Below are 70,679 nucleotides of genomic sequence, written 5' to 3' on the forward strand. Positions count from 1 at the left end.
TTTTTGCCTCTCTCTCACACTCGATTGCTCTGAAGTTATAACCACAACAGCCATCAGGGCTGATTCTGGGTCAGGGGCACCCCTCAACTTCCCACCTCCTCCCTCCATCAGCACCTCCATTTGCCCCCACATTGGCGTTTCCTGACCGTTAAGGGTCCTGTGCTCATTCACACTCCTATTGTCACTGTTATTTCTCCAAATCTCTCTCAACTCTTTTAAGACAGGTAGAGGTGAGATGAGGTGAGACAGATGGTGGCTAAGGGGAAGTCACTCCAGACACGCAGCAATTGGTCTTGCAAGGCACAGAGGGTTGCAGAGGTACATGGCTGGTTGAGCAGAAAACACTGCTAAGGTATCTCCTGTTGCCCACCTCCCTTGTCCGGGTAAGTAGGTTTCCTTCCCATGAAGGCTTGAACAGTCCCTCAAGGCTTGGAACAGATGAAATGCAGTGTTCAAATGCTAGAAACAAACAAAAATGCCATAAAATCAAATGCCAGGCCTCACCAGCTTGGCTAATACAGCTAGTAATRCTGCAGATTGCTAAAGCTACAAATGATAGCATTGGAAGCATACCTGCTACTTGCTGATATAGGTTTAAAAAACTTGGCTCAGACAATAACCAACTCATTTCACTTTCACACTAGCAAAGTAAACGTTTTATCAGTTAACACAAGATCCCTCTTTTGCCCGTATCAAAACATAAAAGCCTGCTTTCACTAGCAACTTTCTCCACTGTCTGGTCTGCAGCCTACAAGCCACAGTAAGACAGCTGGCTTGTGGTGTTGAGCAATACTTATTTGCAAGTATAAAGAGACAGTTCTTACTAGTTGCTTAATAAAGGTCTGATTCAGAGCCCATTGAAGTCAATGGGAGTCTCCAATTTCTTTGGATTTGGGCCTATGAGAACAAGGCTGAGCCAGGGCTACGAACTCTTGCTGCAAAGGAGCCATTAAGCTCCAGGGGCTCTTAGGTCATGGCTACCTGCTACTCCAAGCAGATGCGGTTTCTCAACACTCGCATGCTGATTACCAAATCTGCTGTCAGTCTGGGGCTGGCAGGCAGCAAAATGTTAGATTTTCTCCTTCTGCAACATAGGCACAGGGAGATTAAGAGAAGAAAATCCACATTAGCGACTAGTCCCCCAGACACCTCTTCAGGTGATCACAAACCTAAATCTCCAGCATTGCTCCTGCAGCCTGCAAGGCTTCTTTCCCTATAAAAGTCCCTCTTTCCAGTAGGTGTGTGTGRGTTTCTGCTAAAAGGAATGGAGAATTTCTGGTGAACGTGGGTGGAAAGACAGATGCAGACCTGGGGCCTGAACCAAGTGTGAACCAACATTTCCACAGGGGTTCAAATGGCTTTTGATCAAGCCCAAACAGAGTGAAAGAGCACACACACCAGTGAGAACCCTGCTGAAACACGCAGGTCTTGAGAGCAACTTTTTAAAAATGATTATGGGATGAAAACCCACAGAAGAAGGGAGCCAAAACACAAGGAGTACCAGAGATAAGGCAAGATGCACTGACAGTTAGCAATAACTCTGACACCTGTAAGAGCCAGGCAAAAGGGCAGTACGCAGCCAGGGATTTAAGCAGCCACAACCACTTGGACAATCCCAGTAAACTAATTAATGCAAGCATACAGGTGTACCAAGGACATAATGACCCCATCCTCCAGCGAGGTTTCCAAATAAGACCTCAGCGTGAGTAGCTGACGGAGGACTGCCAGCCGCAACGCTGCTTTAGGCAGAGGAAGGTCAGGCACGGAGCAAGYAGGCCATCGTAGGGCACCACAGCACCGTATGCGCAACCCTCCCCGGTGCCTGGGCTGCCCGCCCAGCAAGACAGGCATCGGCGCGCCGAGCCCGCCCTGCAAACCCCGGACTGCGGAGGCATCACAGCCTGATCCTGACCGAGTTTCTTGACCCTCAGAGCTGCACAGTCCTCACCCACAGGGCAGAAAGTTCAGCGTTGCTTGCGCTGCTGAGAAACCCTGAGCTGGTACTGCCTCGAGGGCCAGGCGGAGGCTTCCTCGCTGCCTGAAAGCGGCAAGCACTGTTAGCATACGGACTCCATCGCGGTATTGCTGCAAAAGGAGTTTCTTCTTCCCACGGTGGATGGGAAAGTCGGGCAGAGACAGTGACCTAATGCAACCTGGAAGCTTCACAGCTCCTGTTAGTCCCATATTTATGTATGACACACGCTGCTGTACAGAGAAACACCTTGAAAATGCAGGGCAAGGGTGATGCTAACAAATACCATGCCTGTGCACAAAGGAGCGACCAATGGGCTATACGCTGCCCACAGCAGCGCTGCAAACTGCAAATCTCCGGGTCATGTCAGGGCAAGCGCACTCTCCTGCACCCATGCAGCAAGCCACTACTTCACCAGGGACAGGCGCTTTTCAGTCCCTGATCTCAGCTCAGGGTTGTCTCTGAAAATAAGCACAGGTTTCTGATGCCTACTTTAAAAAGAGAGCTCATCTCACTAACAATTTTTGGAAGTTCCGCAGAACACTGAGGAAGGTAAAACATGGAAAAATGAGCCACAGGCAACCCTAATCCAAAATTCATATGGGGGCTGGGGATGCAAGTGGTCAAAGGAAAGCAAATGGAGCTGAACTTAGGAACAGACACAGCAAACCCAGACACACTATTCTGCATGCTTTAAAAGTGCAAACTTTTAAGTAACCATAGTAAATGCTCCAGAGTGCACACAGTTGTAAATGCCAAGATCAAGGCATTGGGAATCCTTCCCTTACATGAGCAACACATGCCAGGACAAGCGGCCGCTTTCCTGACTTCCAGGCTGCAGAGCACAAGCGGCACAGAGCTAAGCGTAACTTCACAGAAGTAACACTTTCCCTGCATAAACAACAACCGGCTTATGTTACACAAAGACTTGGATTCTTCAAAAGCATTGAAGGAAGCAYGGGACAAGTCCTGTTGAAATTCTGTAAGACCCTTAGAAAAACAAAACAAAACAAAACAAACCTCAAATGCTTGAGATTCTCCATGCCCTTAGCAAGCATTTGAGAAATAAGGACTTTCAGCATTGCCCAAATTACCCTCTAGACTTTGTACAAGCTGGGTCTTCTGTGAGCCCAAAGGAAAGTTCCCGTGATGCCACTCCTCTCACTCACACAACCCCAACTTGACTGACCACATCTAAAGAGCTCTAAAACTCTGCTGTCAAAAAGTCACACTATCCTAGCACTGTCACAAGTTCACTTTCCGGGCAAAAAGCATTTAGTGGTGATTTCCTTTAATGTTAGGCAGCGTGTAGGAACTGCCTAGGGAGCATTCAGTTGTTCTGCTGGCCAAAAAGTCTTTCCTCCTTTAGATCACATTCACGTGTGACAAAACTCGCACATGCTGTAAACCTGTCCACTTCCTGTATGATAGCTCTTTGCTTCAAGCTTCGTGCTCAAACCTCTCTGGGTTTTCTTTACTCAGTGTGTGTGTTTCCTGCAGTCTGTCCAACGTCTTTGCCAGTTGCTTACCTCTCTGCAGTATGACTTTACAATTGCATTTGCATTTTAAGCCTCAGCCTGTTAACCTTGAAGAGGCTATGAATAGCAAGTTTCTTTTCTTCATCTTTACTGTAACCCTTTTAAGATAAATTACCTTCTTTTATTTTTAAATCAACCTAGATAAATACAAATCAGATTCAGTGCTTCCTTGCCAGCGTGTCACAATCAAGCTCTTTTTTCGAAAAGGGGAATTTTAGTATCAGCTAAAGCTAGTACTGAAACCTAGAAGTTCATAGCAAGGATCACATCTGCATTCTTTCAGACATCTGGCACAGAGGCTGTGCTCAGCTCCATACAGGAGCGCTGCAAAGCAAGGGAACCCTAACAAACATGGGGAAAGGTCTGTAGCCTACCAAAAAGATCAAGCATATCCAGTAGGTCTGCCTATCTATCATCTTCCTCATCAAGGTACTTTTACATCCTCCTGCGATTTTAAAACCCAGCACACACTATTTTAGCTTTGATGCTATGCTTTTATATTATCAACCAACCTGTATCAGAATATCCTTTCTTCTTGCAGTAAAATCCTTCTTTTCCCTCAGGGATACAACTGGTAAAGCAGAATAAACTAGGCATTTAGCATTTAATCATAAGCATAAGGTGTAAGTATCAACTTGAATCATCTAGGCTTGCATGGCTTGAGAGCATTCCCACCAGCCGCAGCAGGGAGCAAGCGCTAGCCAAGTAACCTCACTGTCAGAGGGCAGTTGCAGGGGTTTTTGGTTTAGGATTCATAGAGGAAGAAAATCATAAGCTTGCACCACAGCACAGACTGACCAATTTGTGGTTAACTAAACCACTCCCAAAAGTCAAAAAAGCAAGTGCAACGCAGTATGTTGGAAATCTAGACTCAGAATGACAGGAGACAACCCTGCAGTGTTCGGACGCCCAGCTTCAGCCAGACCCATGAGGGCAGCAGCCAGGAGCACACCAGAATCTGGACACAAGGACTGCAGAAACGCTGGGCCAGAAGGGACTTCAAACAGTCATCTAGCCCCGAACCCCCTTTTGGTTTATTTGTCTTCATGCCACTCTCCAAGGCAACAGCAGCTTAGTTCCTGCCAAGAAGGAAGCCAGACTCAGCTGCGATTCCCAGCTACAAGACCCATTCGCCCTACCATCCGGGAAGAACTGCTGTGCTGCTAACAAAACATTTTCTAATACTTTTTGGGCCTGCTCCAGAAGCATTCATTTCCCCCACCACCACCTCCAGGCGCTGGAACTTATACTTTGAGAAATACTAGCCTATCCCATTGCTATGAGGCACAACCGAGACGATGCACCGAGAGAGACTGTCTCCAAAATCACTTCCTAATATGTGATTTTCTTCTAGTCCTGTCCTCCAACAGACACGGAGAAAAACTGAGGGCTGTACTCTTTATATCACCTTCCTGCACGTCTTGAATCTGTTATATTCCCTTCAAGCCTCGATTTAAAAGAAATGTTCAACCACCTGTCCTTTCYCTGCCCTCTTTCTTTCCTCCCACATGCTATCAGTTGTCAGGCAAAGCTGCGCAGCCCGGTATGAAACAATTTTTGGTACACTTTTAGGCTTTGTTTTCTTACATTAATATCAGCTCCTTGTCCCAATTCACACGGTGGACATATAGACCACATGATGAACTGCAGCACAGGGAACCTGAGGAGAGTAGAAATACCTGGCTCCATAATTACTGTTGAGGATGCCATCCCATCAAACCGTGGCCTAACACTTGCTTTTTTTCTAGGTCTAGCTTTTGCAAATCTTCCAGCTGTTTCTCAAAAGCAAAGTTTCCCAAATGGAGGTGGCTTCTTCCTGAGCTGCCTGATTTCACATTAAAAGTGCAGAGGCTAACACTGGATGCTGTACCCAATCGAGACTTCATATGACAACTGAGACTGAATTATTACCTTCTCTGCTTTCCTGTGGGCTATTCAAGAACTGCCTTTCTTGTAACAGCATCAGCCTGTTGATTAATGATCAGTTTTTGATTCACTGTAGCTCCCGCATCCCTTTCTGCAGTTAATCAGTTATTCTTCATTTTGGATATGTACATCTGATTTCCAAGTGCTCTATTTTACACTTGTCTTTATTGAATTTTCATCTTCTTGTCTTCAAAGCACCTTGGCAGCTCATTAAGACAATTTTAAAAGAGGATACTGTCACCTAAGGTACCTGCAGCGTCTCTGGTCATATTCCAACTTCTGTATCTTTTGTTGCAGTCTACCATACAATTCACTAATAAAACCAGATCCAACAGACCCCTCAAAAGGCCTTCCTGGTCTGACAGCATTTTTTTTTTTTTTTTTAAACATAAAGCTTTTTAAGTACCCACTTTGTGATGGTTTCATCTTCAGCATATCTCCCTAGTTTGCTTATCAGGCTGTCAGGATTTTCTCAAGAACTACTCAACAACTTTCAGCACTTTTTTTTTTTTCTTCTTTTTTTAGGTAAAGTCACAACATATATCAGAATTGGTATGAATTTTCCTGGTAGCTCTGCAAGCCCTCCATCCCTCAGGAGAACACACTGCACCAGGAGGTATCATGGTTGAGAGCTGGTAACTCAAAGGATATGAGGAAAAACTGAAGGATTCTGCAGTTATTTGAAGTTTTCTTAAAAGTCCTGGACAGATCAAGCAGATTATCAAATCTACATTAACGACCAAAACCACAATTTTTCTTCAAGTCTTGCCCTCTCTTACACTCCTTTTCACTGATCTGCTGTGTCTTCATTGAGATTTCACTTGGATGAAGGAGCTTACAAAGTGCTGCAGGAGCTTACAAAGAAAAGCTCTGATCCAAAAAGGGTTAATGATGCTCCTCCGTGATTTTTAAATCATAAATATAATTTCCACTTGAAAGTGGAACACTGCATTTAAAAGGAGCAACGACTCTGAAGGGAATGTAGGACTTAAAGGAAATTAAAATAAAATAAAGGAAGCAAGGGGAGAAAGCAAAATAACACTTCCAGAAAGTTTTCCAAAGGAAGTGAGTAACCACTTGTTATTAAGTGATAAATCACAGGCCTCGGGAAGTGGCATTGTCTGTGGTCTATTTTTAATGAGAAAACACCCATGTCACTAGCATGAGGGCTGAACATGCTGATGGGATGACTTTGTGGACAGTGGTAGCATTCACTAGTAACTATGATTTCATTCCTGTCATCCCCACCACTTATCAGGAACCAAAATGGCATGAAAAGCAAGTGCCTTGGAGAAGAAGAAAACCTCAAAAATGCATCCAGGACAACAAACAAGGACTACTATTTTCCAGGGAAGGAGAACACAAGGAAACGCTAGAGATCATGAGAGGGAACCAAGTCACATGTGTTGTCCTAGGGCTGGTTTGCTTTTATTTTCCGTGAGCAAGGGACGCGCTTGAAGCCACAGCCGACGCGCCTCACTGTCACCTCTCCCCAGGAAGCAAACCCGTGACAACCTCTGCAGCCTCCAGCAGGATTTAGGAAAGCGTCTCCCACACGCGTGTGCATCCTCTGGGGTGTCACCAAGCTGCGGGCTTCACACACGCAGCAACGGACGCAGCCTCTCAGCTGCTTTTCCCCGGGGGCTGCTGCAAAGACAGAGCTTTCCGAGGAAGCTCACGGGTATTATGGCACCGGCACCTTACGCTGCAGCTCCACCGAGTCTGACACAGAATACTTCAAAGCCGTAATTAGCCTCATTTTATTTCGATAATGAGCCTCAGATTCCTGTGGCAAAGTGACTCAGGCCTGCAAGCTGACTGGTAGGAAGGCACACGGGTGCAGAAGGGCCGTGCCAGGGAAGGAAAGCAAAAGTCAGCTCAGCTAGCTGCAGGCTCAGCTGCAGGCACAACCTCAAACCATTTCCAGTGAAAAGAAGGAATCTGCTCTTCCACTGAAAGCATTCGGGCTCTTGCCATCGCGCTCGCTTGAGAGCGGTTTGGCTATGCAGAACAATCCAGCAGCGCTAAACGAAGCGAACCGAGCGAAGGACAACCCTTCCTCGAGCAGCATTCCTGGGATGGATGGGGAAGGGCAGGGCACTGCAGATAATCTCCGCATGCCTCTCGGCCTCCACGTACGGGAATACAGGATACAAACCTTGCACAAAACACACTCTGCGCCTCCAGGGACTTTCTGATCAGAGGGAAGATGCCTGGGAGTGACAAGCCAACGGGAGGCAATCGCCGACGTTTGCGCAAGTCAATTTGCTGCTGTTTATTCCATGATTCAGAACCACCAGAGTGACCAAGAGCTGTCAGACACGCTGCCTTCACACAGCAAACCTTCCTGCAGACGGGAATCGCAGGGATCGTTCCTGGCACCTTACACGAAGCATGACCGGCTCTGGAGCACAAATCGACCGCGTTTTTTATTGGGGAGCAGCCCAGGCCACAAAGTGCAGCGGCAGACCCATGTTCCTCCGAGAGCTCGGAGGAGCCTGCCAACGCTGACCAAAGCCCGTGCTCATCTGCGTATCACACATCTCTCACACACGTAATCACACAAAAACACACACGCACCCACTAACTTCTRAGCTGTATCAGTAACTGGTAGGAAAGTATGAATGGCACGCTGATCTGGGCAAAACATTCAGCTTAAACCACCCGAGATGGAATGTACTGCATTATTCTTAATTTCAAAGAYGCTTTACATTGCAATTCTAAATCTTAGTTTTCACTGACCTGATGCAAAAAGACTATAATTATTCAATTGTTCAATTATTTCTGACATTCTTTCCATAGATGAGGTTCAAGCCTTTTTCTTCCTTCCTTTTAATAGGAATGAAACCCCACAGTTTGCAAGAGATTTTATAATACGCACACACACACTTTACTGTTCTAAAACAGTGCCTGAAAGCATTTGTTTGATGATTTTTTTTTTCTCTGTAAAACACCATCCTGCTGGTCTCATTTATTGTGTGGCATTTTGCAGTGAAGCGTAAAAACAGTATTAATCATAGCTCTGAAAAACACAAACTTCTTCCCTGAGGTTTAAAGTAACCATTTGGAAGGAAAACTTCCAGGAGCCAGCAGGACTGACAGGACTGGAGACTGAAGTCCCTCTTTTCAAAGGCCAAGTGTATCCCAATATATCCCTTGGACAGCTGCCTTAAGCCAAAGTTATAATACTTTATTCTTTCTGGTTGTCTGCGGATCAGTTCAAGTAGCTAGAAGGACATTTGGTACAAAATCAGGACAAATACCCAAAGTGAATGGGGAGGTTCAGCGTGCAACTGTGTCATAAAACTAATGGGTGGCTTTAGTCCTAACTACAGCTTTTGCAAAGGTAAACATCTGAAACTTCAGCTCTGGTCATGTCTCCCACTTCCAGGATGCTGCAGGAAYTGTGGCCCCAGCAACCAGGTAAGTGGCCTTCTTGCCTTGCAGGCAACACTCAAGCATCCCACAACCAAGCGTCGGCATTCACCCTCGGCAGACATCGTTGCTTCAGCAACAATCAGAAATGCAGAAATCTGAAAAGRCTTTGTCAAAMAAACAAACAAACAAAMAAAAGTTATCATCCTAAAGTTTTCTGGCCAGACATCATTTGAGAATATTACCTTCTACATAAATCAACCTCTTTCTCCACTTCTGCAGTTTTAGCACTTCTTGTGAACAGAAGAAGTGGCTTCTATCAAAGACGAAGTTGAGAAAAAAAAGCCAGGTTGTTTTCTACATTTGATGCTTCCGCAAAGATTTGCAAAAGGTTTTGGAATCTCTTAGCTTAGGAGGTAAAACATTAATAATTTAACCCCCCCCCCCTTTCAAATTAAGAAGAGCTTTAAAAGAAGCTATTGAAAGAGAAAAACCATCAAGCCTGCCTCTGCATCCAACTTAAACATGAATATTTTCTCTCAGACCCAAAAAGTGGTTTCAATGAGCTGGCAACCAAGGAATTCACCTTTTTCTTACTAGCCCTTCCACCACATTTGCTCTGCTGCCACTATCCATTAATCTTCCACTCAAAGCAATCAAACATCAGGACACACACTGCATGCTGAGCAACGGGCACAGTTCACTGTTCGGCTGAATATTCCCCCAATGTTCAGCAGTCCAGAAAGCCAGAGGTTGCCAGAGCTAGGGGTAGGGATGGTGCAAGCAATCACAAAACATCTCACAGGGTATGCAAAACATTTGGTTATATTTGCTTTCCTCCTCTCTCAAGTTATCAGTTTGTTTTTTTTTTAACTTTGCAAGTTAAGATAAGATCAATCAAATGCTTCAGGCTAAAGGCTGACAGCAAAAAGGTTCAATTAATAATCTGGCTCTCTGGTTTTTCAGCATATGGTACAACTGTGTGAGTATATTCCTGGGCTTCTCACCTTCCTTTAAAGGATCAGGCATTAGCTGGTGGAGTAGCTTGGTTTTACAGCCAAGTGCTTTGCTCCTCAAGGCAATTCCTATGCCCCTGCGCATTCTGAATCTTTTTTTTTTTTTTTTCCCTAGCGACATTAGAGAGCTCTTCATCATTGAGAAAAGCCTTTTCAGGCCCAGAGCGCAGGGCCTCGAGTTGGCTAGCACGCAGGAGTGATTGATGGGGGCAACGTGTTGGCAAAGGTTCTCTGGAATGAAGCAGCCTTGCAGGCACCAGGCAGAAAAGGGAAAAAAAAAAAAAAAACTATTGTTTTAGAAAAGCAAGGGAGGAGAAAAAGAAAATAATCAACGATCAACCTATTTCTCCTTAATCAACAATCCCAGACTTGTGCATGATGAAGTTCCCTACTCATTTGAAGCATGTGTGCGCATCTGCCCACCTCAGCTACTGATACGGTTTCTTATCACCGCGTTTCATTCTTTTCCATTCTCGCAAGAGCCTTGCAAGGTAGAAAAGGGATATTATCTTCACATTTAAGAGGCAAAGAAAGGCTGACTGGGATAGGTCTATGTCGCTATCAAGGTTTTTGCAAGAGCAGTAGCAATGTGGCAGCCCAAGATCTAGCGCAGCCTCCACAAACCCTGCCGGGGACCCCAGCCACGAAGTCAGCAGCGAGCCTGTGCACAAGTCCCTGCCCTGGTATCAAGGTAGCTAGATGAAAGCACACTCAGATACGTCCTAAGGCACCACAACCACATCTCGAACTTCCATGCAGGTGTGCAGGAATGACTAGTCCAAATTTGCAAAGAAAAAACGCAGAGACCAAGAAAAATTATTTTCCCCCATACCCACGACAAGTACTGTAATGTGCCGCTGGTCCTCCGGGACACAGAGCTCGACCAGCTGAGCCCAAGGAGATCTGAGCACTGATCTGAATCCTTGGTGCTGCATCATCAGACTGCAAAGCCCCATTAACCTCGCTTAGTACTTTTGCCTGTTTCCCTGCACAGCTGAACCACTGAGCTCAACAACCCAGGGCTGAAGCCTGAAAGCCCCAAAGCAGGAGCCCGCTGGCCTCGGACCCGGCCCGAATGCAGGGCAGCGCTGCGAGGCGGCAATGCCGCCGCTGTCCCGCTTCCTCGCACATCTGGACGCTCAGACAACCGGAGAAATGCTGCTTCCAAAAGCCAGGACACAGTCATCGAGGTTGCCTCAGCCACGTCTGCCCATTACTATGCAAACAAAGGAAATTTAGTTACCCACTAAAGAAATTATAACCATCCTGAGGCAAGTCTTGCTGTCAGTGACTTTCAGGGCTGGCTTAATTCACCCATGACTTGCAACAGCAGTTGAGAAAATTGGAATTATTCTTGTTCTTTCCACTGGTATAGTTTTGGACAAGCAACATATGTAAATACTAAATCAGAGTGCAATCTTATTTCTCTCCAAAGGATATTTAAATATGCCCTTTTCTTTAGGGGGAAAAAAAAAAAGAAGAAAATAAGGAGGGACTTCACAGAGGAAGAGATATCCAAAACCTATGTGCCGATCATGCCAGCTGACCAATGACCAGTGCCATCCTCCCACAGCTTTTTCAGACAGTCATGAACTTGAAATTTATTTTGTCTCCTGCTCTGAGCGGTTCCTAAACAGTGTGAACTAAATATTTATACAACAGGGACCGTTTGTTTAATTTTCAATCTGTACTTGCTGAAGTCCAATATGCCAAGATCCTGAAATGACAGCTGATTACAGAACAGCCTGAAAACCAGGGAGAGGAGACCCTGACACTTAACAGACCTTTCATCTGTTGTTGTTTTGGGTCGCCTTTCGTCTTTGTCACCGTTACCGCTGCTAGCCTTAGTCTTCCACACCTCACTTTAGCACAGCAACACACAAGCGTCCATTTACCCAAAAGACATGAAAGCCTCCAGATCCGGTTTGAAGAAAGCAGCTTGTAAGCAATGCTCGCGACTGTCGGGTGAAGGGGACGTGCCGGTTTTCAGTGGATCACAGAGCTTCGTCTGAAGGAACAGGCTGTGTTGCAACAGGCGCAAAAAAAAAGCGAGGCACAAAAATGCCTCACTCCAGTATTATATTTGCCTTTAACRGCTCTCCCTACGGGAGGGCCTCCAAAAGTCCAAGCCTACACAGCTAATCCACTGGAAGTCATCTGCAGCACAGACTTAAGTCCAACTCACACGAGTACTAGCCTGAACTATCCCTTTTTTCTTGGATTTAGCAATGGGGTTTTTAATTTAGCATAGTGTCCACTCCACTGGTACAACCAAGTCCTCCAATATCTAACAGAGTAACTGAGGATGCCCAAACTTTGGGGGCTAATTGGATAACTTGSCAGAAGTTGAAAAGACACTTCCATCTGCTGTCACACACTTACTGAAAGTTAGCCAAGTTTAACAAGTTACACTGCACAGCATTACAGCACCTTTGCACATATGGTGTTACACCATCTTACAGGTGAGCCAAAAAAGTTATACTGCACTTTAGACATGGTGATTTCAACTATTTATTCATCCTATAAAGTTATGTGTRGGTACAGTTAAACAGTCTCGAGAGTCTTCCATTTGTGATATAAACGGAGACTCAACCACTGCTGTCACATACTTGGGACTTAGCTCCAAACACAACGTGAGGACAGAGCATCACTGCACAGGTTTGCTGCGAATGCTTTCGCACCTAGACAGAGCTTTTTACCCTGAAGATGCTTGGCGTTCAGCTTTGAGGAGTCTGCTTTGCTGAGAACACCCAAGCAAATACAGTTCTCAGTGTCTCCTAGTGACCGCCTGAGGCTGATAATTCCCTGCATTTTTATGGTTTCACACAAAAGTTCCCTCGTGAGGAACTGAGTGGAACTTGGCTTACTTGCCCCGGATGGGTGAAAGACTGAGACACCCTTCCCGAAGTGTAGCTACTTCAAATTAACACCTGATTTGTTACCAACCCCTCTGATGAGCGTGTGTTGCTGAACAAGTCAAGAACACCAACAGCTACTCAGCTCTGCTCCTCAGATGAAGAGGAAATCTTCCAGCACTGCCCATTACAGTTGCTCTCTGCWGGGGCTCCCAGGGGGATAACAGGACCTATTCGCCACTACACGGGGTGTTTCRAGACTTTTTGCCCCGCCAAAATAGGTGACGTGGCCAAGACTACAATGCCTTTCTATTCTGTGTCAGGCAAGAGGATGACTTTTGTGATCAAGCACCAAAGCGGGTATCAAACTCGGGCTGCATGCTGTCACCTTTAGGATTCTCAAATCCCAAATATCCAAAGTGAAAGCCCTTGTACGGATGAATAATGCAGTCATTCAAATAACCGTGCCACTGTAACGTGTGCATGCCCTACCCCTTCTCCTCGTACATATTTTCTATCTGTGCATGCACATGGACACGCATASACGTAGCAGAGCACCTTGTCAAGCTTTACGCATGTGCTCATATGTACATTCCTGAATCACAGCTCTGTACGTGAATATGCACGAGTGTACGGGCGCACCGCAAGCAAGCAACACTGATAGAGGAGATTAAAGGGAACACTGAAACATGGAGGAGGTTGGAAATAATGACAAGAGCTTTCATCAGTAAATCCCAAATTACCCAGTCTGCACACAGCCTCTCATCTCCTACAGAGCAAGCAAAGCTACTTATTACAGAGCTGCCTTTACTGTAATCTGACTTTTACAGAAACGAGAGAAGCTTCCAACGCTTTCAAATGTTTTATTTTTCTGGTTCTCTGGGGATAGATCAATTGTCGGAAACACATGCCTCACCGTACTGAAAAAACACACACATAATTGAGTACAGTGACCATCTGCCGGAGAATGCTGAGTAATAGGATACACGGAGAATTCTCCGCTGCCCCACTTAGCTGACTCTTGCTTTTCGCGTCGGCCACCGTCTGGAGCACAGCGCTGCCAAAAGACAGCCTTAACCAGAAGTTCGAGCGCACAAGCCGATGACCAGCAAGCCTTCAAAACCACAGCTGGCCTCTTCCAACATGATCCGCATAGTTAACTCCGCAGGGTCGGCTTTACCATACACACACACTTCAGGGAGGAAAGTGAAATTTTACTGGGATGCCAAAGAGAGACTTTTCTACTTGACTTCACAAAAAAAAATAGTCACCCCTTTTCCCTTTTACATAAATATTGGATCTGAGTGCTTTGTGCTTTTAAGAAGTTAAAAATAGGATAAAATACCAAGTCTGTGTGCTGCATCTTTTATCAAAGCCTTTCACAAACATAAAACCAGCTTCTCTGCACTCTTTTAGACTTTCCTACAATCACTCACAATTCATAAAAGGGAACTACAGAGATACAAAGGGAAAGACGCTTCCCAGCACTGTCACAGGAAGCCAGGGACAGAAACAGCTTTTGCTCAAAGCTCTGAAGTCTAACAGCAATTTTATGATATAATGTCAGATTTATCACAAGAGATGAATAATAGATGTCCAAAACATAATAACAATTTCACAAGTAAACAGCGCTTTTCAGCATCAAGCCTTTTCAGAAGCACTGTCAAACCTTTTCAGAAGTATTAACATCGAAATCACAGAAGCACCACTGGGAAGCAAATACTGTTAGAGTAAACGTGTTTAGCCAAAAGGCATGGTTTCTCAGAGGCGCTGGTATGTCCAAACTCCATTTGTTTTCTCCAGATACACACATCCAGATCCTCTCTGTAAAAAGAGGAGGCATGGAGATTAACAAGATGAACCAGAAACTCTTTAGACATAAACTTGACTTTGACCCTGCCATCTCTTGGAGACCTGTGATAAATCAAAGCCTCCTCCCTATCTGTAAGATGAGCAGGCTTACTCTCACCTATACGGAAGAGATGATATGAGCTTTAATTAAGTTTGAAAAAAGCATCTGAAAGATGGTAACCGCTAGAATATTCATGATTCTTTCCCAGCCTGCTTAGTTGTTAAAAATACCCAGGTACGGAATTAATTCCCCATGAAAAACATGGTAAATCTAAGAGAGTCATTTAAATATTCTGCATCTTTTCCACGGGAGACAAATTCCACAACATAGAGTCACTATTATTTTTTCTCTTTTGTAACTGTACAAGTTACAAATTCCAAGGAAAGGAAGTGATAAACCTATGATAAAAAGAATTTCACTGAATTCTCAGCATTACACTAACCAAAAAAGAATTTCCTCCTTAGTCATCCAAAAGCAGAGTAAGCTAACTCCCACATGAATTACAGAAGAGTAAGAAAAAAGTGCTTATCTATGAGATTACTTCTCTCCTAGTACCTTGTCATTTAATTTTTAAGCAGGGCAAAGGTGAAACAAAACCCACCTGATACTGATATAAATGGAAAACTGCTTAGCAGCTGATAAAATAGTCGAGGAATCAAATCAGAAAGAGTCTGTCCTTGCAAAAATCCTAATGAAAAGTAAGCTACCGTGCGAGTATGAAGAATAATTGCAATTCTGCGCTGATTTGCCATAAGGATGCTCTTACTGCGTACACCCAGCCAAATCTCCACGCAGGGAGCCAGCGCGGAGCAGAGACCCCAGCTAACACCAACGTGCAGCAACATCCCCCGCTGCAGCGCCCCGAGCCAGAAGCCGGGCATGGCATGGCAGACCCAAACCTGCGCTCAAAACCAGCCCTGTTTGCTACCCACAGTGCTTATATGCAACCACACGCTCAGGCTCTGACTGCGGCTCTGTGGCATGAGGAGTGCTGAAGAGCAGGGATGGTTTAGGCCCTTCTTCCCATCCCTGCGTCTCGCCCTCCTGCAGCACCCGTGCAAGCACCTGCTTGCACAACCCCAGCACCAAAGGGGTTTGCACGGGGCGCCCGGCCAGGCGGGCGAGGACGAGCTCACCGCTCCCAGGGCGCCCGCGTGTTCCCAGCTCTGCTCCTCCGCCACGTGCAACGGGCACTTTGGGACCAGGCGGGAGCCGGGCTGGCGCCGCACCCGGCCCGGTGCAATCAAACGTGCTCTGGGAGATGCTCTCTCACCTCACAAACACAGCTCCGACTTTTTGCTGGGTTCCCAAAGGCAACTGGGAGATAAACAGGGCCCCCGTTACAGACACCAGAGAAGACCGACGAAGGGCACTAAGAAAACTGCTGGCACCCCTGCTGCTAGCCCCCGAAAAGCAAGCGCTGGTGGAAGGCAAGCAGCAGCACCCCAGGACGCGCTTGTCATTAAGGCTCCAGATCAGGACTCAGAAGAGCTGCGTTTTCTGCTCTGCCAAGGGGCTGTCATTTGTGAGCATCAGCAAGTCAAACCGATTCCAGTCGCACAAGTGATTTTGTGCTCACAAAATACCCCAACGAAGGCAGAGCCAGCATGGCCTGGAGCGCTGGAATCCACTTCCCGGCGACAGCAGCGCTGGCATGCATCTGTGCCTCCTTCCCTGACTTATCCTAGACAACCTATATAAAACACACACCCTCCGGAGCTGGGATTTTGATCGTGCACCAGCACAGCACACAGTAAGGTCCCCTTTTTGCTGCTGGAGCCTCAGGCCTCTAATTTGACCTACCGATTTTGACGCTGCAAAGGTAAAAGGGGAAGGAGGCGGCATAACAATCGTTTCCTGCAAAAGCAAAGCTGGCTAARACGGAGATTCCAAAACGTTCTGGACCCGAAGATTTGGCAGACACGGCTGCCGTCAGGATGCGGTGGGCTCGCAAGGGGCCTGCACCCCACCATCAGCATGCCAGGGCCGGTGGGGTCTCAGGCGAGGGCAGTCCCTCCACAGCCGCAGGTCCAAGTCACGGCTCCCTGAAGCACCACGCTACCAGCTCCGGGGGCAACACGCGTGGCGAATCTCTCCATGCATCCCAAAGTCTGGCCAGTCTGACTCCTCCTGACCTCTGGCGAACCCCAGTTAACATCCTCCTAAATATTCATGTGAAACGGCAAAGTATGAAGAATTCTTCCTCGGAGCTCTGCACAGGGCCCACGAGCAGCAACAGTGTTGTGAATCCAGCCATCATCCTTCCCATTCGGCACCTCATGCCAAGAGGTTACATTTGCATTTTTGCAATAAACACGATGAGACAACCATGATTTCCATCTAGCCCCGAACACAAACACTGTGTGGGTGCTGCTTCCTAATGCATCGGGAAGTCGTCGGTGMTGCAAGTTTCAGAAAACATTTCCAGAAGTCCCTCATGTGTCGTGCAGCTTGACATTTCTGCTGGAGATGGCACCAGTTTGATCATGTGGCAGGTGTTTCTGTGTGGCAGCCTTTGTTTGCTGCCTGCAATCAGCAACCAAGCTGGTTCGGAGATGATTTGACTAATTACAAACTCTTCAAATTGTGTCTAGTTCACGTACAGGGGGCTTCAGTATATCTCAGATGCTGACACCTTTACTGAAAGGCCCCTCCATGGGCCTCTTGCAGCCTTGGGATGCCAGCCAAATTCAGAGTTTCTACATTTCAGTGGCATAAGACAAATTTCACTACAAGTTCCTAAATATTAATTCACATGATGTTGCTCAGCAGATGGGAGCGCACGAAAACAGTCTGTTGATACCTACAACTCTGCAGAGCCCCTCAAATTAATATTAGGGATTCAATAYTTACCAGATATTTTTGTTTTGCTGGTTTTTAGCAATACATCTTGTGATGCTTCACTGTTTCCTTAAAAAGACAATTTCAAGTAGCATGGTAATTCACCAGCTCTCAGCAATTGCAGATATGGTTGCTCATAGCAAAAGCAATCATCTATTAAGAAAAGAAAGAACTGTACTTTGAAAGTAACTATTATGATGTTTTAATCAACATAAAGCACTGAGCAACATRTTGAAGCAATAAACAGAGAACTATTCAACACATGGTAGCATGATTATCCCAGATCTTTAAAAAAAAAAAAAAAAGGAAGGGGCACCATTGGTAGGCAGAAACTTGGTCTTGCATACCCCAAGAAGATGACAACACGCTGTTGAACTTCAAACCCCAGCAAAGAGCATACCAAGTCTGGTCCTGAACGCTGAGACACTGTCAGCAAGCGTTCGAGAGAGGTGCAGAGTGCAAAGAGTGAAAACGTATGCTGCAAAAGGGCACAAAGTCTGAGAATAACCTAACTGAGATCCAGATGGAGAGTGAGCCCCAACATCACCACTCCTTCAGACGCGCACACAAGACAGCAAGAAGCATCCACCCCAAAYGTGCTGGCCACGAGAAGAAATCTCTTGGAGGGTCTCGGCACCGCTGCAGATATCAGCTGGGGCCAGCTAGCTGCCTTCCCAGCCCGCGCTTCCCGCGGTTTTCCTGGAAATCAGGCAGGGAGAGAGCAAAGCCCGAGAGCCACCTCCCTTATCAGCGGGCAGCAGCTGAGGAGGTGGTGGGCAGCGCTGGGGGGAGATCACAGCCCCGCAACAGACTGCAAGCGTCCAGCGGTCAGGCAATGCCTGCCACCCAAAGGGGGTAGCACCCCGAGAAAGCTGCAGTTAATTCGCTTTGCTTGGGCTGGCTCTTGCCGCTGCCCGGTGAGCGCGAGGGGAGGCGGAAACCCACCTGTCCAAACTGTCCAAACACGCAAAAACAAGCTCCTTGCTCCTGGATGTTAGCAACGCGAGCAAAAGATACATGGCTGCACCACAAAACGGAGCACCCAGAGGTGATCACGAAGCTGCGGGAGACACAGCCTGGTCCCGGCGGGACAGAGGGAGGTAACCCCAGGACTCAGGGCAGCCCTGTGCCGGGGAAAGGAGCAGCTCATGCCTCAAAGCTGCCCGGCCCCGTCAGCACCCCAAACCGCAGCCCTGCTGTTACAGCAGGCGGGATGAGCACGTGCCCATCAGCACCCGCTACTCCCGACAGGCTGTCCTCCATCAACCAAACCCGTAAGGACAGGGGAAGAAGGACCAAAGCCAAACTGAAGAGCAAATGACATTGGTACTTTCCCTGTCTAGCATCCTGAAGGAAAAAGTGAATACCAAGATTCAGCTGTAAATATTTTAAAAGTGGCAAATGGACTTTTAGCACCCAAGACAAGAAACTTTAAAAGCACTTGCCTTTATCCCCCAACCCTTGAAAACCTGGCCTGGTGAAGTGGTACAGTAAGTACCCACAAACAGAATGACCCAAATCTATTTTTAACAAGTTTCAGCCCCAGTTCCAGAATTGCAAGTAATTTTTAGAAGCAGGAAACCATCAAGCAAGAGATGGTGTCTGTAGATTCAAATCTCTTCCTTTGTCAAGCACCAACACAGTCAGCTCACAAAACCATAAAGAAAGTAAAGCTCCATAAAAAAACTGCATTGTCAGGTTTACTTTATAGCTTTGAGGTTTTTCCCCCTTAAACCAATAAATACTTGCAATTCCTTTATTTGCTGCCAGCTGGGGATAGATTTGAAAACTTCTGCAAACCTGCAATTTTAGTGTTTGCCTGTGCTGGGCACTAAAAAATTCCTCTCCAGCGAGAGTGAGAGCAGTTAGTCATGACAGGAACATCTCTGCAATGTGCCAGTGCTGCTTTTCACTCTCATGTAATCGTTGCTAATACTGACTTAGCACATCTGCRATTTGTATACGGCTACTGCAGTCCCAAAATTAGTTAGGTGTTTTTGAAATGCACACACTTGCACGCCCATATACATCACCCCTATGAACAGCCAAACTGAAGCTCTTTTTTATTAATAACACGCATCAGTCTATATACCTACACAYAGCGTGGAACCAGAGTAAACGTGGTCCATTTACAACATACGCGGCAAATCCATGGAAAATWTACTGTACAGCACTCGTAACTCAGCTTTCCCTGCTGCAAATGTTCCCAGCCCAAAGAGGACAAGACTGTTGTCTCTGTCAACCAAACAACCAAACCAACAAAAAAATTTCACTGTCAGAGGCAGAAGTGTGACTTTTTTGTTTGCTGCCAGGGAACGGCCAACAGAAGTGGAAGGTGATAATGTTGTCCAGCCAGAAAACCACTGTTTTGATGGTGTAGATCCTTTCTTGCATGGAAGTGGTATGCCATACCACCTAAAGGACATTTTTAACACACTACATTGCACCCTGACTAACAGGCTTTGCTATTTTACCAGCAAGCATTTTAAGTGCTGACGGAATTAGTCTTTTAACTAGCACCGTGCAGACACATTTGGCAGGTTCCCCAGCCTGATCGAGATGCAAGCCCTTATAGTACACTCTCTTTAAACCTACTCAGTGTCTGTGCAAGGACACCTATCACGGGTTCATCAACTGAACAAAACCTGCTGAACTAATTCTTTTTCTTCCCCTATAAAACAGAGATGTAAATTTTCAGCAAAATCATCACTCTTTGTCAAGCTCTGTTACTCATGTTACCTGCAGATAAAGCCAGATTCTCAGCTGCAGGAAAGCCCCTGCGTGCAGTTCCAGAGTTTAAAAGGGAGACGCAAGTGTCTTTGCAAACGGCAATGCAGAATACAAGATCTGGGGGCTCATCTGCTCGTGCGGGACAGAGTGGCGCTGCCCAGGCCAGCGCTGACCATGCTGATAACCCCTCTTGCAGTTGGACGAAGGCTGCAATGCGTTAGCATGCAGCTTGCTTGGAGAGAGTGCCGTGCTGCAGCTTTCCTCCTCTTTCCCCAAGAGCCAGTGGAGAACCATGCAACACCGAGCCTTAGCACCACTGAGGCTGCTCGAAATTACCCTGGTGACGAGATGGGTTTTGGTCAGCCACTTCAGAGGTACCAAAGTGACTGCACCACTGGARTGGAGCAACTGCAATTCTACTCTGTCTTATGGGGCAAACTTGAGCACCACCTGAACTCCAGAATTGCAGTCAACACCCTATCTTATACTGAAGATCCACAGGCAAACTCGTATACAAGCACTAATTATGCTTACTTTGGCTCTTTAAACAAAAGAGGAAGCTCAAGGAACTCCCTTATGTYAAATTTTAAAGATGCTGTTCCTGAAAGGCTGAGCAACGGGGTTTGGAGTATGACCAACAAACAAATTTTGCACATACATGCTACGTCTTCTAGAGGTGTTTAGGGCTCCACTTAGGTTTTTCCTTGGTTGCAAGGAGGAAGGACCAAGCCCCTAGTCAAATACAAAAGATAAAGTTCATTTCACTGCAATATACTGCTGACAAAGGACCTTTTCAGACACTTACAGTAACAAGTGAAGAATTGGTTTGGAACGTCTTTATCAAGCAGCTCACCACAAAAAAAGAAAAAGACTTCCAGATATCGGCTGTGTTTGTTTAAACTGTAGTTTAAAAGCTCGGACTTCTGGYGACCCTCCTTTCTTGGGTGCTTTAGAAGTTGCTAGGAGCTAGTTAATAAAACACCAGGAATTTTTGTGATAGGAAAATAGTGTTCTATATTTATAAGAGATAAAATGGGCTAAACTTTCCTGACCAACTTGCACAGTGGGGCTTGCCTACCCTTGAAAGTCAATTTAGGTTACGGAAGGAAAACAGTTACCCTGAATTGCGGGCAGGCCCTCCATATTCCTCCTAAACTCTGAATGAGAAGCTGAGACCCAAGCCAAATCAGAATACTACCAACAGAGCCAAACCTCGGATTTTTAGTGGTTTATTAATTCAATGCACAGGATCAGGGATCAAGACTCTCGGAGCAGAGCACTCACCGAGAATTCAGCCACAGCTCCCTGATCCTGAGGGCACACAGAAGTCAGGGCTGCTCCAAACTGGCTCTGAGCGGTCTGTTCATCAGGGGACAAATCCAGCACAGTCTGGCCGTACCTCCCSTCTCAGCTACCTATGGCACCCGGGAGGATGGGGAAGACAGTCGGGTCCCAGAAACACCAGGATTTCCAAGGTATAGGAAACCCCAGTGAGGAGCATGGGAGCAGACGATCTCTGCTTTGCAGCCCAACCCACAGGAACGTACCAAACGAGAGCCACAAATCAGCATTTTGCATCAGATCTAAACAAAAGTGGAGTTTTGCTTAGTGAAATCAGGTGAATCTGAGCAGCTTTCATGTGGTTTTACTAAATTGCATCTGTGTGCTGAAGGACAAAAAGCTAGGGGAGAAGAGAAAACCTACCTACTAATATACAACACACTGATATCGCCCCTGACAGGTGGACTGAAACAACAAAAAATTACTTTGCAACTTTACCAGAGGCAGAGAGAGAATCTCTGGAGGATTCAGTTACGTAATACATATTTCCTAAACCTGTTTCTTCTCTCTCTCAACCATCAGAGAAAGTTGCCTTCRAACATACAGAAGATGCAATGCACGATGCAGAAAGAAGAGCTACTGAAAAATACCTGTATTCCCAGTCATTTGAGCCAGACCATAACATGCCAAGTGGGTAAAATGGGAATATAATTCAGCATAAACACTGAATAGTACAGTACCATGGCATGTCACAAATCCTGCTGCCTGCCAATGTAGAGCCCTTCATAAAGCTAGGAAGCACAAGCAAACAGCATCGAGGGTCTCAGCTCSAGGACCAGATTTCTCTCCAAGAAATCAAATCTTACAGATGCTACCTTCCTCGAAATAATCTTCCTCCACACTTTCAGAGAGCTGCTAATTAAAGTACTTTCTTTATTTTCAATCCTTGTCTACCACTGTTAATTTGGCCTACAGATCACGTTCAAATTCAGGAATAAGTTGACAGAGTTTGTTTTTCCCACACACACTCTAACTCTCACACATTTCCTTCCTTTAATGTAATTTCGCTTACAAAGCAAGAAAATGAAACTTTTAATGCCTCGCAAATGCCGATGGGAATGCAGAATAAATGTATAGCAAAGCATTTTCATTTTCAGCACTTTCCCTTTAATACCTCTTCTTTGTATAGTAAAAAAATAAATAAAACCGGAAGCTAGACTCAAAGAACTAACTCCCCCTATCCTGCAAAAAAAAAATAAATCAAATGCATTTATCAGAACATACGAACAAATGAATCACAAAATAGYACTAGTGCAATTGTCAAAATTATGATTTTCACAGCAAACTGACACCCACAGAAACCAACAGAACCATCCAGTTCCGGTATTAAAGAAGGGGAAAAAAAAAAAAAACACTTGTCACCTTCACAAAAGCATCTAATTCATTGTAAATGACTATAAAAATGCAAATTCAATAATTATCACTAAAACTACTGAGTTATCTGTGTCTATATTGAACAAGAATCATTTTCATTTTAAAATTCAAAGCCACCTCCTTTTTTACAGGATAAATCATCCTCTAAATGATGCCATTCTTCAGCAGAAATTCTGTTAAATTAAGATGAGAAAAAATGTATTAAATACTCATATCATCTCCTTTGAAATTACACGACAAAGTCTGATAAGGAGATTCATACACAGCTGATGTCTACCGCATGTTATAAATATACTGGGTAATTGGATGACTGTCAAGGGGCGATCCAGGAGGAAGAGTAACGAATGATAGATACGAGCTCATCCTTCTCCTCAGACGCAAGGGTCAAGCTAGGCATCAAAACGTTCAAACGCTCTACTGAAATCCACTCCTACGCAATTATATCAAATAGCTCACGCATGTCCGTACGAGCGCACGTCCACCGGTCGCACGCGAATGCCCTTCACGCCCCAGATGCAACACCTCCGTGACTTACCTCTGCATGGTTTGAGGTTCACTCATTTCTAGACTTACAAAGACTAAGCTTACGGAGGACTCCTGGGACTCGACAATACGAGCAGGTGTCACCTGTGTGGGGAGGAGGGGAAGACACGGGGTTTGTTGTGTGCCCTTAGTTTGTATGCCTTCGAGGTCAAGGTTATCACCGAACGGAGATGAAGAGACAAGCCGCACGGTACGTAACCCTGCGCCCACGGCAGCGAAAGAGAGTCTTGCAAATAACACAGGCAATCCGATGCATGTTTTAACCGAAAGAGCCCTAAATGAAATTCTACATAAAACGGTAGGATACTAAGATGTCGGAGAAAATCTCCAGCCTCTAATTTCTGCACGCTGCCCTGCAGGACCCCGAGGCGCAGGCACCGCGCTGCTGCGGCAAGGCAACGYGTGCTCGCAGAGCCGTTTGGCACTCCCCCGAAATGCAGTTATCAACCCAGATACCTCTGCTGCGAGAAATGACAGCATTGCACAAAGCTGCCTTTCGAAATATGCTCTGTCTCCTTTTAATGAGGAAAAGGAATCTTCGGAGCACAGTGCCAAACACTTAGAAAGGCCTTACCTCTAGCAGAGGCTAGTAAGGAGACAAAACCGTTTACTTCCTAAACATGAGGAAACCCCATTAGGCAGCGAATGAGAAAACCATCTACGTACCTGCTGGACGAGAGCACCGCTGCGCTCTGGGAGAGTTCCGGGAGAAGGGAAAAATAGCCTTCTGCCACATGTAGTAATTTCTCCATCCTGGGAAAACTTAGCAGATGTATTCCAGTGAGGGTGGCAAGTGGCTGGTTAGACGTAATCCTCCAAGAACGGAGAGGCTCCCTTCCCAAACGACGTGCAGGTCACCCAAGAAGAAACAAGAGGTAAGGAAGACGGTAGGCATTTCCAGAGGCTTTTATCCACAGCTAACGTCCTCCAGGGGTTTTCGCGGGTCTGTAAATCCTGCGATCCTAAAAATCCTTGGAAGCTACGGAAAGGACCAGGCTGCTGGGCTCCTCCAAACGTTGCTCCAGACTGGCGAAAAGAGCGGGACCAGGACCTTCGGAGAGAGGAAGGGGACAGGCTGTTATACAGCAGTGCCAGCGGGAGCCAGCAGCGAGGGCTCTTCCCATGCCAGGCAAGACTTCTTCCCATGCAAAAATCTTTTATTTTTGCACAGTAGGAAGTTTCTTTCCCCTTAATTTTCTTGGTTTATTTAAACAAATGTCACATTTTGAGCACGTGCAGACTTAAAGCTCTGTGAGGCCACCACAAACGGACACTGAGGAGGTAACTCCGTGGTGCCTCACAGGGCGCAGGTGAGGCAGGAGAAGTACTATGCAGAGCCAGCAATTGAAACCAATTTCCCACTTAACTGTCGGATCCTTCCAAAAAGCTCCTTTTTTTATCAGAGGAAAGGAGACACATTTTTGTTCCCATCTTTTTTTTTTTTTTTTTTTTTTTTTAACTTAATTGGGTGTTTGACTGCTCCAAATGGGAGTAACAAGGAAACAACAGATGGAAGGGCTGATAAGGACACAGGGTCAACATGACTACCTGCCTTTGTAATTCCAGAGAAAAACGGCCGCCCATGGCTCGTAGCAGCGCTGCTTGGGCCAAGCTGGGGAAAGCATCCCAATGCGTCAGCTCTGCGCTAGCACTGGCATCTCAGAAACACTCAGTTCTTGAGCAAAGCAACCATATTTGTAGTTCTTTCCAGCTATGGTTCCTACACTCATTTTCAAATCAAATAAAAACCTCCTGGGACAGTGTCTCAAAAATACCCAGGGGATTAGTCATAAAGATTCCAATTATTTGATTTGTACAAAGCCATTGGAATCAGGCTTTTTTTGTTCTTTTTTTCCAATCTGATCTTACTAATTATGCTGGGAATAAAGTTGCTGGGTTTTTTGTTTGTTATTTTAAGATACGAGAACTATCGCACAAACATAGCCAATTGCCAGGCCCGGAAATAAAGCCTAGCAAGCAGTGAAAGGAAACTCAAATAACTCTTTGCCCAGTGCTGCTTTCTAGTTCATCTGTAATAAAAACTGCAGTGAGCAGCTGAGAGCCAAAAGATTTTTTTTTTTTTGCTTTGTTTTAGCTCCTGCAGCACAGGAAGGTGATATCATTGTGTAACGTAACCAAGCAAGTGAGTAATGAAAGTGCAAGCAAACAGATTAAATAGCACAGGGTTAAATAAAAGGTGTGATAATCATTTGTTTTGCTAATTGTGTCAATAAAGTCCTATCTGTCCTCAAACAGCTGAAACGTCATCAGATATGAAAAATATAAAAAAAGTAAGTAGGTGAACAATTAAATGTACAAAAAAAAAAAACACTTTTTTTTTTCCCCAGAAACCCTCTTTAAAGCCTTGATTTAGGAAAACACATACTTATTTAACATAAAAGTTAAAATTCAACTTTGATCATGTTTAAATCATCTCAAGTACGGAACCTGCCTCGAATCAAAAATTAATTCTCACTAGGGAAAACAACGAAAATTGTCTTCTCTCAAGTGAAGATGCAGGTGTAACACAACTAAAGAGGCCCAAGCTAACCTGGGTTGCAACTGCCAATAAATGAGCCTGGAGGACTGCAGCTCTCTAAAATCTGGTGAATTCGTTAAACATGTTTAGGTTCTTAACTACAAAATATAAAACACTAGTCAGTATAAGGCAATTCAAAGTCTTCACAGATGTTAGCAGATCAAGTTAAACTTCAGACCCACAGACTAACTCGGTCTGCTAATTTGTGCAAAAAGAATCTAAAGTGCCTTGTCCTTGCTTATGGTTTTTTCTGGTAATAAATAGAGTTAGGAAATCAAATATTCCCTGACCTCCTCCCAGTTATGTGAAACAAAGTTTGAGAAGGTCTGATCAAAACCACTGAGCTGATGAAAAAATTCTGGAAAAGGATTTGAATCTCCCAAAATAACTCCCCTCCCACCAATTAAACAGTGACCCTCAACAACTCTGATGACTAGATGACACTCAAAATGCCTGTAAAACATATTTCTCAACTGAAAGAACACCTGTCTAAAATCCTTGAGCTAACGGTTTTCTCTATAAACCAATTACCTGCAAAATATGAGCACGCAAACAGACATAAATCTTTGTCATAAGAGAAATTAGACTGGAGAGGAAAAAAAGAAAAAAAAAGGGACTTGCATTACCCATCTACTCCCTACCTATTTCCAACAGAGCACTGTACCTGGAGTACTAGGGCTTTTTCCTAGCTCCACTATGGATATGTCAATATGTACTTTGTCCGCTTCTCCTGGGAGACAAGCCTAACAGTTCTCACTGTCAAATGAACAAAAATGTCATTTTCTTCCTTTTACTTCTCTCCCTTTCCCCCCATACAACCTCCGTGCAGATTACTTCCGTTATTCACCTTCCTTTAAAATCCTGCATGACAGCAGGACCTGAAGGCTATGGAAGAGATCAGAGATACTGGATGCTGTACGTTTTTACATAGACATACAGGACTTTCTAGCTAGGTTATGAGGGTTGGAACAACTGATAAACCTATGACAGATAATTAATGTTCATTTTAAGCATCTTCCTTAATGGTACTGAGGATACAGCGTTATACTCATCGCCTTCCATCCTAGGCTGTAAAGGACAAGATTCAGATTGTCTCAATTTTGCCTAGTTTGGGATACAGATAAAAGTTTAAACTTTTCTGCTCAGGACAGAGATCCAAAAAGTCAGCTTTCCAGCTCCTTGGAAGTTGGCCTTAAAATGCCCTGGATGTTTAGGGCTAAGGACTCTGCATGCTCTGAAGATCCTGCCTCCTGCTCCAGTTCAGTATTTCCACAACTTTCTGCTTCACAGACAGATTGGAGGGTCTCGTGGACCGGCTCTGAGTATCACCTAACGCCAAGGGTTTCGAGACTTGCCCCACTGACTTACTGCAGGTCACGTGGTAAGCTGGTAGTAAAGCCATGCATTACATCTAGATTTTAAAAGTTGCAGTCCAGCTCTTTTAAAAACACATTCATCCCTCTCACCCCACAATGAAGGAAAACTCAATTACTTGTACTCAGCAGTGGTACAGTCCAATCACCCACACGAGGAAACGCGCAGCACTGAATGTGCATTCAGCTCCAAATAAGAACGATCAGCCTTAAAACAGAGAGCAGCACTCAGAGCCCACAGCTCTTTCTCAAGGGCAGCAGGAACAAGTCACATGAACTGAAGGAAAACAGCAGCAAGTTCAGCATGCCCCACTATGGAAAGTGGCTAGGACAGCCCGAGATGATTAATAGCCACATGAAAAAAGTTAAAGAGACTCGTCGCTAATTAGTTAAGAAATACAAGGGAAAACAGAAAGGAATAAGGAGTTCCACCTGTTAAATATTTACCGTTAAAGAGTCCCAAGTGCAATGGCTTGTTTTAAAAAACAAAGGGTGTTTTTTGTGCCTGTGTTTTTTGTTTTAAGGATAGGGCTGTTTTTCCATTTCAGCATGTTCATTACAGCTCAACCATGTGAGTTAAGTGCAGTAAGGGACCTGTTAAACTTCACTATCCGCTGTAGTAATCTAGAACAGTAATTTTATTACGGAGGAGAATGGAAATCAGGGTGTTTGTCTCTCTTACTCTCCATACACCAGGCCCCTCAGACAACGTGTACTGAACTCATTGACTTTAAACTCCCTTCCTAGAAACAGAAAGCAATTCCCTAAATGGTTTCATTACATCACCAGGCAGAAACACATCTCCAGGTGCAAAGATCGCTTATCAAAGTCACTTTACTCAGCAGAGGAAATAAAAAACAAAAACTTTTCTCCTTTGCTATAAATTCTCCAGCATCTTTTACAAGAATGGTTTCAGGCATATTTCCTGAAAAGGCAGCAATGCTTAGGATGAGATTTCACTAGGCTGCTGAGCTGATCTAAGAGCTGTCACCAAAACACCCAGTCCTACCCCCTCTTCCTCCTTTATCTTTTGCTACCTTGCATTGGCCTGATCCTTCAATGAACCAGTTCAGTTCACTGTTGAGGGTAACCATGCCAAAAAGGAAGAATGGTTTTCTCCTTGTTTACTGAACCAAAGTAGGATCAGCACCAGCACTAGTGGAAGGAAGAGGGCAAGATCAAAGCTCAGACCGTGCCTCTCAACAGCATCCAGCTGGTGAATCAGCTCAAGCCATCACTGAAACCTCACCTCAGGTGTTACCACCCTGTTCTTAAACACATAATTTTAAAAGAGCTATAGACTGGACTTTGGTGTAACAATGAGTGTTATAAAACCACCAGTTTTCAGGTCAACAGGGTTTGAACTTTTTATCAGTGGGGAAGCATACTTGTTTACTTTATGGAGTCATGGAACAACACCGATAACAGTCTCTTCTACTATTCTGCTCATCTGACCATCATATTTATGTCCTTATAACAGAGAAATCAACAAAACATTAAAAAAACCTTCAAATATTCCATTTTCCCCCCAAATTTAAAGGCTTCTGCTCCTTTTCCTCCTCACTCAGCAACACCAATTCTCGAGTAGCTTCACTGCAGCTTGGCCATCAGCCACATCCTAGGCTGTCTCTACAGCTAGGGTTTCAGCTCATTGCTCAGAAAAAGCAGCTATAACCAGGAAAAAGATTCATGAGGAGATGTTCAACCATCCAGTGATCGGGCACACTGATGGCACATGCATGCTGGACTACCAGTGCCAATCAGGAGGAGACAATTACGAGTCCATTCATTAACCCCCATTAGCCTTTAAACCTGGCTCTGCCTATCAGTTTGAAATACCCTCATATGGACTGCCAAAACCACAGTTTGTATTATAGCTTCTCACTCTTGCTTGCATATAAAAGATGGCTTTGGAGAGAAAGTGCAGAGCTGGCTCTGAAAACGAAGTGCTGGACATTCATTCTACTGACATTGCATGCTTTGCTCCCTTCACTTCTGCCCTTGACTTGCAGAGCATTATGGAGAACAACGTAGAGGCAATGACCATGGATCACATCCCAACTTATCATTTTTGGTTCTAAAAGTCACTTTCTTTCTTTGAACTCCAACCAAAAGAGGCTTGAAGGAGAAAGATAAGTATGGAAAGATCATTCATAGATTGAGAACTCCAGTCTACACTCTGCCCAAAGCCAAGCCGTTTGGTGAAACATAAAGAGCAACAGAAACACACTTTCTAGAACTACTGATTGTTACATCAGTTCCATAAGGAAGTGCACTTTTTAAAATGCAAGCCTAAATATCCCATTTAAGGTATTATCACACATCCCTCTCACATCCTTCTTCCCATTCAGAACTTTTCACCCACACTCAATATGGATCTGCCAACCAACCTGAAGCTAACACCCAGGAGAATGGGAGACCAAAAATAGTCTATTTTTACAATCTAAGCTCTCACACAAAATGCAGGTCATGACCACACTAAATTGAAAAGCAGGTTCTCTTTCTAAAATTATTTGTGTCTTCATAAAATGATTCCAAATGAGTAACACAAGAAAAGATATTATTTAAAACACTGTTGATTACAAGGGCTCTTCTAATCCTGAAGGGGTTTGAACACAGAAAGCAAATTTTATGTAAATGACCTGCAATCTGACATTTTAAGCATCTAATGTCATCTCGGACCATTTTTAATGTAAGATTTAATAAAGTTTTGCTCCATCTGCACCAGCTGACAGTTGTATTAAGAGAAATATCTTTAAAATGTTCCCTAACAGGGAGAGGCGGGAGAGACTCCCCTAACAGGAGGGAGACCATTGCACAGAAGAGACCAAAGGAACAAGTTGTAAGGTAAATATTAATTAGCTTTTTTTATAGTATTTGAAGAGTGCTGCTGCACCAGTACTAGGAAAAATCATTTTATTTGGTGTTCTCAAAATCATGTCTAATATGGAAAACAGAATTCCATATGTCCTTCTCTTTGCAAAGCATGCCTTACAGTGAATTAAACAATGTCATTCTCTAGAGACACTGAGCTGCTTGGTCTGGAAAAACTAAAGTTCACAAAAAAACAAGTCTTTCAAAAATGACAATTTCAGCCCTGAACCGCTTCAGACAGACACGCTATGTTCTGTTTGAGATTGAATTAGACTGCATGCTCCTTGGGTAGGAATGCATACCTGACTGCTCAGTGAAGCTCAAAGAGCATGGGTGATTCTCAACATACAAACAAGGAGATCCAGTAGAAGTCCGGCATTTTTTTCTTTTGTTTCAGAAGGTCTGTGCAAGGTCCCAGCACAAAGCTGCCCCTCTCTTGCAATTACATCTTCAGCTGGGTATGGGTAAGAACAGGGGAGCCGTAACCAGCTAGCTCTCTCTCCCGCTGCCCATTGCCTTTATGCAGAAGCAAAGGCTGTTTTACGGCATGCTGGGGAATGCACTGGTGATTTCAGCTCCCAAATGCTCCAAACAGACAATGCTGCCCACACTGGATGTACAGGAGGGGAAAATCAGACTTGCAGATCTGACGCAGAGAGATATAAAGCAGGGGACAGCAATTCAYGCCTCCTGCTCTCTCAGGGTGAGACTGTGGATTCTAGCTTTAAAGCTGTTTTATAGAGATGTTGATCCCCAGGCTGAGCTTGGAGAGATAAGTTGTGCCCCTTTAAGCGGGGGAGGAAATGGATTTTTTCCTTGTTTGCTTTCTTTTTTAAATAGTCTCTCATTCAAATCAATAATCTCTACCCATCAACCTCAACTACTAAAAGAAAAGTCAAGATCGTGCATCAAAATGAATGGCAGGTTCCCGCAGCTGGGAGGAGGAAGGGCCTTCTTCTGACAGTTTTGTTAAGTGAAATACATCAATACAGGGAGAATGTCTTGTGGGACTCCCACACACACACATGGTACCCAGTCATGGCGCAAAAGTAACTGCAGATTTTTCAGGTTTCTCTTTAGCACAAGAGGTATTTTACACTTCTGCTCTTCCCTTGCCCCAGGCTCTTCTGCTTCTCTCCACTGGCGAGGAAGGAAGAACAAATCCAGACCTTGCCGAAAACCCATGGGAGTTTTGCCAGGGGCCCCGGGAGCAGCCAGCTGGCCACAGATCACATCTCTGTGCCCTGGCTGGAAGAACGGCTCCTGCAGATCCAGATCCTGCAGGAGCAGCGGAAGGCTTCTATGCAGAGACTCTGAAGAAGAAAGCCCAACTCCTGGCAATCTCCTTAAGCAGCACAGGAGACTTGGAATTTACAAAGTACAAAATCCCACTGTATGGGAAACAGGTAGGTCCTCTCAATCTCCATACCCAGAGTTTCTCAAGTGGCAGTGCCACAGACCTGAAGGCCCTGGCGTACTTGCGATTACTCTCCATATCCTTGCATGGACTCCGCTACGCAACTTGCAGAGGAAACCAATACCTGGAACAGACCATTCTGCCATGCACGCAACAGCAAAGCCACACATCTCCCAGCTACATCTCAATTTTCTCTGCCTTTTATGTGGGCCTTAAGAGAGAAACAAGAGGCCAGCTAAGCTGTTCCACGTTCCGCAGTGCTACAGGATGAAATAAATAGGCAAGCCAGTGCCAGGGTGCCTTGCTGCTTGTTTGTGCCTCGCAGAGTTCAATCCATCACACTGTTTATTTTAGGATAAGTGAGAGTCAGCAAATGCTTTTTGTAACACCTCTCCGAAAACATGTCAGGGAGAGCAGTGCCAGTTGCACGCTGAGCAGGGACAAGAGTGCAGTATTGAACAGGACGTAATTCCTCATCCTCCCCCAATCCAGCCTGTAAAACCTCATACTTCATGTCTGGATTTTCTTCCACTTCAGATTCTTTGTTCTTATATCTACACAAACAGGAAACCATGCCTTAGGAAAACCACACTTGAAGGTCAGGTCTACATCTCAACCCAGCCCTAACTAATTAATGACATGGCTGGACCTCACTAGGGCTTTTACCAGTTGAAAATGTTATGAAGACGCTATAAGCTCATCTCACTAAGAGCATCTGACACCTGACAGAAGTCTAAATTCTCTTACGGTTGTCTGCCTGCTACCAGGTAGGCACAACTGCTTCAGACAGAGATTCTTATCTGTATTTCCTGTCTCTTCTTAATATCTGGAACCGGGATACAGTCCGAGAACGAGCTTTTCTATGCACATCTCCATGGCATGCTTAATCTTGACTCTGGTGCTATCTGAAAGCAGCTACCCATCCAAGCATGCACTGGGAAATGCCTAGGGAGAATAGCAGCTCTGGGTGAAACCTAGGTTGACTGTGGTCTCTGAAGGTGATCAGAAATGCCATCACAAAATCCATGGCTAAAATCAAAAGCAGAATTCACTTCCAGTTTCTTGTAACCAAGACCTAAACTACATTAGGACTGCCCCACACACAAACACACCCCCATCCTCTTCACAGAGAAGATGTTTTAAAAATACACAACAGTGGCAAAAGCACCTTCATGACGGTAAAACTGGGGCTTTTGTTGGTCTACTCTTCTATTTGGGAAATTCTTACAAGCTTAATGGGGCAAAAGCACTCCTTTCCCCAGTGCAAGCCAAACCTCCCGAAGTCTGTGTCTGTACAGCTCTGCAAGCAAAGTCCTTCTGGCGAGACCCTGGTCTGAGGGAGGTACTGGGAGCAGGACCTCTCCGCTACTACTACTACTCTTGCTCTTTGATCTGTGCCTGGTCTTGGGGACTTCAATTCTCTGTTACAGGAATGAAATCTCCCATGGCCTACAATGCTATAAAGCAGGGTTACATGATGGCTGTAAAATCACCGAATTCCTGCCTTTCTTTGTAATCCCCCAACAGCTGAACCAGAGGCTCCAGGAGATGCCCACAGTAGATACAGACCAATGTTGTCTAACTGGTCGTCAACATGTGAGGATAATACAATAGTGCTTCTCCTCCCTATTAAAAGGAATTTAGGGGATTCATATTTGGAAAGATTTTATAAAGTGTTACCAGTACTTCTATACTCCTTCTCAGATCAAATATTTAAAAAAAAAGAAGTCCACTTAAAAGTAGCTTAAGACACATGAGAGGTTTCTGGCCACTGAAGCACTTAAATATCTACTTCCACATCTGCAGTAGCAATCCCCTCAGGGCAAAGGCTGTATGGGCCTGCAAATCCAATAGTCTGAGCAAATTGTCACATCACCTGCTACAAATACAAAAGCAAATTGGCTGGTAATTCACAAAAGAATCTGCCACTATTTCTAAAAAGATCTCCATGACTCTACAGCTCTGCACATGTTACAAGCAAGCAGGAGTCAATCAATAGCCATGACACAAAAATCTAAATCAGAGATTAGACATGATGAAGAGTTCAGCCACACGGAAGAGCCATTTTACCTTAACACTGCTAGTGGACAGCCCTCCAGAACAGCTGATTTCTCTACTTGCAAAAGAAACAAAAGGCACTTTTTTATATATAGTATGGATGCAATTACTTTGGAGTTTCACTTAGGCTCATTGGAGTGTGTAACAGTTATAATGGTACAAGAACTCTACAGCGTTTATGGTCCAGTCCACAGGAGAGGAGAAGCTACAAATAAGCCTGAGTGGGAGCCTAATTAGTACACAGGCTAAGCCTTTTTTTTTTTCTTTTTTTTTAATTCTTTACAACAGAATAGATATTTGGTATTCACCCATCCACTGGAAACTGGAACTTGCCCAGGTTTCCATTCCTGTGCCACTGGTTCACATCCAAGTGGGCAATATTTAATCTTCTGCATCACCAGTGGGCTCAAACAATAGTCTCTTTCATTCTTTGGGTCCCACACACAGGCACGTGGCAAAAGGAAACCATTAGCTGTTGAGCCCACTTCTAACCCCAAAGGCCTCAAAGAGCTTTCACAGGTGCCAGATGCAGTTGCCAGTCCATCTCCAAGGCCACTCGCACACTTAGCTCTGTCCCCAAGCACAGGCTGGTGTCAGGGCATGAAGTTCCTCACTGAGCACTAGTCTGGATTCCCAGGAAGTCTCATGCAAACACACTTCTATGCTTTTGCTGCAATGAACTGCAACTTCCTACATTTGGCTCGATCACTATGAACCATCCGGGCTTTCCAGAGCTTTGGTCAATCTGAAGCTTGCAATTGCTTTTTGCTACCATGTATTTATGAATTTCAGTTTACAGCTTAGTTACCAGTTTACAACAACAACATCAAAACACAAAGCTGGCCACAAAAATAATCACGAATCTGGTCATTACACTTTTCACAGCATCACAGAATAGTTGGGGTTGGAAGGGATCTCCGGAGATCATCTACTCCAACCCCACTACTCGAGCCATAGCAGCTGCAGCAGGCTGCCCAGGACCATGGATTTTGAATATCTCCAAGGATGGAGACTCCACAACCTCTCTGGGCAACCTGCTCCAGTGCTCAACCACCCTCACAGTAAAGAAGCATTTTCTTGTGTTCAGACAATTTCCTGTGTTCCAGTTTGTACCCATTGCCTCCCATCCCGTCACTGAGAACCACTGAGAAGACTCTGGCCCCACGCTCTTAACATCCTCCCACCCGATATTTATACACACTGATAAGGTCCCCCCTGAGCCTTCTCTTCTCCAGGCTGAACAGTCCCAGCTCTCTCAGCCTCTTTGGTTCTTTACATTAGATCGATTCTTTAAGCCTTCAGCGTTCACAATTTCAGGATCTATTCTATCACCATAAAGGCTAAAAACGTGCTTTGTTGTTAAACAAAAGCTGAAATTCTCACATGACTACATCACTCCAGGAGCTAAGGAGTTGTGCTAAAATTATAAGAGTTGCTAACAGTGAGACTAATTAGATCCTATTTAAAAAAAACAGAAGAGACTAGCTCCTTACTTTTCATCAACGGTAAAATCAACCAATTCTAGGCATTTCTTTTGCAGTTAATGGTTGCTTTCATCAACCCCCCACCACCACAGTCTCCTGAAATTCCTTTATTAAACTGGATTTGCAGCCCACTCCATTAAACCATCCACGCTGACAGTGTTTAAACAGCACAAATGTAACTATAAGAACCTACAAATGTGTCTCTCTTATTGGAGCCCAGATGGCAGGTTTGGTGCTGCAGAATACACTGACGCAGCCCGACAGGCAAAGGCTCGATGGGAGACCCCAGCGTTGGCACATTTTGGACCCTGCAGCAGCTGCATCAGGCTGACGTGGTGAGCTGTCAGAGTGGCTTGCCGTGTACCCTAAATCAAGGTCTAAGAGGACAAAAATACCTTGTGACTGTCTGACATCAGGCTGCACGGACAGATCCAGTGTTCTCTGATGAGGAAAAGACTCCAGACATACGGTCCATACACATTTAACTCCAGCCACGTGGACAAGCCCACTGGAATCAATGGCTCTACCCACCTCCCTTGAAGTTATTCCCATACTGAAGTGCCTTGATGAAATGAATTCAGAGGGTGGGAAAACACAATACAGGAAGTATTTTTTGTGGGTGAGTAACACATACCAGCCCAAAGCTAGGCAAGAAGAAACAAGGGGGTGGGGTATAAGAAGGAAAAAGCCATTTTTCATCAGTTTAAATCACTATTTGCATGGATGGTGAATTTCAAGCTTAATATTTGGCTCCTTTTAAAGCTTCATTCTTGGTAGCTGCCTCTTCCAAGAAATGGATAGGAATTCAGCGATAATTACTTTCTCTGCATACTGTCACACTTGGCTTGACGTCTAAGCTCTAACCTCGGTGCGCACCCACATCCCCCACTGCACGCAAGAGGAGCCCCACATGCTTTGAATTGGCACATGATTCAACAAAGGCAACTGAGGTGAAGATTTCAAAACATCTCTGGGAATAGCAATGCAGAGAAATTTTGGCAAATTAGGCTCTATCTTCCTGTTACTTTTTTTAACTCCCATTTATTAAGGGCACATGTTCAATATTCTGTAAATAATAACAGAAAGCGTTTTCACTTAAACCAAAGCCCATGGAATAATTTAACTCATTTCAGCAGTTGCTGACAAATCCAAATAAATGCCTACCCACTTTTACATGCGTCTTTAATGTGCAGCTCAGTGAAGGCAATGGGCACTAGACCAGAATCTTCTTGAAGTGAAAGAAAATATTATTATTAGGAAAGATTTCATAACAGTGAAGGATTAGGCTTTGTCCAAACATAGATGTTGCATTGGTTTAACTAAATCCGGCATGGAAAAGTTTTACTTACTGCACCAGTACTTTACATTATGAAGCTATAGCCTCACAACAGTACTTTTTTTTTTGCTAATACCCAAAAGAGAATCTCTCTTCTGCTTGGAAAAAGAGATGCAAACATTCCCACCAAGGATTGAACTATATCTCTACCTGCCCTGTCCCATGCATTTGTGAAAACAGGTTTCGCTCACTGCATTGCACCTATGAAGCCACCCTTCCCTCAAACACAGACTATAGCAGAGTGCAGTCACTCCCTTCCCTGTATCAAGATTTTAATACTTCTCACCAAAACCAAAAGGCAGTTCAAACAAGTCCCTGTTCCCCTCTGCCTGCTTTCTCCTGTATCACATCTGTCTTTTGCCAGGATTTCTCCAGCCACATCAAGAGGAAGAAAAAACACAAACACAAAAAACAAGACCCCTGCAAACATGTCTGACTTCTGTGTAACCCTCCCTGTGTTTGCCAAATAAATATACCGTCTACTACTAGCACAGAGCTCCAGGTACCAGCTGTTTGCTCCTCACTCCCAGAGCTGGCTCCCATCAGTCCTGCACTACATACAAACAGGGCAGCGGTGAAGTTCCAGTTTAGCTGAACAGATATGCTATTCTTGTTGGGATTCCAGTCATTTTGATACGTGAATGTGCACACAAAAATCAACTAAATTTCCTGCAACCCAAAGAGCAGATTTTTTCAAAATTTCTTCCAAGACCGGTGATCTACTGAGCCTCTTCTGACCCATTTGTCTGTGTTATTAGCGTTTTTATTGCTGCAGTGTCACACAGTCTGTGCTCTTAAAAGCTTAATGTCTACATTTTTTTTAAGATTTTGCATTCTGCTTCTTAAATGAATTCCATGTGTTGGTGTTAAGACTAGAATAAAGAGAGAAATAAATAAAAAGCAGTAGGGTTATTTTATTACTACATTAGCATCTAAAGGCATCAAAGGAAATCCTAGCCATATAATACCATTTGCCGTATATACATAAATACGGTATTTAACTGTATTTATAACACCTGCTCCATGAATGTCACACAACTTGCAATCCAAACAGTTTTTAACCAGATGACAGCGCTCTGCAAGGTGCAGAGTTCACTCTGCCAACTCTTCTCATGGTTAGGCATCGCTGCCCCTTTTGCTACTTGTCACTGCCCCTTTACTGGAAACATGGCCTCTACAGCCTTGCCCAAAGGGTGATTCACCCAAGTGCTGTTTGATTTGCTTCAGACAAGGGAAAAATCAGTAGGTCAGATGAAACTCTTTAAGGAGGCGATCTGAGCTAAGTGGGCATGGAGGCTGAATGCCTGGAGCCGTGCAACCCCTCCTGCCATGCTTTCACGGCACTGACCACCATGTTGATGGCTTCCCTGCTTCGCTCTGACTAGTGCATACATGCAGGTTTACAGTCTCATGGGGGAGAAAGGCGCACAGCTTGTGCCCACCAAAACATACAGGTGCAGGCACCTGTTGTGTCTCGCCTACTAGGCAAATGCCTTAACATCAAGAGCAGATCCACCTATCACCATCCTGTGGAGATACCCTTAATCAGCCCACCGGCAGCTGCCCCCAAGCACACCCATTGCTTTCAAACACCACCCAGCAACCGGGGGAGCACTCTGGAAAGCTGGCTGCCTGGGGACACGGAGCGCCTGAGTTTCTCTCCCCTCATTCCCAAGATCTGCATAAGAACAAGATCAGCCTTTCCTTAAGCATCGGGCTTATTCTTGTCGCTCACCCTTGCTAGGAGCTAGGAGCGAATCCTAGCCCCATTTAAGCTTTGCCGCTGATTTCAATGGAGACAGGATTTCACTCTCATGGTCATAATCTTCTCTAGGGACACAGTAGGCGAATAGGAGATCTGTTTTCATGCAGATGCCCTTCCTTTATCACCAAGAATGGGAAGAGATTATCGCAGGTAGATACAATCTTTCCTAAAGCGAAGCAATGGTAGCTCCAATCCGTAGCTCCAATCCATAAACCCGTGATTCAACTCACAGAGATTTGGAGGCTATCTGGCTGAAATATCTGGCATTACCTCCTTCTACAGGCCGCTCAACTCACGAAACCCTCCTTGCCAACTAGCTGGAACGCATTCCTCTCAGGGGCTATGCTAGAGCAAAGTCAGACGCCTTTCTAGACAGCTTTCCCAGTTTATACAAGATAGCAAATGCAAAACTGATAAAAGGCAATATTTTTCCATAACCAGACTGTGGGAAATATCTGACGAGAGAAGTTCCTGAGGTTAAAGAAAAAGATAAGAAAGGAAGGAAGGAGTGGGCATTTATAAGCATATCGAGGATATTGTAATAAATAGCTTCGTAACATTTGAACTTCATGATTCAGGGCTTACTAGCAGTAAAAAATAAAAAAAAAAACTGAATATAGTAGATGAAATCTACTGAGCCTCTTCTTAAGAAGACGACACCCCCTGCCCTTCTCTGACCCGTCTGCTGCTGCTTTCTCGTGGAGGCAGGAGACCAGACCAGGCGCCTTCGTGGCTGAACCAACACGGCAGATCTCGCGTCCCTACGCACCGAGGCACCCGCTCGCGCTCCTGCTGACCGTACAGCACGTGGCTTTCCAAAAACTTGCCCGGTGATCCCGGAAGAGCCCCAGCTCAACAGCGGTGTCACACCGAAGTTTCCAGAACCGAGTCGCTGGCCGGTTGCCGGGATCCCGGGCAGCAACGGAGACGCCGCCCTCGGCCCAGACGCCTGGAGAAGATGCGCAGGCGGCTGACAACATGGATTTAACACCGCCACACGCGTGTTTTAAGGAGTAGCCAACACGCCTGCACTCACAACACATCAAACCACCACGAATGCGACCATTTCCGCCCGGGGACCCCGCGTCGGGGAAGGGCGGAAACCCTTCCGCACTGTCCGAACTGCCCTCGAAGGCCCCGAAATCCCACGCGCACCCCAAAAACGGAGGGGCGGCGCTGCTGGCGAGCGGAGGCAGCCGCGTGGGGCCGCGCGCCCGAGCCAGCAGCAACGCCGGCCTCGGCTCTCACCCAGATCTGCCCAGCCCCTTTCCCGATTAAATATCTCGGAAAACTAGTCACGCCATGGCTGCTGGCCCCGAGAGGTCCCGGCACCTGCCGGGCTGCCTCCTCCCAGGACACAGCGCGCTGCGTGATGGAGGGACACCCTGGGCCGCAGGTTGGAAACACACCAACTCCCGAGAAACGTGCCCAAAACTACCATTAAGAAGGATGTTTGGAGCCCGAGCTGATGTTGATTCAGTTAAAATATTCTCGCTGCCTTCCGTGCTGAACCAGGCTTTTCATGCAAACCACAAAACCCAGCTTAGCTCTCCGTCGCGTCCTCCCCGGTGCCCAGACGGCTCCTCCAGCCTTGATGTGCAGCATCCTGGGCATCCATGTGCTGCAAGAGTCCAAGTCCAGCCACACAAACAAGTCCCTCTCTTTTAAATGAAGCCCATGTGCTCATTTTTAGCTCTGCCATCCAGCAGGGCGGACTTCTGAGGTATCGGAAGTGCTGGAGCCAGTCAGTGAGATGTCAGAAAAAACATAAAGTTATGTTAGCTGTTTATTTGCTAAACTTTTGGTCTGGGTCTGTTCTATCTGGGTTCATTTTGATGGCATTTTCTTTGCCATTTATCTTTTGTAAGTCCTTCTACATCCCTTTAAAGTCATCCATGCATTATTATTATATACCCATCATCATACCAAAAAAAAAAGTTTACAACCATCCTGATAATACAAAAAGCACCACAAGTATTTTCTTTCCAGGTGGATAAGCTGATATATCAAAAAAAAAAGAGCAGCACACAACACAGCAACAGGCCTGCAATCATAATACTGGCAGAAGAGTCAGGACCCTTTACAAATATACTTTCAGGAAGACTGCAGAAAAATCCTAGTAGATATTAGTATTCTTCCTACCTCAAAAGCAGTATAGATGAACAAAGCCAATGAAAATTACCTGGAAACCTACACTGGGAATTAGAGTGCTTTGGCCTTGATGTTGATCTTGAAATAACCTGGCCCAAGCTCAAGAATTATTTTTCCTGTTTATTTTTAGGATGCATTACCTTCAAACCTTTAGACCTGTCTTTTAAAATATGTTTGACGCATTAGATACCTTTTCCAATTTTTCCACTAGGCTGAAAATAAGATCTGTGAAGTCACATTTATTAAGAGAGACTTGTCCATCACCGATATCTCAGTAAGTACTTTCCAAAGAAAGAGGTGTTCATTTTATAGCAGATGCAGGTTTCCCAACACCAACAACGAAGACATGCATCATGTCAATATCCAGATATGCCAAAGCCAGCCTGAATTTTTCCACGGCTATACTAAATTTTTGGCCTTGGGTTGACAAAGCCCAATTTAGCTAGTAACTGTTGTTCTCACTGAAACAGACTGGAGCTAATTTGCGTAAGAACAAAATATATTAAAGGCTACATTTTCTTAGAGTTAAGTTAGTCAACTTGATGCTTGTGGCTTGCTGCAAACAAGAAGTAAGTATTTTCAGTAACTTTGAGCACATACTTATTTTACTTGTGGAGTTCTGACTGTTTTCAGCCAGGTTTGAGGAACATAACACTGCCACTATGCACTTCCACAATTCTTGTACCTACACTGTCATTAGTCAGGACCGGAAAAGAGGGTAATTGGTGGTTTTCTTTTAACCAAAACAGTTATATTGGTACGGATCTGCATGAACGCAACAAAGCCAATATGACGGCATTCTCTTTTCCTTTCTTTTCATTACAGTTCGTGATGGCATAAAGCCCTGCCACTGAAAACAGTGCTAATACAGAACAGGCTCTGTGGGACTTGGAGGAAATAGCAGGAGTCCATTCTCCTCTGACCCCTAATGCAGTGGAACGGAGCGGTATAAATAACACACTGTGTCACTTGTGGGGAACCAGGGGATTAGAGACCTTGTGACCCTCAACTGTCTTAAGATCATCACTTCCTTCAGCCCTCCTCCTCATCATGCCCCCACAGAAGCAGACCTCTACTAAAACCATGAAATTGTCTTCTAAATCCAAACCCACGAGTATCCCCATGACAACACACAACCTGGAAGCCTGCAATAGTTTACTGTATGTTATTGTAATTGGTTTGGTTGCGTTGCATTAATGAAGTCCTATTTATCTGGATGCCCCAAGGCATCTTAGGCAGAAATACCTAAACATTATAGCTGTGCATATCTAAAGGAACCAGGAATAACTCTGAAGAATCTAAACTCTCCAAAGAGCATGTGATGAGCCTTCCAGTGAAAGGGATGCTTTTCAAGTATAGTAACACAGGAATCACCAGACTGGATCAAAAGCAACCACCCTTCTTGCTCAGCATCCAGTCTCCAACCTCAGATGCTGAAGAACATACCCACACAGCAGGCAAGCAAGAGAGGATCCTCCAGCCATCACCCACCCTAGGATCCCGGCAGACACAAATGGCTTGCTGCATTCTCTAGCGTAAATCATCAGTTTAAACTAATACATCAGCTCAAATGTACAGCAGCTGAAGAGCTGACACAGTTCCCCTTTTGTCACCCATCACAAGCGCAGCAGCCTCCAGGAAGCAGAGCAGACAGCTGACAAAGATAACAACATAAACCACTGCAGTCACTTTGCAGGAAGAGCACCTGCCAGAACCCCAGCAGGTCCATTCAACCATAGGGTCACTGCTTACACCAATCATGCTTTTTGTTTTTTAATATAGTTTTATTTTATCTCACACACAGTTTTCTTACTATGTTTTTGCCCCATATAACCTATTCTGAATCTCACCAGGGCACAGCTTCATGTCTGGCAGCAGGTGAGAGTGTTGACACCCAAGCACAGGTGAATTCAAGTGAGACAACCCAGGCATTTGCTACCCACCGCTCTCTACTTCATCCCTCTTCCCTGATGACACCACAGAGCCCTAAAGGTAACTCATTTCAGGTGACTTTGATATGGCTGGTTATAAGGCATGACAATTCATGAGCTGCTTCACATGAGCTTCTCCATTCCCACTCCCAGAACAAAGTCCATGACAAGGGCTGCATGGGTGGCTGGGTCTGCAAGTGTTTTGGTCACCCCAATTGAACCTCCTGCTAGTCAAGACCTTGTGTGTTGTGTCGCTCTGGTTACTTCCTGTGCTGACCTTAATTGCACTGCAGATGCCATTATTTAGTAGCTCAGGTATTACCTCTACCGATATTAATTCCTGTGAACATCTTGTACTGACAACCCTTCATAAAGGCAGAGCCGTCCAGTGACCTGGGAAGCACCGAGGCGCAAACAGGTTCTGCATTCTAGTAAATGGAAGTACATCTGGTTTCAGTGAGTTACCAAGGCAAAACACCAGGTCTTGAGAATGGTCCTTCCCACTGCCAAGCCTGAGAAATAATAAAAGTTGGAAGAGGAAATGAGGAATGAAACAAAAAAAAAAAAGAACACCCACAACATCACATTGCAGTTCATTTATTGTTTCAAACAGCTGCAGCAGAAATTCTGTTTTTGTTTTTGCTGGCTTTTCTCTTTTTTCTTCCCTCTCACACAAATGAAAACAAGCATGGAAACCAAGGGCCTTGTCAGTGTCTATTTTGTCTTGATTGTTCATTTCTAAGGGCTTGCCAGGGAGACGGACCTCAATTACAACTACCACCAGTACAGCTGAACAGATACACTTTTCCCAGTGATAAAGCCCTTATTTACAGCAGAGTTCACCCCTTTTTCAAGCTGCAGTGCTGCAAAAAGCATCTTTGTCTATCTATAGTAGGGGCTGTACTGACTTCATTACATGAGTTGCAATAAATCCACAGTGCAGAGGAGGCCCTCTTGAAAGCCTGGCGAACCATGGCACTGCCTAAAAGCTTCAATGTTTCACTTCAGCTTCTGCAATCCCCATTAAAAAGATGCAAATAGTTTAACAAAGAACTAAAGCATCTGTCAATCTGCAGCAAATTGGAAGAACAAATTTCATTTTAGCAGCAGAAAGTCTCTTATAAACAATAACATTACAGAATTACAAGCATACATATCTTCCTAGTCATCTATAAGTCACTACTGAAAATATATATACTCCCATATTGCCAAACAATCCCAGTGAATAAAACCCCATCATGAAAAATAAACAGCTGCTTTTGTGGTCCTTCTAAATACTGTATATTCTTCCACAGAGACTCCAGGTTTGGGGCTTGGTTCCAGAGTTAGGCATAGGTCAGTTTTAGTTCAGGCTGGTCCCACTACAAATTTTGTCACTATCTCCAGGTGGACTGGGATCAAATCCCCTCTTTCTCCAAGAGTAGATTCAGCAGCAAGACAGCTGACACTGCACCCTTGAGACCATGGCCATTGCCAAGGGGCAGAAGAGCAGGAGAGAGCTGGGTACATCAGCACAGCACAAGGGCAAGCCACCAAGGGCTTTAAGGGCGGCCAGCATGACTCTGGCGAATGTTGGAGGGCAAAGTATTTCTGGTAGATTTAAGGAAGACATAAGGCTATACCACTAATGACAGAATATCCTTCCTCTAGGATTTTACGTACCATCTGGCAGCTTACATTCAAGAAAGATGCATTTTAACAGACACCGTTACAGGAGAGAGCTGCTAGATCATACAGGGAAGGAAGAGCCCTCTTACAATAGACGACAGAGCTGGCTTTGTTCAACCCAGCAGGAGCAAGGCTCCGAGGGGATAAGACCACTGTCTACATCACAGAAAGAACGATTTAAGCGAAAGGACAACACTGGCACAAGAACAAATGAGTATAAGCTGGTTACAAATAACTTTTGGCTGGAGCAAGAAGGTCCCTAACCATGCCTGGCTCTCGATGCCTTCCAACAGGAGTAGTGGGGCTGGCAGCCCAATCAGTTTTAAGATGCAGCTTAATAAATTTATTATTGAGATTATACCCTTTGGCTGCTCATAAGGATAAGGAAGGGGCCTTCATGATCCCAGAAGTGTTATACACTCTTGTGTTCGTCCTCTTCTCTCATCAGCAGCGTCTCTTAATTGGTTTCTTGTTATCCTGTATCATCCGTACCCCACAATTTTTACAATTAACCACTGTGATATGAATTGTCTAGACATGTAATAGGAAATTCTGGAAACCCAGAGATTTAAAAGGCTATGGTAGAAAAAAGTCAGGTGCAGAAGTCAGGCTAGCTGAAGTCTGCTTCTGTAGCACAGAGAATCACTTCTCAGAACTGTACTACTTATGATTGACGTGAATTACACATCAAGCCCAAGATACCAGCAGGGACAAAACCTCACACTGACCAGAAGGACAGTGCCATATATTTTATGAATTACCCCCCCTCATCTAAACACAGCCCCCAAGACAAGAACGCCCAAAGACTTCACAACGGATCTTGCTCTACTTTTTTGTCACCCTTCCCCATCACTTAAATGACAAGCAAAGCTCCATCACCCCCATTTATCACTGAATGCTCTTCATGTGCATACTATGATAGATTCCAAATAATCATCTCCATCTGAGTATATTTTAAGAGAGGGACTGTCCCTACCACTTCCCAATGTGTCTCCATCCCACTAGCACTCCTGCTATGGCAGATGTTCTGGTTTCTTATCCGTCAAGTACTTCCATCTCTTTCTGGGGATGGCTTTGGAGATTACAGCTCAGTGATATTCTAAGCCATTTGTATCCAAAGACATTCAGATACTTCATAGTTTGGCCTTTCAGCTGCAGATTTTCAATGACCAAATCTTAGTTAGGCCAGTAAACGCAGCCTTGCCAATGTGTGACATCATTTCCTCCTGGAGATCCCCAGTGGCTTAGATACAACTATCAGGATATGTGAACTGATTCATTTCTTGTCTTCCACTGCCTTCTAACGCAATGCTTGATTTGGGAGTTGCGAGGGTTTTCATTAGATCAGTGGGTTTCATATGAAATAGTCAACCCCCATCTTTCTGCAATGCTGGGAAGTCAACGTCTGTACTTGTGTGTTTGCTGAGCAGTCACGCGGGATTCACAGCACGCAGTCAACTTGGAACTCTGGGCTTACCTTCAAACTCGCAACCAAGCGTGCAGGAGCACCTCTGGTGCATGCTCCAAAGGCTTTCCATGCCTGTAGACAGACACAGGCTGGATTACAGTCTTTACTCAGGCCAAAATTTAATTGGCAGCGAGGACACAGGGAAAAAGAAAACCCAAGCACAGACAATCATCCAGCCCCCAGAAAGGATAGGCAAAATCGGCTGGGAACGAATCCTAGGGCATCCCAGGCACAAAAACCACAGGTACATCCCCCAAAACACTCCAGCCACTGCTACTCAGGAATAGGTGGGAGTTCTACTTTTAACTTAGATTAGGGTAGCATTTGAGTTTCCTTTCAAATACAGCAAGCCTGAGCTTATACAGGTCTTGCTGTGCAACACGCAGAGCCAGGGCAGGTTGTCCCAGGCACTGACAGCTGGGTCTCAGTCACAGCGGTGAACGGCAAAATGAATAATCCCTTGGAAGGGCTCTACCATCAGCAAAATCTCATCTAGTCCATCTCTGCCGAAAGCCTCCCCACCCATCAAGACAGGAAACTGTAGCCATCTATAGCCCCAAGTTGCTGGGGATTACTTAACGTTTGGACAAACATTTGAAAGTGAGGAGTGCTATGAAAGTGTTAAGAATTATGCAAATACAAGGAGAACAGAAACCGCAGGCATCTAATAAGAGTTTGCCCTCATTCTATCAAAGCCTCACAGTAATAATGTATTTCTCCAGTAAAGCTGCTGGAATAGTTTCACCTCCTTTAATTCACTAGTATTTAGCCTTTCGTACATGCCAAGAGTGCATGAAATAAATTAGTACCTACATTTCATCTAAATTTACTGTAACAGGTATAGGGGGAAAAAAAAAGAAGAAAAAAAAAGAAAAAAAAAGACCCTTGCAGAGGGAATCTGCTTCTCATTTCAGATCTTTGGCCAGGCTCAAACTGAGATACCACTGGATGGATTTAACATATTACCACTGTCCCTGACCACTCAAATGCTAGAGGTTACTCTCCTCATAGGTCAGATCACTTCAAATATGAATTCCCTAATCCGCTTCAGCAAGCAAGGTTGACCTAAACAGTCTAAACAGGCTGAGATAACCTGCCTGATTTTTTCTTCAGTGGATTAGGCAGTAATCATATTTTAAAGGTGCTCTAGTTGACTCAGAAAAGGTCTGTCCTCAGTCCAGGTCAGCAAAACAAAGCAAGAGCATTTACACCAAGACCTGCATTGGTATAGGTAATGTGGCTTTAAAAAAAAAAAAAAAAAAAATCAAATTAGCAAAGATTTTTCATGTAGACAAGTGCTTTAGTATCTTAAAAAATAATCTTAAAAAATAACTTCACTATCCAAAGACTTACTTTCCCCCTTAAATCTCATGCACAGAGGAAAAAAAATCCATATCCAGGACTTGCAAATTCCCTATCCTCACATGCAAAGGCATATTAGCTCTGTTCCACAGACAAGAAACTAAGACATCTCACATTTGCCTTGGCTTGATCTATGCTTAAGATTTGCCAGCAGCCTGTAAAATTATGGGGGCGGGGGAGAACATCAGAAATACATGCACAGCCCCAACCGGTGTATTTATGCTGAGAAAATGCAATTGATTCAGAAATAGCTCTATGGAGGCTGGGGAGGGAGAGAGGAAGGAAACAGAGAAAGAGCTTTTTTGCTGAAGAAGCTCATTTCGTTCTGGGAACCGGTTTCGGCTACACCAGCAGAAGAGCCAAACGCAGCGGCAGAGGAGCGGGGTAACCTCACCTGCTGGGTACTTCAGACCGCAGAGCCCTAGGTGAAAGCTCTATCGCCCAGATCAGAGGTAGACAAACTCCGCTTGCCAGCATTTACGCTTATTAGCTTACCACAGATGTTGCTTCACAACAAACTTTCCCCCAGAAATGCTGCCTCCTCTTTTCCTATAGATAGACAGCAAACTGGACCGGGGAACTGATCTGGCTGAAAAATAACCTGACAAAAGGAAAAAGAAAAGAAAAAAAAACTATAAGCTTCATAGTGTCGATAGTTGCTCTATCAGACCGGTTTTAAGTGTAGGAAACACAAGGAGCAGTAAAACTCGGACCAAACATCAGGAATCCCTAGCTTCCACTCCTGGACCCAGATCCTACCAGCTTTTCGATGGGGAGAATATTAATTCTATCACAAAAACCCGTAAGGAAAAATTAAGAACACTATGAGGCAAAAAGAACAGCCCAATCCCCCAGTGTAACACTTTGCCCACTGAAATCTAGCTCCTCTCGTCTGTGTGCATGTGCACAAGTATGAGTGTGCATCAGTGTGATAAAAGTTTCCAATTCTGTACAGTAACCTTTAAGCAAAAGAAGTACTCTAAAATATTTTTAAACACATACAGAGCCTAAAACAGCAGCTCTTATTGGTAATATAACATAATTAATGTCACTTGGTTACATCATCCAGGAAATTAATCTAATCAGCTAAAATAACAAGACAGTCAAAACTTGGCTCCAAAGGGAAAAGCTGCCCTTTCTGAGCAGATCTGCTTTGCCACACACCGCGGCGCAGTTTAACCCCCTGCTACCACGGACGAGGCTCTCAGCAAGATTTTTGGGACCGTCTGCTGCATCTCGCCCTGCAGCCTCTGGGCACAGCACCGGTCACAGGGACTCGGCTCAGTAGTCTATCTCTGACCCTATTTAAATTGAAGCAAAGGTCTACAGTCATGCGCTTTTTTTTTTTTTTTTTTTTTTTTTTCGGCACTGATTTTGTACATCTTTGGGGGAGGAAGTTCTAATCAAAACTAATTTAACGGGGGATTTCTCAGGGTAGGAATCACCGCTCAATCTGAATCTGAAAAGACAGCTAGAATCAGGTGAGAGAAGGAAATGGCAAAAATCAGTTGCCCTTTAAGAATACACATTTCTAAAATTATTTGGGGCCGCAAGACCAAGGTAGCTGTAGGAACTGATCTCGAGGGAACGATAGCCACTTTACTTCAATTGCAGTTTACACCGCTGAGCTTTCAGTGCTGGGTAGGCGTCATTATCCTAAGCCTCCTTTGTAAACCATTCTGAGAAGCTCAGAGGAACAGGTGGCAATTGCAAAACACAAGTATGTGCAGGCACCCCTCTGGCTGCCCAGCGACACCGAGGCCGAAGGAGCGCAAACGCTTGGCTGCCGTTTGGCTGCCTCCAGGCRCATCCCCCCTCTGCGTGGCCCTGCGGGCAAAGCACCGCTGCGGCTCCCGCTCCCGCTGCGGCTCCCGCTCCCGCTGCCRCTCGGGCTTTTGAGCACCTGCTGGAAGAGGGGGAGCACCGCCAAGCGGAGCGGCTGGCCGGGCTCGGGCGATGCTCACCGCCGCGGCACGCACAGGGGCGGGGGGAGCCCGGCCCCAGCTCCTCGCTCCGCTCCGCTGCGGTGGCGAGGAGAGACAGCGCTGCATTTTTCATTGATGAAACAGCAGAGAAAGGGCTCTTGCTGCTTCCCTGCACATTAGTCAGCACACGAGAACAAAAAAAAAAGAACAAATCCGCTTGGTAGCATTAGGGATTATGACTCAGACTTTTTTTTCCTGTGATTCATTCGGAGCTCGGAGTCGTGGCACCGATTCGGAGCGGCCCCGTCGTGTCAGGTTCCGGCCAAAAACAGAAAGGTTTTTCCCCTTCCCACTGCTTCATTCCCTGGAGTCGCAAGTTATCCGTTCAGACCCCTCCTCCCCCCACGCAGGTACCCAGGCCCCGACGGGGAGAACGCCGCGCGGGATCCGGGCACGTGCCTGGCAGGCGCTCATCACCCCCGAGCTCGTCAGCACCCCACGGGACCCGCGGGACCAGCCCGTCCCAACTCCAGCGTAAACGTGCCAAGTCCCGGCCCTCCGGCAAGCAGGATGGCGTTGAACGCGAAATAAGTCGGGGCTATTAACGGCGAGCGGGACGGCTGGCTGCAAACCCTTTGGTGGGAGGCGAGGAGTCAACCAAAGATGACGCCGGGACGGGGGCGCAGCTTCGGAGGAAGCGGCGATCATCTGTCAGGGACAAGAAATGTCAAATCCGAGCAGAAGCGACTCACCACGTCAATACAAAGGACACAATCACCCTTTTCACTCTTCCCCCCGGCCCCCGGGGTCAGGCGTCAGAGACGCCCACAGCGGTTTCTCGTGACGCTGCCCCCGCTCGCACATGCAGCAACATCAGCCCCTGCGACAGGAAGGACACCGCAGGGTCAAACAATACCTAACCAGCGGCTAAAAGCCAACAGGGGATGACCAGAAGCACCTCCACGGGCTGTCCACACGGTGGGGCACCCTGGTCGCAGGGTCCCGCACCTTGCCCCACAGCTGCCCCATTACTGCATTCATTTCTCCAGCACATTTTCGAGATATCCCGCAAGAAACGGTGGTTTCTTTGCTTCCGTCCCCTCCCTGGAAAGCTAATTATGTCCCTTAGCACACGGCATGCTCAGCCAGCCCAGGAGCGCAACCCTCGCCGCGCTGAGCACTGCCCCAGTTCAGCAAGGTGTTTAAGTCAAACACATCCTTCGCCGTCTTGCTCAGACACAGCTGTGGAAAGCACTTTCTTGGTAGGCTGGTCTTCATCCAGCAGACTTCTGCGAGACTGTATCACTTCCACGGGTGAAATTTCTTCATCCCTTGGGAAGGGACACAGTTTCGCCCCTACGACGAGCTCAAATTAGCTGGGAAGGAGTCCAGAAGCAGGAGAGGGGGCTCACATGTGCTTTCTACCTAGAGAGACCATGTTCTGACTCCTCATGCTCTAACCCTTCCTGTGCATCTGTGATGCTGAAAGAAACTTCACCACAGGGAATGAGACTTTCAGAAGCGTCACGCTCAGCCTGCCATGCCACTTGCAATTTTTACCGGAAAAGGAATTGTAGCTGCAGGATAGGTTGCTGGAGAGCAGAAAGGGAGAAATAGGATTTTGTGTGTTACGTTGCATGAGGAGCCCCCATTCCGGACCCAACCACGCTAGGTGCTGCACAAACAGAACAAAAAGCGATCCCCGCTGGATTTAACAGAACAAAAAGGCGAGCAGCCTCTCTGCATTTGGATAATAATAGCAGCAGATAAATTCCACATTTCAAACACGGCTAAGACATTAAACAGAGCCTCTGTAGAAAGATTAGGTAGAATAAAAAAGAAAAAAAAAACAATAAATCCTTATGTTCTTGTCCATGAACTGATTGGCAGCAAAAGCCAGCAAATGTGGCCTCTTTTCCCCTGATATCATAGTGCCCTGCATAACCAAGAGCACTAGAGCTTAACAGCTTGCCCAAAGGGCTGCAAAAGACAGCTCACAGTAAGACCTGCAGTACCTTCCTTGGAGTCTGCTCAGAAAACCAGTGTTCCCCCGCTCAAATGCATCTGCAGGGTTCCTCCTCTTGCTACCCCACTGTTCCCCGACAGACCACGTAAAGGACAGGCAAGCAAGCTTGAGATGCCAGGTAAAAAACACACCAAATCTTCTCCAGCACAAGAGGCTGGGCAAGCAGGGCATGAATACAATAAGGGGAAGAGGAAAGTAACAAATAAATTGTTTCCCCTGGTAGAGCCGCACAGAAAAAAGCTACAAAAGCATTAAGCCTTTTCCAGGCTCCTACAGGAGGGATTTTGAGTCTGAAAAGTCAGAAACAAGCATATGTAAAGGAAGGCGGGGCAGAAAAGAGAATGAAGTGGAGGAGTCTCACCTAAATTAATTTTTTTTTTGACTTACTGGTCATTTCTGTTCTGCATGCTCTAGAGAGAGCCAGTGATTTCAAACGCCGTTTTCATCCTTTCAACAGACTCCTTTGAAGTGCAGGTTCCTATCACCCTACCTAGCATGGAGACACCTCACACTCCTCCTGCCCCCCTCACATCCCCCAGGGTAAGACATTGAGCTGTTGGTACGCAAGATGGCAATGAAAAAGAGAGACCTTCCACTGCAGGCTACGGAGAAGCATCCTTCCCCTGAAACACTACAAAAGCCAGTGAAGTAAGTCTGCATCTTAGTGAGAGATTTTGTTCCTCTGTTCTTGTTATCTAACTTCAAAAAAAACCCTGCCCATTTACAGTTTTGACTAAAATTAATCAATGTCAACAATTAAGTTTTCATTTAAATACTTTTATTTAAAAATAGCTTTCAGATAAATGATTTAAGAGAACTAACTTCAAGCTCTAAATTTACTATGATCTACTAGAATCTATTTAAAGACATTTAAAGCATGAAGCATCAATGAGCTTTGCTCTAATTTCCATTAATTAAAAGGTGCTGCTTTTTAGTACACATGAAACATGAAGGCTCTGGAGATCAACCCAAGTCCCATAAATATATTATGATGTCATGTACTGCCGTAGGTGAGCAAATAGACACATTTCATCTTTGAACTGCATCCTGGAAACCCTGTTTCTGCTGCATGGAAAAAAATATATATCAATTGGTTTAATTAAAGATCCAGTAAAACTAGCTGGTGCAGAGGGACTGTCCTTTTCATTTCCACAAGGAAAAGCCAAAAAATTCCAAGAGCCGGGCAGTCAATTCTCCTCTTCTGACAGACGAGCAATAGCCAAGTAGGTGAGGATAAGAACTGCTTATGCTAAAGTCAAGTATTTTCAGGGATGTTTAGGAACCTGAGGATTACATCAGCAAGATTTTCATATGACCTCAACCATACCGTATATCTAAACCATGTTAGGTCACCGACAGACAATCACCACAACATACTGAGCCCGACCCATGCCACCTTGGGAAGTCTAGCCTCTCATAACTGTAGTATCAGTTAATATTGTCTTACTTTGCAATACAAACCAACTGCAATACCGTAGCACATCATGGGGACACATTCACACCTAATGCCAGGTTTGTTAATGCTTCTGGTATCACTGACTGTATAATAAAAACATTAATCTGAATAACATTTGCTAGAAAGGGCTCTCAACTGTTTCTAGGTCTTTCTAAAACTTATTTCTTTACCTGGATTACCATGTCCCTTAGTTAGTTAGTTAGTTATCTGCCCAGAAAAAAACTGTCTCCCCTTTTACAGCCCACAGGACAGGGGAAATGGGGAAGGCAGCAGCAGGTATTTACAGAAGGATGAATACTGACTCCAAAAGGAGAAGCAAGAGCTGGGAGAAGACAGACAGGAAATAATGAAAGGAAGAGAGAAGGTATTTATGAGTATGAATCACACATTTCTCTAGACAGACATCTTTCCATTAATGATGAATATCATAATCCCCCTAAATAATGCAAGGAAAAATTGTTTAATCATTTAAAGGTATCATCAATAATAAATATGTCAGCTCCATATGCTAACATCACTCTTCTCCCCTGCTCGGGGACCGTTTTAAGGAAAAGACTAAGATCACTGTCACCTTTTAATTTTGCAGAGATGCTTCGATATTACAATCACGAGAGCTAGGTGCGTGCCCGAGATAAAGAAGTGGAAATCAGAGTGTGCTCACACTGTGTAAGGTGTAAAAGCAGTTCATACCACTGCTGCCAGTCCTGAATGAGAAAGGACTCCTAGCTGGACAGCTGGGACAGGGGAGGAGTGACGGCAGCGCTCAGACCGAGACTACAGGTCACTCCTCCCACGCAGAGTGTGCAAAAGAACAAGCGGAGGTATGATATTAAGTGCAGGGCAGTTGTACTGAAAGTTTCCGGAGACGGCACATCAAAGGCTCGGGATGTGCCAGCTGCACTAGCAAGCAATGCATGCTGCAGGAAGGCACCATGCTAAGGACAAGCAAGGGTACAGCAACGAAAGACGGGGGACTAACAGGACACAGCGTACTCGCTGCCCGTAGCACAGCAGGCACAAGAGGTATCGCTCGTAAATGGTACTGGGGCTCTTCAGGTGGGCTCAAGAAGCCCACCTGAACCCATTACTTACAAGGGATAGCTACGTGAGCACTAAGGAGTATTTGGAAGGGAAGGAAAAGGAGGAAACGATGCAGGCAGCCTTCCACAGACTGGATTTGTCAGCAGCACATCGCAAAATGAGCTTAAAGCGCTTTAAGCCTCATATTGCTGTGATGCTGCCTGCAAAAGTCCCTGCATTAGAGGCAGGGAGCAGGGGTGCTGTTACCCCTGCTCCCTGGGGAAAGCGGGAAGGTTGCTCAGCTCACCTCAGCCCGGCATCGACCCGCTTCAGCCAGCCACCAGCTCGTCTGCCTGCAAACTGCAGGGCCATTTTGATGTGATTTTGATGGCGTGGGCCATTTTGTCATAATTCCCTGTCATGACGGAGTCACAATTGCCAGGACTGGTCGCAGCAGCGGCGCGCCAAGCAACCAGGAATGAATGCAAACGGCAAGACATGCAGGACCGGGGGCAGAGCCGGGGTCCGGTTTGGAAAGCCCGGCTTGCCTCAGCAGCAACAGAGCAGAGAGAGGAAAAGAGGTCAAAACCCACACACGACCCACATTTCCAAAATACCAGCATATTTTCCAGAAAGAGTTTTCCCTACAAACAAAAGAGGAGGAAGGCAGGCGGGGGAATCAGGCTGTGTAAAACTGGCATAGTTTGCAGTGGTCTTCTAAATGAATTTACAGTAATTCTTTTAAAAAAAAGGAAGGTAACTACCAGCATAGAAGATCCAAATCTAATTCCACAGAGAAATCTAAAGCATGCAGTGTCTCACAGTGAGGAAATCCAGCCTTCTGCCTCTGCCAAATTTCTATCAGGGTTTGGGGTAGGACAAAAGGTTTGTGCCACCAAACTATGATTTGTATTGTTTCAACTTTTCTCTTTTCCCCTGGAGTCACTCTTCCGATTCAGAATCGGTACTATTTTAAGCAACTCTGTTAAAAAACAGGATTTAATGCTTGTTTGGACTGCCCATAAAAATCTTTTCCACTGGAACAAAGATTTAAACCTGTGACTCAAAATGACTTTACAATGGGGGGTTGATTATCAAGAGGACCAGAATATCCTCTTATTAGAAACACGCTCACTGGTCTTTCCTGAACTTTATGTGGTGGTATTAACTCAATGGCTTGTTTGGTTGCAGACAGGGATTAATGGTTGTATTTGATTCAGGGGGAAAAAAATACATATTTTTTGTATTATATAAAAAGAGCAGGTGTGTGCATGAGTGGGTGTACATACATGCACATATATGCATAAACACACAGCCCTACAGACATGCACGTAGAAACGCACACACCCTCCTCATCACTTTCAGCAACAGATATATAGGAAAGAAAAACACCAAATCACAGGAAACAAGATTGGAAGAGACCAAAGGACATATGCCATCTGCTTGCCCCGAATAAAACAAGCCTATTTAAAGCATTTTTTAATTAAATTAACATATTTGTTTATTACAGTAGCAGATATTATGGGGGGAATTGCAGCCTTATTGATACAGGCCTTACACAAATACATAAGGCAGTTTTGAAGAGATCTACACGTGAGAACTAGACTTCAGTTAAACTGATAGAGTCCCTCAGGAGTATCCTGTATTAATTTTAGCTTAAATCAGTCACCCAGCACACTACGCCCTAGGAAAAGTTTTCCAAGCACTGAGCATACAGATAAACGGGGTGTTGCAAATCCCTCAGATTCAGCACCAAAACCCCCCTCAGGCCTCACCAATACAGGAGCATTTAACCACTTTGGCTCCAAGCAGCGGGCAAAGAGCAGACCGAGCCTCTCGCCGCCTCTGCTGTATTTTCCCACATCGTTTCCGTGCTGTGACCACTTCCCCCGTTTGACAGCTATTTTTTGGCCGGATCAGTTCCCTAAACGGGCTCGCTGCACTGCCACCGGCATGCCTGTGCCAACACAGCGCCCAGGGCTGTCGGGGCACATCTGCGGCAAGTGCTGTCCCAAAGCCCTCCCTGGGAGGCGCTGGTGCTGCCCACGTGGCGACGGCACCCGCACCAGGATGCAGCGCTGTTTCCCAGCAGTCGGCAAGCAGATGCAGCTCAAAGGCAAAACCGCCCCTCTGCTACCGCTTCCCTCCCCAGCGGCAGGGAATTGGATTCAAGCCGTTTCGGCCACCGAGACGGGGCTTCGGCACCCGGAACAGTCGGTGGCACGGAGCGCAAGGCCACCGAAGTCACAAAGCCCGGGGAAACTGGGTCAGGGCTCGGGAAGGGCCCCCGGGCTGCAGTGCCAAAGGTTCGGGGAGATAAGGCAGGGCACGAGCACACAGCCTCGGAGCGCGCGGGGAGAAACCCTGCCCACTTTATCACTCACCGCTGACGAAACATCACAGGAAACTATGCGTAAAATTCCTCGTCCGCCGTTATGCAGAAGGGCAGATTAGATTTTAAGGCCACAAGCTATCAGCTACAAGCCTATGGACTTGCTTTAGAAATATCAAAGCGGCATCAAATAAAAGAGACTTCTGTCACAACCGTAGCGACCCAGATCTGAACTAGCACCCATAAAGGAAAAGATTTGGGCAACTTCCTACTCTGCTTTAAGTCTTAGAGCCGACAGGTAGCCAAAGTGTGGCCTCCTGGCAAGCAGAGAGAACATACACAACAACTTCATCCAAATTAAAAAATTTACTAAGGGGAGAAGAGCAGACTGTGTAAAACTTTTGTTTGAAAGTTTTCTGGCTGCTCTTATGTCAGCAGAAGTTACTGGAAAACTCAAAAGCAATCATTTGAAAAGCATGTTTTGCCCTGCGTGGTTCCAGCATAAAGCTCTGCATTGAAAACGTCAACAGGGTGACATGAGCTGATTGCCTCTTAAAGCAGCTGCAACATACGTTTCTGTTCCTATGTCAAAAACCATCTCTCAATTTATACACTATGCAATAATTATTTTGCTAATCACAGGGTGCTCTGAGCTTCTGATCCTGAATTATTGTTATTATAGTTGGCTCAGCTGCAAATGTGCTTGCCTTCCAAACACACAGTACTAGGCTAGAAAAGAGGAGCAGGGGTTTAATCCTTCACTGGTTGCAGCATAAGTCAGTGAATGGCATTCTGGCATGCAATTTCTTTTAACGGGAAAAATAACATCTTTTGGTAGGCTTTCCATTTTAAGTTAGAACAAAATCACCACAAAAAAAAAAGAAGAAAAAAATACTGGGTAAGGCAACATAGCACATACTATGGCCTTCTTTCAATTCACCAGCTCAGAGCTATATTTATCTCTCAACTTCAATGCAGAAACACATTCCACTTAGAAAAACTATTGAGCTGCCTAAAAGAGACACTCAAGTAGCAAAGGCCACACACTTAGATACTGAAAAAAAAAAAAGGATTTTTTTTTTAGATGCTCTAAGCTAACTGAAATCTGCCACCTACAACCCATAAACAATCCCTTCAGTGGGCAGATATGACTTGGACCCAAACCAACCTGAGCTTGAAATGGTTTTGCAAGAAACTATCATATGATCTGGCTATTTTTTAGCCATCCACTTTCACCTACTTTCTTCTAAAACGTCTGGCTTTGGCCACTGCTCGAGGAAAGACATGGAAAAGACAAGCATCTGCCCCTATACAGCAAGCCTGTTGCATTGAAGTCCAAAATGTAGGAACAGCACCTGGAGGAAATGCTAACCTGGAACAACTTCGGCTGATGATGACTCTGCATTAGGCAGATCTGGCTATCTCAGACATGACCTGCACCATATCCCTTTCAAGGCAGGGTCCTCTGCACCTCCCAGTTGCAATGGTGTAATTCAGCCCCATGTCCCATCCTGAGTGCTGTAGCTATGAACTATGGGAGTTCAAGTCCTAGTATCATGGGGAGTGGATTGATGGTGGTGCTGAGGTTCAAGTAGATAAACAGCTCATCCCTGCTCCAAAGTACATCGGGCAAAATCTCATTTGGGAGCACAAGGGAAATAGGATCGGGCCCGAGTGTCTTGAAAATAGAAAACTACCCTAACAATTGGCACTAATTGAGCCTCGTGTGCAAGAGTCGTCAGAAAGATCAAGTTATGAACATGCCCTGAAATACCCCCTCACCCAAGGATTGCAAAGTGCAGGGGGGGCATGCCAGGACACTGGTCAGAGAGCAGCAACCACTTGTGAAAGAAGTCTGCGTTGCAGAGACATAAAAACAAAACTAAAAAAAACTGAAAAAAAAAAAAAAAAGAAGAGTCATCCTGAATGAAACATGACACTGAATGTTTACACTTCATATGAGAAGCCTCACATATTATCAGCAACAGGAACGGGAAGGTCTGAAGTCCTATTTCTGTTTATTCACCTTGACGATACCCCGAAAAATTGTGATCACGTTACATCTTCCAAGAGGCAATTCCTATCCAAATGAAAGCCCCCTCCACAGATATGCTTGCATAAACTGGGCTCATTAGAGAGATCAACTGAGCTGGCCTCCAAGGCCCACGGTCTGAGGCACCTCTGGAATTGGCACCTGTCAAACAAGCGCTCTGGACACAATCGCCAGTCCTGCAAACAGGGGTCTGGAAACAGCCTGCTTTCCCAGCACGGAAAGTGCCACGCTGGGTCCTGCGATTTCTTGGAAAAAAACAGCTGCGTAAATGAAGCCATCCAACTAACTCACTTGCTGTCCTCAGCCCACGAGGCCGAGGCAGCCAAGAGTAAGATGTCTGCCACGAAGCAATATTGAGCGTGTTCTTCAAATTGCCAACATCAAAGTGTTTCCTTATTTCTATAATCAGAAGCAGTCAAAACACTCAGCTTTACAGTCTACGAGTCAAGCCCTAAAAGACACTGAGCTTTACAGCTCTCACCGCTTTCACGGAAAAGGAAAGTATTGTGCAGGATCTGGCCTTGCTTTCATTCACAATTCCCCCTAGCCCTAGCGCTGCAGGACAGCAAGGCCAATACTTTTTCTATTTGCTTTCCCCAAGCAGCATTCTCCTACGGCTTATTGGGATTGCTCAGATCAATGAAGCCGTTACTAACACGCACGCAAACCCGCCTGCTCAACTGATCCCGGCGCCCGAACGCCGGCTCCCGCAGAAGCACGCCGAGCGTGGCCCRCCACACGCTGCAACGGCTGAGCTCAGCCCATTCGCATTCGTGGGACTGCCGCAGCCCTCCAAAACCAGCGCCAAACCCCTCAGGAGAGGGGAAACGGGTTCAAAACCAGGCCGAAAAGCCCTGGGCTTGCAGCATTAAAGTTAACAGAGAGCTAACGACAGGAACTCCGCGCTGACAAACCCACGCAGCTTGCCATCGCCAAGCAAGGAAGGGGAGCCCTGGCCTTCTCTTAGCATTAAGGAGCCTGTGACACAAGGGAAAACCACTGTGGCCACTAACCCTACTCTTACTCATCACTTCAATTTAACAACCAGATCTGAAAAACATCTCAGCCGTGCAAGCTGCAATCTGAAGTTGACAAGGGAAGAAAAAAAAAAAAAAATGACAGACTGATACTCATCTAGAGCGAGGGGAAATGGGAGCAACTCAGACCTCCTTATTCCTTTTTTCAAGCAAGAGGAGGAGAGACCCAGTTGCGGCTGCTCCTCTAATCTGCGGCAGAGGCGACAGCCAACGCACAAGGGGGTTGCAGAGATGCTAACGGGGCGCATCGGTTGATTTGCCTCTATGAGAGAAAGGAGGAAGTAAGCAAAAGACAAATTGTAAAACAACTCGGAGCAGAAGGAGACAGAAACACATAAAGGAGAAGGTAAAGAATGAAAAGCCAGAATAGGAAAGAAAGAGGAAAGAAGGTAAGAAAAAAAGGGAAATACACATATGAAAAAAACCACAGGCATAAAACTCAAACATGAAGTGGAACAGAAAAGGGGAAGTGGAAGGAAAACTTAAAAGCGGAAGCAAGGAGAAAGCTAAAGCTAAACAGGCAATAATGTTTCCACACATATTATATATTCCACAAACACACATATAAAAATTGAAACCGTGCTATGCTCAATCTAACCTGCGTGAATAAAAGCAAATACAGGCCTCTGACTCTTACAGGTCAGCACTGGCATTTTTCACCTGTATGGGGATGCTTTTTGCACACTTCTTGTACCAAGTTGACTCCCCTGTTCACTGTTACTAAGAGCAAGAACAATGCAGAAACCATGTAAGCAATTCACCCAGAGCAGCACATGAACGAGAAGGCAAGCAGATGTCACATCTCTATCATGTTTGCACAGACAGCCATAAACCCTCCAGAGGAATATCAGCACTATTTGTTATTGGTATTACATATAGCACCACCACAAGCTTGACATACCAAATGTGTCTGTGCTAGACGTTACATAAAAATAGAACATAAAAGCCATTCTCTGTCCCAGAGAGCCAATGACCTAAGGTAAAGACACGATACAGATAGAAAGTAAAAGCAAATTAAGGCAGGCTGACCAGACTAGAGTAAGAGTTGCCAAAGGATATACCATCATCTCACCATACATGGCAATCCTGGAAGGGCACATCTAAAAACCTTGCTTCAGAACAGAAGCTGAGAAGGACTAAACCACAACAGAGAGCAAGCAAAGATCCACCCATTCCCTGTTCTCAGAATTCCCACTTAAACCACTAATGTAGATGGTGTAAAGATCCCCCATTCCTGAAACAGCAAATACTAAGTAGTAACCTACATAAGAATCACCATATCTATCAAACCACCCAGAGAACAACCCCTAATGAACATGACCACAATGTCCACCATGATCTTGACTTCATGATTCCTTTTTTGCATGCTGGTTTGTTTAAAATACAGTATCACATTTTTGGGCATCCAAAATTGATGGGGACCAAGAGTCATACATGAATTACCTTAGAATCTATGAGTCTGTTTACAAGGTGATAATTAAAGATCTTAATTAAATATCTTTAATTTAATTCTTAACACATGAGCTAGAAGAAATGCCTTGCCTGGACCAGTTGACAGGGTGTTACAACCCAATCTTGTCTGTGCGGAAAATTTCTGGTAATTAACTCTAGTTTCAAAGGGGTGAAGGGGGAGAGGGAGTGTAGAGTTAAGAATGTTTGGGCACATGTCTTAATCCTGCCATTTCCTAATTTCATATATTCTGAAAAGGCACAAATCATCTCAGGTAACTGGAATTCCAGTTGAGTATATTCTCCTCAATGATCAGTTTTAAACACTGCACTCATCACCAGATTAACTTTCAGGTAGTGTATTAAGTGTTGAACACCATCTGGTATGTGTTATCTCTCCTCTTTGCTCCAACCCAGCAATGGAGGGTCTTGTTTTGGTTGTATGTTCCCCAACTGTCTTTAAACATTATATATAATATTGCTTTATACTTAGAAAAATGAGAGGCAAGAGAACATACCTCACACTTGCAGCAGTATATGATGAGTTTGGTGGTCCTTAGCTCCTGGTGTAGTACAGTCACACAGTGTGAAACTGGGCCCTCTGAAAGCACGGGTTCATTGTGTTGCAGAAAGCTTCAATGGTCTTTGGCACAAAGCTTCAAGCAGCCTTTCTAATACCTGAGGTCCATATAGGGAGCACCTTGAAAAGAGAATAAAGACCTCAAACTTTATTTCTACAGAAGCCAAAATAGAGAGGAGGAGACTTCTGCAGAGGAGATAGGCTGCAGCTTTCTGTGCTGGTTGGAGCTTCCTTTGCACTGCAGGCTGCATACCCAGGTGTAACTGCTGTTGTCAAGCCAAGACACCATGAATGCCAGCATAACCAACATCAGGACTCTGGCCAGAAAGACGGAGCAGTATCTCTTAATCAGCTGGAGATGAGAGAAACAGTGACGCTGCTATGGAAGAGCTTATCACCAGAAGAAATCCAAGAGTGCTCCCAACCCACAAACTCAACTGACCAACTGTGGATCCGTGTCTTCGGCCAACGGGGAGAGCAGCGCAGCTGGAGTTCAGCTTCGAAGAGCTATTCTTCACCATGAGCTCATTGCGTCCAAGCGCTGGGCTCCCTGGCAGCAGCTGTACCCAAAAAGGTTAAATAAAGCTAAGGCTCCTTTTCATGCTGTGGGAACTGGACTCTATTGCCTGGCCAGCTCACCTACTGCAAGGTCTGCAGGGGCTCTAAGCAAGGAGACCGTGGGGATGATGCAGTCTCATCACCGTTCCCTGGGTATGAGCCTCCCAAAAGGGCTTGCCCACCATTTCAGGCTCCTTATTCTGGACCCACGTGCCCTGTGGAGGCAGAGGGAGGTCGGGAACCTCTCTGGACCGACCTGCTCTGCCTGCCAGGCCTCCAATAAAACTGCAGTTGCATGAGCTCAGCCTTAATACATGCCAACTCCTGATGGGCATAGAAATCCTTTAATATCTTCAAATGAAATATTAATGTTATAAGCAGTATTTCATGGACTTACAGGCTTTGTCATGCCTCAGGGAGGCCTAAAATAGACATAGTCCAGACTTCAAGGCTTTCAAGGGAGTGTGGTGTAACAGAGAGAGTACAGGCCTGGGAGCCAGCAATCCCACACGCCAACCCCATTCCCCATGTTATCTCAATATCTTTGCGAGCTTTAGCTCTCTTTCTGCTGCCAAAGTGCAACAACAGCATTTTAATCTGCTCATTATCCAGACTTTCCATCTAAGCAAGACAAGATACAGGTGTTTGTTCCTAGAAACATTAGTTCTCCTAATATTACAAGGAGGAGAAATGCATTAGCGAGAACAACTATAAGCTCTCCAAGTTAGGATGGATCAGCACAAGTGACTGCAGGCTGTTTAATCCCTCTGCCTTATTTTCCCCTCCCATACCACCTTGCTCCATGAGGCAATGTTAGCAGTTAATTAACAGAGTGCTGTACTTTTAAGTCCTATTTATTAGAATTTGATACAGAAGTATCCAAGAAAAATATTCATCAGAAGTGACTGAGAACATCCTGCAAAATAAGGTCTTTGATAATCTCTTATGCTATCAAGATTTATAAGGAACACAGGGACACTGAGTACCCACAGCAGTACAGCCTACAACACTAGTCAACATAATATTATGTCTTATGCTAATGAATAAGATTTGGGGCTCCAAGCAGGCTATGACTTGTCTGAAAGATGGTTATACTCAAATTACCACCTAGAAACCTGTACATTGTACTTGATAAACTTATCTTCAAAATTAAAATTACAAAATTATTGCAAAATTCCCTTCCTTTCCCCTCTTCCTCCCTCTTCTCCCCCAATACGACGAATGTTAGTAGATCCCACTAGGGAAGAAGAAAACAATAAGCACTAGCTTTATCTTTCACGCTAAGCTAGGAGCTAAGGAAAGTTTTATTTCCAGTTCTTCAACACTTGCATGACCCCGGGTAGTTACCTGGTGAAAAGTTTTCTAAAGCTTTTTTCCTGCCTAATTGTGTTGGTTCCAGTCATCAGGCCTCCCCCTCAAAGACAGCGGCCGATGAAAATCAGCATTGCCATTCTAGACAGAGCTCAAGCAGAAGCACCGGACCTCGATGCTGTTTCTGTTGGTACTACAGTAATACTGGGAGGGCCCAGCTGGTATCAGGGCTCTCACTGTCCCACGCTATGAACAAATGCACAAGAGGCAGCGTCTGCCCTGACATGTTTGCAGGCTACAGAAGCAAGCAAAAGAGTGGAAGGGGAGAGTTATGAAATGGCTTGCCAAGGGCAGAGTCTCCTAGATCCTATCCCACAGCCATGAGCTGGGAACCCCATCATCGATCCAAGTTACTTCTAACAACCAGGCCTGGCATGTCTCCAAACTAATCAACCAAGATATGGAAAACATTTTCAAGACTAACTTCTCATTGCTTCAGCTTCTTGGACTGGGAAGTAAGAGTAACATCACTGCTCATTTCACCGAGGTGCTGGGAAGCTTCCTTCAGTGGTATTTGCAACGCAGTCTGAAACGCACCATACAAGTGCAAGGGTGATCCTTCACATCGCATTGGAGAAGCCAGCGACTACATTACTTACGGAGGGCAGTAAAGGCAAGCAGTGCATTACAGGTCCTGGTTAAAAGGGCAGAGCAAAGGAACTGATTTTACGTATTCACTTACACATTAAAATCCTGACCTGATTCATGCCAGCAGACATTTTGTGGTTCCACTGATCCAAGATATCAATCCTACCTTCAACAAAGCGGTTTCATGTAATGGATTAGTCTTCACCCATTCTAAGAGGCCTATGTTTAGAAAGCACCTTTTTCTCTAGTGAAGACAATGTCCCATTAGTCAGTCATACAATGTATGTGTCTACTGGGAGACACCTCCTTCATTCTTGGTCCTCCTTTCACACAGATCCAAACCGAAGTCTTTCCCTTTCAGCCCATGAGTCTATGTTTCCCTCTGAGAGAAACCAGGACACAGAAGCATCACTGTCTCATCCCAGCACTGAATCAGGACAAGAAAATCAAGACATGCATTGGGCTCTGGGAAAGGCTCTTCATCCCCTCAGTGAGACAGAGCAATACATATTCTTCTTTCCACTATGAAATTTCTAATCTTAATTATATTTATTTACTAACCTTATACATTCAGAAAATATGGGCCTCTTCCATTTTGTCCCACCTGAAGGCTTAAAACACAAAGTTTAAAACTGATGAAGAATTTTGATTCCTTTGCTTTTTCTCTTCCATTGTTTGAGCTCATCTTTTCAACTTTTTCATCAATAACCACAGAAACAGAGACCTGAGGGTGAGAGGAACCCTCCGCATTCTCTAGTTGAACCCCCCACTTGAAATGGGACCACTGTCAACACTAGGTCTTGTTACCCATGCCTTTGCCTAGATGAGTCTTAAGAGCCTCCGAGACTAGAGATTCAAAGCCTCTCCAGACAGAAATGTTTCCACAACTTGAATCCAAGAGCCAGGGTTTTTAAAAGAACATCATACTGTTTTAAATCCAGAATAAAATGACATGAGCTAGCAACACTGTTATTTCTATTTGTATTGAAAGACACTTGATTGAAGTGCAAAAAACACTTGGATTTTTAGCTTTCAGGTATATTTAGTCTTTTTCTCTATAACATCAAGCACTCATACTTTTTGTGTTAGTGTTTTTACACAATCTAATACCACTCTTTTTAACATTTAAAAAAAATGTAAGCCTTTGCCCACCCCCCAAAAGCCATGCAATAAGAACAAGAGGCCAGACGTGAGATACCTATAATCAAATGATTGAGCAATGCATATAGCAAACATCCTCCTCTAAAAGCCCCTGAGCAGTATGTCAAGTTATCTGCCCCACAGCACTATGCTCTTGGCCTTTAAGTGAGGCTGGAAATGTCATTAAGTATTTCCAAAAGGATGTACAAATGGAGTTTTTTGTTCTGTGTGCTAAACGACAGGTTATTTTCTTGATATATGCAACTGACTATTTAAAACATCAACTGAAACACAGGGTGAGGGTTGATATATAACATCTAGGGTCTGCTCCAGCTGGACTATATTCATATATAATACACTTGATGAGGCTTATAACACAACTAATATTAAAAAAAAAATCACATTTTTATTAATACAGAACTTTAATATCATCAAAGAGGGATCCGTGCCAGAACTTTTTCCATACACAGCAGCCATAACATAAAGGGGTCCAGCACAGAATAGGCTTTGGCTATTGCTCCACGTCCTGCACACTGTCTGACGCAGGTCAGGTATGAACTCACAGCTGCTGTTCCCGCCACGATACCCAGCACACACAACAGCACATTTACATCAGTGGATTACCAGGCGCTGAGGACGGGCGATACCTGATCCAACACCAGGCTCCAACGATACAGCACCTGGCAGAGAGCTCACCGGGCAAAGCCACCTTCTCTAAACAGCTTTCACAGCCCTGAAATAGCAGTGTTTTACTCATTCTGCATTTTATGTTGTACAGTTGCATTTTTTATCAGGTCTAGGCTCCCTGAAAGCAGATTTACCGTCTCATGTCGAATGCCTTCGAAAACAGGCAACGCATCCCAAGGAGTTTACATGCTCTTCAGCTGCAGGCACAGGCAGGGAGGAGTTTGCACGCAGGCACTGCAGCCCCTGCAAGTGTCAGCCAGGCAGCAGCGGTCCAGCTGCTCTCGTGCCACGCACGTACCATCCACTCCTCCGTCTCCAAGCATGCAACTCCTTTCTAATGACGCACAGAGAGAACTGTCCCACATGGCTCATGCTTTGCCTGGGGAGGAAACCGTGCAACGCAATGCAATGCATTTTATTTCGGCTGGGGTTTTGCTCAGTTGTTTTTTTTTCAAGAAGAGATGTCTACAATATTATCAAACCGAGGCCTCAAAATATACAGTATGAAGTCTATCAGGAGACATATCTTTTTTTAACTGTTGTTAAGTTGGGGTTTTCTGCTTGTTGTTTCTGAGTTACTGAGTTACCTAATCCCAGCTGGGCTTTATACAGGATCGCAAAGCATGCTGCCCCTGCAGTACTGCTGAAAAGGTCACAGCTCAAGAGTACACGTACTGTTTTCAAGTTTTTTCTCACAGACATGAAGGATAAAAGGGAGGCAACCAAACTCTTAAGTTCAGCTGTTGGGGGTCAAGGAAAGACACCGAATGTCCTGAGACCAAAGGCAAACCATATGCAAACTGGCAGCACTGGAGCTGGCCCATACTTGCTTCCAGATGATTTTGCACCTGTAGGGGAACCTGTGGAGCATATCAGTTCATCTACCCAACATACCTTTTGGATATGCTCACCAAAGGAAATCCCTCTCACCATGCATGGCTGCCGGGAGCAGAGATTTTGCCACTAAGCCATGAAATGCCGAATGGAAGCTATTCCAACCCAGGAACAAGTGGATCCGCACAGGATCTGCGGAAACAAACTGGGACATGGAGATTTCCAGGTCCCCTTCTCAGACTGAGGTCTCACCTGTTGCAAGAGCCCTGCCAAACCAAACGCAACGGCACAGCTAGCCTCACAAAAATTCTCCAGTGCAGAAGGACTCAGAGCAGTCCTAACACACTCAGCTTCTACCAGTGGGAGGAGTTGGGACAACCCATTCACATTAAAGATTTTACTGGCATAATGTACCTAGTAATCAGCTAAATGACAGTGGTAAAACTTAGGTAAGGACCAGGCACGAAACCAGCAGTTATTCAGGGAAGCTGAGCAGCACAGAAAGGGCACTCAGAGGAAGCCAGGGTGGAGTGGACTGCATCAACTGGATGGATGGAAGACAGTTGTGGGTGGTTATGAGAGCTGGAATTGGGACCAGAGTTTTCCACCTTTAAAACTCACAGCTTAAAATCAGTGTGTTGGTCTACTTCAGAGCCTGGGGTTTCCCAGCACAAGCCAGACCATGCCGAGTGTCTCTCCAAGCCACCCTATGAACAATGCGATGGGATATGGTCTTGCCTCTCCCTGCAATGCTGCTCTCCACACTGCTCTCACCACAGGGAAATCCTCTCCTCAAAATTGAGGAACACCTTTGGGGGCTTTCTTTAGGCGCCTCTGCCTCCCTTTGCTATGCCCAGGAGATGATGGAGGATCCCACCAGCTGGGGACCCTGGCGACTCTGTCCTCTCCCCTCAGGGACGTGCTCAATGTCTTGCACCTTCAAGACGCAAACAGATTTCATCACGCAACGGGTAGTTCTGTGAACCTTGGCCACCCTTTGCTGGGACACTGCCTGGCACAATAAGGACCAACCACAGCTATGAGCAGAGTTATTAATCAGTGGTAGCTGTGCCAACACAAGCACAGCCCAGATATGTCCTCTTGCCCCTTTCCCTCACAGCAGGACCTACCTTACAGAAATAGAAGAGCCTCCATGCCCAAGAGCTTTTGTATTTATTCTTTTTCCCACTCAGGTTTCAAGGCAGAAATCATCAAGAGGGAGAATCCATCCCTTCTCCTGGTAACTTGTTCCGGGGCCAATCACCCTTGCCATTAAAGACCTATGCCGTGCTTCCTCATCCAAACAGTTTCTGTTCTCACATCCCAACCATCAGTTCCAGCTATGCCTTTCATCATGGCCTCAAAGAGCCCTTTACTGCCCAACATAGTTTCCCCAGCAGCAATTTGCCTACAGATCACTTTTCCTCTGAGGTGGCGGGAGTGCAATCACAGTATCTGCCAACAAATATAAGGTATCAACAGCAGCGAAGATGTGACAGCACAGGCTTCAGTGCGGGCAGGACAAACCTGCCTGGAAACCCCCGCATGATACTCAGCCCAGCCCACACTCAAATCACTGATTTCCAGGATACAGCTCCGCACACGTCGTCACATCCGCACCATGAAATCACAGGAAGAATACAACACTACCACTGGATGCGTTAAAAAGCATTTTGATCACATCCATCTGGCTTGCAGATAATCCAGACGGCTCCATGTGGCTGGCCTGTCCTTACGTTGGTTTATGACCCTGCCTTCCTGACATAGCATGATGGAGCCGACACACCAGGTAACACCTCACTGCTCTTCATCTGTCACACTTGCAGCAATAGGAAAAAGTCAAACGCAGAGCGTCCTTTCTTAAATGACCTCCGGCACTCGCCAGAGAAAAAATTCAAGAAATGCACAGAAATGTTGTGATATCTCAGCACTGATAACTCCCAGAAATGATGTCCTCCACTGAACTGCATGCACACAGGAAGTGTACAGCAGGCACGGTATCTCCAGGTATAAATAAACCAAACACTGCTGCACATTTAAAGCAGTGTTCCTCACCAGGGCACTAAGCACTTTGCTACATAAGACAACAGACTGACTTAGGAACAGATGCTGCTGTGACAAGGGAAAACATGCCCTGCAGACAGTGCTAATGGGTCCAGGACAGGGATTACTTCTTTATTCCCCCTCACTCTCTCCATAAATCCACCCAGGAATGAAGCAGGTGTTTAATACTAAAGCATCAGCCAGTAAGGAGGCAAACACAAACACACCATCCTGTACTTCAAAATAAGATCTGTATCACCTGGCTGCAAACAATCAAAGCTTCCTGATCAGGTTCGTGTTTTCCTCTCTGCAACTTCAGTTTGCACCTTTGCACCCTTCTCAACTCCCCAAGCGGGACCACGGCCCATGCGGCCTCCTCCTCAGCCGGCAGCGAGGACCACGGTGGCATGCCCTCCACGGCAGCCGCTCCAGCAGAAACACAGCTCGAGACAGACCAACCTGCGCTACGTCACCAACGGAAATACAACTCAGTTTGTCCTCATCCGACATCCAGTGGACACGACACGCACGCCAGAGCTGCGTTCAGTTGTGCGACAGCGGTTTCGCTGAGCACGTCTCTGAATTCCTGGCACTGCTCCAAGCTGCAGCACATTGCACCGTGGGTATCAAACACGATCCTTTGCTGAACTTGCATGCGGTGAGCAAAGGATGAACCCCCAGAATTCCTGCAAGCCACAGAAGTGCCTCCCAGTTCACGAAAATCAGCTTTTCCACTTCCCATATCCTGCCAGTGCTATTGTCTGCGCAGAACAGTTTAAAAAATATATATATAGGTAGATGTTGTACTTGAAACTCCTACCTTGCAATTGGTAGTGGAGCTGCACCAGCATAATTACTGAGAGAGCCGGAAGAGGCCAGTACAAAAACAGTGATACTGTAGTACCCCACTGAACATCTTCATCTGCAAAGCAACAAAAGAGCCCAAAATATACTGATATATTAAATGCATATAGATATACCATTTTTTCCCCCTCTAACTTTGCGCCACAACTATGGCACTATGTGTAGCGTCCCCTGCTAGGAATTCCTGATATAAAAGTTAGTGAAATATATACAAGTCCTTTTTGTGAAGCATTTTGATTAAAAACAGGAAGATACAGCTCTAATTCTGCAAAGAATTAAGCACAGGCTGAAAGTTTCAAGGATAAAGTCCTTCATTAAACTGAAATCTCTGCCTTGGTTAGGCAGGGGCACAGGGAACAAAAAACATTTTTGCAAAGCTCCACAACTGAACGGCGCCGGCAGGAGACACGACTCACAATCACTTCAGAAAGCAGTCAGCTCCCACGAAAGCCGTATTCCAAGCATGCAAGTTCATACAGGGAGCCAATCTTTCGTTTTAAAAAACTAATTCACATACATAATTCATTTCTGCAACAGATGGGCCTTTCAACAGCAGCAGGCCTAAGCTCTTCCTTATTTTCGCTATTGCTGCATTCCCGTGACATTGCATGGACATCAGCACACACGCTGGGCAGGGTTATGGAAAATCCTTAGGCCTTGCCGGAGCAGGGAGCTCGCGCTGCTGTAGCTGTCCCCGTCTCGCGACGCCGGCACGGCCCCTCTAGCATGGATGCTGCTCGTGCGGCACAGCTCATTCCTGACAGGCACATGGGGTTCCCATTGGCTGACAAATTGCACCTGTACAGCCACGTTAATGCGACTTAAAACGCACAAAAGCACAGTCACATCTATCAGAAATATAACAACACAAACCTAGGTGTCAGCCAGGTTTAAGACTTAATACTGTGAAAGAGATAAGGAAAGGAAAAAAAAAATACAGGTGTGTTTCTGAAACGGCGCAAACTACATATAAGATCACTTTAAACTCCCTGGGGTGTGAAGTGGCGTTTCCTACAGACATGCAGCACCTAGAACAACAGAGCATCCATCTGACTGGTCCACGTGCTTGAAAAACATACATATTTATAACATATTTTTTTCAAATCACAATGGAAAGGAAACTGTACATGATGTTTACAAGACCTTCCTGGATATTAGAGACTGATTGTATCGTTATTTCTTACAGTGATTTCAACACTTCAGAGCTAGATTTTTTTAACCTACTCATGTTTTTGAAAATAATATGTATGACCACTCTCACAATAATCCAAACTAGTTGGCACAAGCTGACATTAGTGACAATGAATAGATAAATACTCTCATTGCACATAGCTGTAACATGTACACAATATATTGTGCTCTATACATTCAGCAATGTCTAACACATTCTAATATAGCCCCAGAAAAGCATATAGGCCAAACATATCATTCTAAAGCAGTGACTTAAATAATATATATTTTTGGACATGCTGCATATCAGTAAAAAGGAACTAGCGCTGGGTTCACGACCGCCTGTGTCTGACCATACGCATGGACAGGCGAACATGCCCCAACTTGCCAGCGTGAAGGCGATCAAAAAGATCTCACTGAAGGGCTCCAACATCTTTCCGATATGACTGTCAGCTCTGCTGGGATTTTTCCGAACCGTATTTTAAGATGCAAAAAACAACAGTTCAGTAGTTTAAGAGCAAAGTCTTAAAGGATGAGGCCTATGAAAACATTTTAGCATTGTTCAGGTATAAACACGAAATGCGGCCTCTTAAAGAGAAGTTGTTTAAAAATCCGCAGCTTTTTAGGAGGAAAAAAAAAGGCCTAAGCAAAGGCTTTGTAGAAGCATCCTGGGGCGCCTGCTGGGAGTGTCGCCTCGCGCTGCGCCCTGCCCGGTTCCGGGCGCCCGCTCCAGCGCCGTCCCGGGCGGCCCGAGGGG

At 45.3% G+C, this 70,679-nt stretch overlaps 1 long non-coding RNA gene across 1 annotated transcript; it reads right to left on the reverse strand.

The window, feature by feature from the left end:
• Positions 1–23,378: 23,378 nt before the first annotated feature.
• On the reverse strand, positions 23,379–60,737 carry LOC112971858. Its single transcript, XR_003255482.1, has 3 exons — positions 60,606–60,737; positions 24,030–24,414; positions 23,379–23,447 (listed from the first exon to the last, which is right to left on the reverse strand). It is a non-coding gene; the product is annotated as an uncharacterized LOC112971858 (long non-coding RNA).
• Positions 60,738–70,679: the final 9,942 nt, after the last annotated feature.

Source organism: Apteryx rowi, unplaced genomic scaffold, assembly GCF_003343035.1.
Source record: "Apteryx rowi isolate R43461 unplaced genomic scaffold, aptRow1 scaffold_112, whole genome shotgun sequence".
Classification (NCBI taxonomy): domain Eukaryota; kingdom Metazoa; phylum Chordata; class Aves; order Apterygiformes; family Apterygidae; genus Apteryx; species Apteryx rowi.